Below are 72,089 nucleotides of genomic sequence, written 5' to 3' on the forward strand. Positions count from 1 at the left end.
TCTCAGTCTCAGTTCAAAAGGATTTTTTTTTTTTCAAAAGAAAAAAAAGTTGATAGAAAGGGAAAGAGAGAGACTCACATCACAGCAACGGCTCCAAAAAGAGGACAGGTGAGTGTGTGGCAGTGTGGCAGTGTGGGTGTGTGTGTTTTTGTCGTTTTCCCACTTATTTTCTTGCACTTTCTTTGTAATTGCATGCATGTTTTGCATATTGAGTTGCAATTGTGCATGGTATAAATTTTAGATAAGTGATTCAACCATTAGAAGTAAAAACTGTTACATTGTGATTCTATTTTGTAGTACCTTAAAAAAAAGGAAAAAACTTGTATGTTATCAGTTGTCACATGTTTGGCATTTTCGGGCTAGTTGATTCAATGTTTGATGTTTGTGATTTAGTATTATCGATGTCTAGATGCTACTTGGAGGTATGATTGTGAAAATTGATTCACAATTTTAATTGAAATCGTATATACGGTGTGTAATAACCATTACTTATCAATAATACTATTATAAGTTAAGTTGCTTTAGATTCTTAAAAGTTGCTAGGTTTTGATTTTATTTTATCTTATCAGTAAGTTAATGCACACCCATTGTGTTTTGAACTTGCCACATCACCCTCCATTCCATTGTTTTGGGAGGAGAAGCTAAAAGTGCAATTTTGGAGTGGCTCTCAAGTTGGTAGTCAAATGTGTTTAGGTTTTACTGTTTTAGTGTTGAATCAGATTTATCACTTGGAATTAAGTAGTGGATACCTTTGTTTAGGAAGATTCCTTTTCTGCTAGTGTTTGTGAACACTGAACAGTGTAGATTTCAGTTGGTCATCTGAATACGTCGAAATATTTAGATGACTGTCCTAATTCAATGTGATAGCCTTTGAGAATTCTCTCTTGTTTTACTTCCTTTCATTTCTATGTTTATTTCATGTTGGTAGGTAAATAGCAAGTGATAAATCCACAGATTAAGGTTGAACTCTTAAAATTTGAATATTTGATCAACTTGTCATGCAGCCACATTTTCATGAAATCCATAGTTTTACTAGCTAAACTAACATGTTATTTTCTTTCTTTTGCAGAGGCGTGGTACTAGAATGGACGCAGCCATAGAATCAATGCGTCCTATGGGATTTGCAGATAAATTGGTTCGAGGCACAGTTAGAGATCTTCTAAAGGTGGGTATTTTTTTTTTTTGTTTTAAATGCTTCTTGTTTCTTGAATGCAAAAATATTAATTATATGACTTGGGCTTTTTGTTCAGGTATATGGTGGGAATGATGGGTGGCAATTTATCGAAGAAAATTCATACTTACTTCTTATTGAAACAATCCTTGAAAAAACAAATTCTCCACAAGAGGAGGTAAATTTTTTTTCTTTATATGCTTGATTTCTTTTATTGTTAGTTTGTTGCCAAGAAAATGAAATTTTGAATCTTGGGGTTTTTTTTTTTTAATCGTTTAGTGTCTGGGAAATCAGTGTCTTTCATTGAACCTATAGATATATGGATAAATTGAGTAAAGTAGTTTTTGTTTTATTTTCCTTTTGCCTGTTTTTCTTGGTAATTAAACAGGGGATATATGCCTGATTTGAATGGAGGAAAACAAAATAAATTTTCTTTCAACTTAGGTATTATACCAATTAGCTTTAGCCTTAGTGGCTATGAATGTATCCATTTCAGTTTATATTGCATCTGTATGTTTGCATCTTGTGATTTACACCAAAAGATGTTTAGCAGTTGCATTTTAAGAATCCTGAAATTAATTACATACCATGATCTCACTTGTAAATAAACAATTCTATCATGATTTTTTTGTTGTTTTCTTTTATTCTACTGGCTGTTGCAATCCCATTAGATGTACCTAGCCCTTTGAGAAATTTAATGAAGCATTAAATGTGATTTTTTTTTTGAACAATATCTGGAAAAGGATAGTAGCAGAAACTGGTCAATTAGGACTATATCACCATGCCTTTGGCAATTTGTTTTTTAGTTATTGGTAAATTCATGCACCTAGTGGGTCTTGAACTCAGTGTTGTTAAAAGCGCTGAGCGCACTAAAGCGTAAAGGCCTCCTAGAGCCTAGGTGCAAAGCGAGCGCGCGCCTGATCGATACGAAGCGCACATTTTAAAATTTTTTTTAATTTATAAAAAAATTATTAATGATCAATACAACAATCAAGTGATCAATTAATCATATAAATTACAATAAAATATTTTATATAATTTATATAACATTTATATAATTCTTTTGTGCTTTACAAAATATATGACAATGATATTTGATCGCTATGATTACAAAGCATGGTTGAATCAAAATAGAAGTATAGAACCAAGAAGGCAAAGGCTAAAAAGTACTGGAATGTTATGTAATGTTATCTTTGTGAGTGTCTAATTTAGTGTTTGTTTGTGTGGTTGTGGTTAAAAGTTCAAAAAAATCTAAAGAGATAGGCTTTGGTGTATGTAGCACACCACACTATTAGTTTTTATGTATTAAATCAATGGCTTATATCAAACATATTTAGATCTAATGGCTAGAAATCAAATCAATATTTTCTTAAAAAAATTTACAAAAAGCTCAAAAAAGCGCGCTTTGCGCTTAATAAAAAAGCTCTAAAAAGCGCGCTTTTGTGAGGGCGCTTCGCTTTAGAGGGAAAAAGCCCTAAGGGCTCGGCACTTAAGCGCGCTTTTAACAACACTGCTTGAAATCATGACCTCATCCTCCACTATGTTCTTCAAGGGAAGGATATTTATTTGAGCCAAAACTAATTGGCAAACCGTGATCATTTATTCTGCAGAGAACTAGGAACTCATAACAGTTGTTTCCAAAATAATTTGTTGAGTGGTTACTGGTGAGTCTATAAATGCCTGTTATAAAAGGATGTCATAGTTTGAGATATAACTTGTTCCACCCCTCTTTAGTCCTTCCTTAAAAGAAATCCATGGTCATAGTCATATATTGTTCGTAATGACACTGAAGTTCATTTTCTTTTTCTCTTAATGCTTACCAATGTATTGTCTAATTGAATGACATTCTTCATACTTCATTCCCTATGGTATGGCTCATTGTGATTTGCTAATATCTAGTTAAAATTAGCACTTCACATTGCTGTTATAGTAGTGTCAAACTGCTCTGATTTGTAAGTTATGGTGCTCTCCTTAGTGGAGTATTATCCTATTTGTGGTAGTTCTGTATATTGTGCAGCTTTGTGGTTCATTGGTTGTACTTGAACGATAGAAGTTTTTTGATTATTGGTAAGGTGCTAGATATACAATATGCATGGACTCATTAGTCTTAAACCAAGATCCCATCATTTTTCTAATTATTTAAGCTAAAGCTCATTAGTTATCTTATTATGATTAGCTGCATTTTGGTTCTTGCTGGTTTATTCCTTGTACTAGAGCAATTAATTGTACAAAATGTAGTCATGATGATGGTTTGAATCTTGACATTATTACTTATATAGATATTATTGGCATTTCCTTCTTTTATACTCATATTTTTACTATTTGAAGGAGGTTCCTCTCGAAGCGGCTGTGGGCGACGCAGATGCTCATGAGCATCCCGTTGCTGGACCTTCCTTGGCAGCTTCCATACCTGCTTTGTCTAACACACAGGCCGAGGTTTCTGAGTTACGAAATTTCCAGGCTCCTGGCTCAACTTCACTGGCTGATGAGGATTCAGATGCTGAATCAGCCATATATGGACCTTGTATTCAACTTTTACCCTTTTAATGGTTCTCTTTGATTTGTCTGTATATATAGTGCTACAAATGTATTTTCAAATGAAAGATTGCATGACAACATCTCTTGGACTTAAATCATGTGATGTATGCCATTGTTTTGCAGATAATGAGAGTAATCTCCCAGAGCCATCACCAGAAAATGCTGTTGGTGCTGAAACAATTACCTGGAAACGCCGGCCTTATCATGGATGGATAAGCAATGATGAAAACATTGATCTGGTGCAGCTAACTCCAGCTCCTTTGCCAGATAACATAGCCAGGTTGCTTGAGAAGTTTGATCAAAAGAGTGACAGTGATAGTGACTTGAGTGATTAGCAGAGGTGGGATGTACCTCAGGCCTCTAATGATGAGATTTATCTCTGTTTTTTAACCATTTGAATGTTGTTTTCTTGTTCATAGAAGTTAATACATGGACAAGGATCAAGTTTTTATGTAATTGCAGTAGATTAGGATGACTTTCATTATTAATTCCATCTCTCTCTTGTAAAGTTAAACATTTATATGGTTGAAAAGTGGAAAGTCATCTTTCTTTGTTGCTTTGATTACCTCCATTTGTGAAGGCCAAATACCCCCTTATCTCATGCTTACATAGAATCTTCCATGGACTGTTTTATTTTTTGTTTTCTGCTGCTGCTGCTTTTGTTTTAGTCTTTAATAAATCTCTTCTTATTGGATTCCCTTTCACTTTTGCTAATAAGAAATTTTTTGCCCCCTATAGATGACCACCACGTGTGCAGTCAAACTTGTTTTCTTATAATGAGTATACTTTTTATTTAATATACTATGGAAAAGCCTGTTTTCTTATAATAGCTTTAACATTTTTATTAATATATTGTCGCACCAGAGACTATTCTTTTATGCAAAATTTTTAATTGCCACCAGATTTTGTAAAATTTGCAAAAAAAAAATTAATTCTATACCAGGATGTTAATGCTGAGATTGGTGGGGACACCGAATTTGACCTATGAATGCTGAGACTTTTTATGATTTAATCCTCGTTTTTTTTCTCCTTAATATAATCAATTACAAGTGCATACTTCCCGTCAATGATGTAATTTGGAAGTCCTACTTATAGGCCATGGTGGAATTGTAAAATTTGGGTTCCTATCATACTTTGTGCTCATTTCAAACAATCCTCTTAAATTATATGTTTATAGTTTATTGCATGATACTATTTCGAAGAAAACGTTGGCTAAATATTTGAACTTGAAACTTTAGATATCTCTGTTGAAAACATTAGAATGTAACAGTTGAATTACAAAACTCTTGGCGTGTGTTGCTATTACTATTTCCCACACATTTAATAGTGAGACAGTGAATTGTGGAATTAGAGATATTTTAAAGAAAAATATTGCATGAATATATTTATTTAAAAATAAATAAATTCATAACAAAATAAAATAAAACAAAATAAAGAGATAGTCCACCGAAATGCGGAAACACTGACTCGTTCTGACAATGGAGGTCTGAATTCTTTGTTCAAATCAACTTCAAACCTCATAAGTACCAAATTCATGTAAAATAGTGAATGAGCATTTTGGTGGGACAATACCACCTACTACTTCCTCAAAGAAAAAACCATAATATAAATCCATAAAACACTTATGCACATCTATAATGACATAGCAACCTGCCAAAGCTTCTACATTTCTAAAATAAATTTATCGTACATACATGGCGTTACAGACAAAAGTCATATAAGGTATAACTATAAACTAATATATGACTATAAGGCTTCAGCAGCCTATCAAAATATCATTAATGACTACTAATTATACAAGTTAGAAATGCCAATCCTATTATTTGGTCTCTCTCTTTTGTTAAGCACCAAGCTTAATTCTGTATACGTTTGGACATCATCTGAAATTGTCCTGCCATCATGTTAAATACTGGTTAAATAAAAGGAGCAATGGATAGTTGCTCTATCTGGCTTGTGAATTGAAAATAAGGTCCAATAGATCCGTGTCTGTCAAAAATTGCAGCAAACTTCAGCCTGTTTTGATAGAGTACCAATCTCAACAAGAATGGAAAGTATCCAATCAATCTCTGCTAAATCTTAAGCTCCACATGTAAATAACTCCACCATCTGTGTGTTCTACTTCTACCAAATTAAGGATATTCTTGAATAAATTATTGCTGCAACACTAACATAAATCAAGGCTAGAGGGCACTTCTGCAAGGAAAACTTATGACCTGTCATGCAATCTAGCTTAAGCCTCCACCGAAGAAGACATTCACAGATATCATCACAGACACTGCATTGGGAAGGTGATGCCATACGAACCTCAGCTATCTCCAACCCAAAGTCAATATATCAAAATGCAAAATGCAATCAATCACTCCACTATCTTGCCGCAAATTCCTTTTCAATTACAGAGAACATCCCTTTCAGGCGATCTTGCAGGTTTTTCTGGATGTTCTTTGTAATCCTTTTCTGATGCTTAGTGCTTTTCAGCCATGCAATTCCAAAGAACACCTGTACATTACATTCCTTTGATTTTGAGGGTAATTCCTCCAATTGGTATCTAAGGTGAAGCTACAAAAGAAGAAATATGAAGGTCAATATTGCCTACCCAGGAAAGAGGGAGAAATAAGGCAAAAACAGAAAAAACAAAAGAACAGGATACATCAAGCAGTCTACATCATACATTGAAATTGTCGCCTAGTGGAATTCCATGGAGTGTCATGACCTCCTCAACAAGCCATCCATTTTTATCAGGTAGGGGGAACTTTTGCTGAGTACTTGTCACCTCTCCTCTATAACGGGAAATACATTTATCAAATCTGAAATGTATTTGTCTCTCGTAGACATCACCCTTTTCCGATTCCCATGGGGTGTTAGAATAGTCAAGACAACCAGATTTCTCCATAACTCTAGTCTCCAATTCACCCCCACTGAATGCCTCCATGAAGAAACTTGTCTAAAGTAGCCAACAAGACAAACTTGACGGTTAGAGATATAGGAAGACACTTATAATATATAAGACTAAAATAAAAAGGAAAGGAAAAGAAAAATGTAAATTTCTAGTTGCAAATTTAAGGATTCTGATTTCCTGGGATTAGAGCAAAAGCAAAATAAATAAGAACGGATCTGTTCCTATGGAGCCACGCATCTTAGTGCATCTCCGTAAAAAGTTCACATGGATATATAAGTACACAAACACACACACAGAGAGAGGTAGCTTACAGGAACAGGAGGAGTACATGAATAAACCTCAGACATGCTGACATCATCAAGGCCCAAGAAGGACCCACTCTCTTCAGCTTGGAGGATTTTGGCTTCAGATTCTTCTTCAACTATTTGCACCTTCTGCTCAGGACTCAAGGATCTAGCCTTCCATAGAGCCATAATTGTCCTATTGAGCACCATTAATTATTCAAGTCAAAATAGGATATCAAAACCTCTACTATTATTTTTGTTTTTTTCACTTTTAGACACTATTCTGTTAATATTACATAATTCTTACTTATCAAACATTCATCAATTAGTATTTAAGTGTTCTCTATTTCAAGACAATTAAGGATATCAATCAATGGATTCAATACATTAAAGCATGACTTCAGCAGTGAGAGATAGGATTGCTTTAAACACGTATCTCCTATATCTAATTGCTCTGCAGATGTTCAACATGATAAAGAAACATGAACAAAGTGGGTTGCTAATGAGGCCTGTGATGATCAACAGTATGCCTATGAGTGTAAAGGAAATGTTTTCTTGGGTGGCAATAAGATCAACCAGGCTCTAGTACAAAATTTTGTAGTCAAGAAATAACATGCCCATTGAATGAATCTGGTGTGAGGGTATTAAACAAACGTGGAAAGCAATAAGTGTTTTGACTAAGCATCAAAGCATTTAATTTTGTTCCCTGGCAATTATAACATTTGAAAACCAAATTTTTTTTGTATAAATGGACCATCATGGCCTGACAAAAAATATTATATGTATATATAATCATGGAATTATACAACGAAAGCAATTATAGGTTTTCTTTTTTTGTTTCCTTTCCTCACATTAAAATGACAGTATTTAGACATACTCTTAAGTAGAGCAGCTAACACAACCCCCCACACCCCCCCCCCCCCAAAGCAAAAAAAAAAAAACACAATGCACAAATAAACCAATAATTAAATATAAGTACTAGGAAGTTGCTTGGTCTAACATAAGTCTAGTTTAAGTTGCTAGACAGGCAACAGAGAATAACAAAACATATATTATGGCACAAATAGATGATATAGCTCCAAAGAAAATAGTAGAAACTCCATTTTTACTTAAAGAAGTGAATGTGTGACACTAAAATATCCCCATTAGTTACCTATGTGCTACATTAAAGGACACAAAGGACTGGAAATGGAACTTCAGCCTGCCTTCTGCATCTTGTGTCTTTGCACCATGCCTGGCATCCATACCTCGGCCAGGCCGAAGAGTCATTACAACAATTGGACTGCCCATTGATGACAGAGTAGGTGGAACAACCTGGATATCTTCTATATCCTCCCAAAGGAAAAAGAATTTTGTCTTATGCCCAAATAGATTTGTATGAAACCCAATTATTCTTGCTGAAAGGAACAGGCGACCCTGCACAGATATAACTGCAAGTTGATCAGATATAATTTGGAAGAATGCATCAGTTATGAGAGTCAAGAATGTTGATATTTAAGTTCTCTAACTACCGCTTAAAGATCGACATAATTAAAAGGATGTGTACAATCATTATTAAACTTTTCAGCATGATTGACCCACAGCAACAGCACCTGCAGGGGCATTTTTCGTTTCAGGTGGCAGGTAAAGTCATTGATGAGAAACTCCTCTGGTGGAAGCCCAAAGAGTTTTTGGAAGGCAGAATTTGTTTGAGGAGACCGCACATTTATCTACAAATAACTAAAATTAATAACTACAAACGTAGAAAGCCAAGTGCAAGGCAAAAAAAAAAAAACAGAAGCAGCACATAGGCAATGTGGATTTTCAAAGCAGAATTAGCCATGTACCTTCTTCCCCACCTCTTTCTCCATCTTACTTAAATATTCTTTAACAACATTGCCACCTTTTGTATTGTTCAAGAAAATTCTTAAGTGAATCTTAGATTGGCAAGCCTGAGCTAACTTTCCTTGAAGAGGAACCCAAATATCAGCTAGATCTGATATATTATTTCTCAGAAAATTGACTTCAGCATGTCCCAAAGATGTAGCTTCATCAAAAGGTCCATCAAAATCATAAACTTCCATGTCCAGCACAGAAGGAGGGTCATCCATTGCATCAAATTCAAATATTTCTACAACATGATCAAAAGAAAAAATAATCAGATTCAGATTCAGATTATATTTGGATGAGGAACCAAACAGAATTTGATCCAACTATGTGAAGATCAACACAGTTACAGAAAATAACAGTTAAAGACCTAAAGAGAACACTGATGGAGAAGAAAATAACATTCACCATTCCATTGAGGATTAGACTTCTGGAATTTGATTGAGCTGGCTCTAGATTTCCCATTACAAGTAAACACCACATATGGATCAGAGGACCCACTTGGATCAACGGCTGCTAAACTACTTCCTTCAATCAAGGCAACAGTTAATAACCAGCCATCTCCTTGTGCTTTGACTCCATGATCACTGCCTATTATTGAGTACAAAAAATAAATCAAATTTCAAAACGAAAGATACAATGATATGTAGACATACAGATATAGGAGAATAAGGTGTTAGATGTTTAGGCAGTTGATACACTGCAAAGGTATGCAAATCGCACTGTCTCCATGAAGGAGAAGACAACAATTAGAAGATGAACAAATGCCAGGAGTAATTGTTAAATCAGCATTCAGCTCTCCATACAAGTTGAAATTTAATTTAAAGTATGCAAGCAACATTCATTTTTAGTAACAATGACAATATAGAAAACCTCAGGCTTTAAGCTGGGGACAGAAGATATGCTTAGGAGACGAGCTTGTGACCACGAATCAGAAAGGGAAAATCTCACAGGTTATATTACCTTTTTGCGCTCTGGCCTGCATAAAGCGCGAAATCAACCCCAGTAGCCGTTCACCTTGAAGAACCAGGACACCACAGACTATGAATTCACCAATTGAATCTGGCAAGTCAAGTCCGACAAACTCAAGCCCTTGAAGTGTGCTGGGTGTAGCCAGCCAGATGTGAACAAGCACATACAATCCCATAATAATAGTGAAAAACACATTAAAATTTAAAAAATACTGTACAGCCAGCTTCCAATCTGACTGGGGCTCCACCTGCAGTGATGCCAAGACCTGTTCCTTATTTGAACCAAGTTCCTTAGAGTCAATTAGCTTAACATTCTGAGATAATACAATTGCATACTGCTCAAAGCTTTCCTTTATACCTTGTCGAGCTCCATTTTCTATCATTCCTTTCATCATGGTGCTTTGAAGAAAATTTACTCTCCAGGATACTACCAAACGGGAGGATTGTTCTCCTGATGGTAGCTCAGGCCCAGGTGTAATGCAGTAGAGCACTTCCACCTTAAAGGTGCTCCCATACATGACATCAGGAGTGCTCACGATTGCCAAAACTGCAAAAACCTTCCCATCAGCTTTCAGATACGTTTGCTCCTCAGTGGCTTTCACAGCTTTGATTAATTTACTTGGAGCCTTAATGTACGTGACCACTCTTTTCAAATTCTCACCATTATTTTCAAATTTCCAACATCCTTGTTGCAGTTCTGTAGTTCCTTGCGCTTCTGCCACTGATTTCGGAAAACTTGAATCAAGTGAAAAGAGTAAAGAGTTCAGGTCATGTGGTGCTATCTGATACAATTGGTCTAAAACCACTCCTCCTGGTAAATTGCTTGGGGTTTCACTTCCTTGATCCCTTGTCTCCATTGTGCTCATCACTTTTTCAAAAGTATCAGATGAAGACTGATCCTCATACTTGTTCTCATAAATCTCGGGTCCAGCAGTTTCAGGTGGCTCTGACCCGTCACTGTAGGTGGATGAGGATGAAGCTGTATCTGAATGTTTATTGAAAATCAGAGCAAGTCGACCAGCTAAGGACTTCTGTACGCCAGACTTGTCTTCCTTAGAGAAAGCAATTTCTTCTAGTCTTAGTGAAGGTGAGTTTGATGAGCTATTGACTGACCTTGAAGGTGATTCACCATTACAATTCAAGTTTACAGATGAATTGTTTTGAGAAAAATATATTGTTAGAAGAATTTCACCTGCAGAAAAAAAAAAAGTAAAAATTACAATTTCATTGACTAGATTAAAGACTACAAAACCAAAACTACTTCAACCATGTTATGATTTGAATCCTTAACTTCCAACCTCAGAAGCAAATCTCTTGAAAGAAAAATCACAACTAGGCACCAAAAAATATGCAATGAATTCCAAATTCTTAACTCAAACAAAAAAGCAAATATCATCTTCAGGACACCACTTTGATTTGTGTAATGGCAATAAGTAATGAAACCAAAATATCCACAAAAAAACCAGGAAAGCAAATATCAAAAGCTCATAAAAAAAATGCTTCAAAAACTCAATAGGAAACTTGAGCCAATAAACAATAAAATATAAAATTGTCAAAAATAAACAAAGAGAAGACAAGAGAGGACAAAAAAAAGTGCATAGAGCATTAACGTGGTTCAGTTTTAGTAGCATACATCCACATGCAATGTACAAAACCCAAAACCTAAAAGGCTATTTTTTGTTGTAAAGTTCTGTGTGTCATTATAGTAATCTTCAACTAAAGCTCATAAACATACTATAATCACCCAATGCATACTTATACAATGATCATGGCAACTCACATAAAAGAAGAAAGTACAATGCTAGAGAAGCAACTATTTTCACAACCTTTTTAACAACAATAACTTTTTTCACGACTTCCTAATGCTAACACGACTTCACTATGCAACAATTACAATAGGCAATGTCAGGAGCTGTCAAAAAAAGTGCTAAAAAAATTGTGTCCTACACTTATAACTTATTGAAGAAAAAACCCAAAACTTAAGAACCCAATTAGCGCCCCCCCCCCCCCCCCCCCCCCAAAAAAAAACAAAAAAAAACAACAACAACAACAAAAAAGAACACAAACCCAGAAACAGAAGACAACATACCACAATCCTTGTTCTTGGACTTCTTGTTCTTGGGTTGCAGAGAATACCAACAGGGACCAATTGACTTGTCCTCTGAATCAAAGACCTTGGAAACAGGTACCCTGAGTTGGCCAACAAAGTCATCGTTGAAGTACTTGTCCTCATCCAAAACACAAACCACTAGCTCCTCATTCAAGTCATCAACCCGGAACCCGAATTCCTCACCCCATTGCGGATTCAAGCTCTTCTTCACCACTTTGGTCTTAAACTTCTGCCTCCCAAGTTGTATCTTCACGTACGGATCACTCAAACCGTTCAGATCCATTGCCGGTATATTCCGAGCCTCAATTACACGTACCTGTAGCCTCATTCTCAAGAAACTCCACAACTAAATTCAACAAAATTCAGTTTTTTTTTTTTCTCTTCTAATTACCCATCAAAACAAATTGGGTCAGAGAAATTTATATGGGATAATGTGGGACATGAGCTGAAAAAATTCTCTGATTTCTTCAAACCCACCAAAAAAAATTGAAATTTGAACAACTAGTCCAAAAGATTGAGCTTTTAGATGAACTGGGTATCCGAAAAAAATCATCGAAATTGGAAATTTACATGACCAAAAAATCACAAGAACCCTTAAAACAGGGTTATGGAATCATTACAGAGAATGTTTAGAGAGAGGGAGAGAGAGAAATGTCTCTTGATTTGAAAATAATAAATGAAGATTATGACAAATAGTCAAATATCCAATCCAAGAATTGAGAGCTGGAGAGAGAGAGAGAGAGAGAGAGAGAGACTCAATCCAATTTAAAGAATGAGAAAAAAAGCACAGACACTTTTTTTTCTGTCCTTTCTTTTTCTTTTCTTTTTTTGTTGCTTTGTTTTTCATAGAATTGGTTAGTGTCGCATACGACGTAGGACTTTTTTGACTTACACATATGACCGTTGGTAACTAAGTTACAAGTACAACTTACGCGTTGTTTCATTCACCTTTTGTTCCTGTTCTTGTTTTTTTTTTTTTAACTTTGGGGTTAAAAATGCTTTTTTCTTTCTAAATAAGTTCCTAGATTTGGCATGCCGCATGGATTACAAAATTGAAAGCAAGCATGTGAACGATTTGTTTATGGGTATGGAGTACACGTTTTGTCAAAGACCGTTTACTTTAGAAGCGTCTTTTTTCTTTTTTTTATTTATAGAAAAATAGAAGGATTGAGATTCTTAAATCAAAGATATATCACAAAATACTCTTTTTTGGTAACGAATGAACTATATTATTTTCTAGGCAAATAATTCAAAGGACACAAACAATTGAGAAAAACATATATATGTATATAAATAGACAAACAAGTGTGATTTTCTTTTTTTAAGCAAAAGTTTATCAAATAGAAACTTTGCAATAAAAGTAATACAATTGATTGATAAATTAGATCTTGAGTTCTAGAAATGTAACAAATTAAACCTACAACATATATTAAACTAACACAACATCATTCCACTTTAATGGTCAAAAAATTGATTTGTTATTTTCTGAAACTTGAGAATTTAATTTGTTACCTTTAAAATTATAAGGTTTAATTTGTTACGCCATTAAACTTAAAACTTTTCAAGTCTATAGTGGGGGTGTGCATCCAAACAAAATCGACATGCCCCCACTTGATACATTGGATTGGTCTTTTGTTAGAAGGTGGATTGGATTAGATTGGAGTTTTTGGGCCTTGAGTTGATAATTTTTTCAACTCATATAATCCCTACCCAACCCAACATATATAAGGGTTTTTTAATCACCCATATATTCATTTTTTTTTGTTTGATTTATTTTGGTAGTTTGAGAATTAGTTTTAATAAATTTGGAATAAAATTTAGGTATGTCATGTAAATTATAAGAATTTATTGAAAAGTTTTTATTAAATAGTTAATGGAAGCTCAATTTTTTATAAAATCATGAAATATGCTGGCATAACCCATCAACCCAATCCAACTCATGTGTGTTGGTTTGGTTTTTAGTTTACACATGTGATGAGTTAGATTGAATTGAGAATTGCTCAACTAATTGGGTTGGATTGAAAAAATCCTCATTCCAACCAACTCAACCCTTAACACTCCCTTGATCTCTTGTACTACTCTATTTATAATTCATGACATGTTCTTTGCGCTAGGAGCCTAGGATCATCCTGGATTTTGTGAAGCAATTGATATTCAAAGCAAAGGCAGGCAAGAATCATACATATGTTCCTATTTTGTCCTTTGATGCTAGGAGCCTAGGATCATTCTTGACATATTTTTTTTTATAAGTGACTTGATATTCTAAAGCAAAGGGAGGGAATAATTATATATATGTTCCTAATTTATTTTGTCCTTTAATGTGAGGTTTGTATCATATGTACTAAGAAGTTTGTCTGTTTCATATGGTAAAATTTCAATTGATGACACCTACTTCATGATAATTACTTTTTATCATTAAATCAAAAATACCAATTGATTTTTGGTGTAGGTGGAATTTTAACATCAAATTTCTTGCTTAATAACAAAAGATTTTACTAATTAAACTAATTGAAACTCACACATGTGCCAAGAAATTATAATCCTTGACTTAACTATTCGAAGTAATGCAATTGGACTTTTATTTTTGTAAAAATATTATAATTTAATTTTAGATGTTGGGGAAATAAAAAGAAAAATCAAGTACAATTTAGCGGTATGGTTAATGTTGGCACATAACACAACTTTGATTCATTATGAAACCTTCTTCTATATTCATGTGAACTCATTTAAGAATCATGATTTTAAATAAATTGAGAAATCAGTTCATGTCCATTAATGGAAGGGCAAATGAATTTGGGTCTTCTTCTTTTTTCCCACCCAAGCAAATGACTTCTGTGTCTATCAACAATTCAGGAAGCTAATTGACCTCAAAGTGTGAATGGCTGGTAGTCTAATATTCTAAGTAATCACTAACTTTCTAAGGTCAAAATTATAGTTGTAAAGCTTCATAGTGGTGGAGGAGGTACGGACACTCCGAGCCTAGTCTCGTACGTTGGGCACCTATAAAACTCTCACAAATATAAACTGCTAAACTCTATTCAGTAGGGCCATAATTGTAAAGCTCTTTACAAAAAATAAAAATAAAAATCATAGTTGTAAAGCATTAGTGGCAAATACAAAATATAAAATTTAATTACAATTGTTTGTATGTTGTACACAAGAATTTTCAATAAATCATATGGTTGAATTTAATTGTTTTTTAAAATATTTTAGTTTTTGTGTTTCATAGATCAATGCAACTATATGTTTAAAATTAGTTGAAAAACCTGATTAATTGTATCTAAGGTATTGTATCTTTAAAAAAAAATAATAATAATTATATCTAATTTTATCCATTACCTTATGTAGTGCATGATTGAATTTAATTAAAAAAAATTTGAGAAGAAATTAAGAATATATATATATATATATATATAAATATAAAATAAGCGTTGAGCAGTTTGTACTTCCACCGTTCAATGAGAGAGGAAGAGAGAGTTGACTATTAACAGTTATATATTTATTATTTGTGGCCCATTTTTGACCAACTTTACGTGTCATATGAAAATTTGTCTCCCGGAGCAATCCAAGAACTTTCCTGTAGAAAACTATAAAATTGGTAGCTGACTTATACACACATTGTATTCATATCATTTTCACATGTTTATCAAATTAAAAAAAAAAAATCACTTTCACATTATCTATCAACTATCATACAAAATTTATATGTTTATATTTCGCTTTCAATTAGTAATAAACTAATGGCAATATTATATTTGTAATTGTAAAAATAACATAAATAAAATAAATAGTTGAACGAATTCAGTGGGAAAATAATAACAATGGCACAATATGCTAATCATGCCAATGGGTCATGACTCTTTTGTTTTCTTCCTTTTTTACATTTTCTTATTTTGGGCAAGAATGAATGGTGCTTAGTAATAATTATAATATATAGTGGTTGGTGGACTAGAACTTTGAAAGTTGAAACGCGCCGTTAGGCTCTTTTTTTTTTATTTTTGATAGGAAACATTTAACTAGATTTCATTGATAAGGACCGAAGTCCATTGCAATTACATCATTTAAAATTTGGAGTTCAATAACAGGGGGAGTATCCTCCACTCATATTACACAATCATCAACATTCAAGGCATTCCTAGCGAGTAAATGAGCAGCAACGTTGCTATTCCTTCTGACATGCGCAATCCTCCACAATTTGAAGTGTCCTAAGCACCACTGTGAGCCTTCCACTATCTTTTGGATGGTCAAGGCTGGGATTGCAGACCCCTTTAGCGCATTCATCTCTAACTAAGAGCCTCCTTCCACCACAATATCCTTCAGTCCCAGGTCCCAAGCCAGCATTATACCTGTTTCAGCAGCTTTTGCTTCGGTTTCTAGAGCTCCCCAAGGAAAAACTATCTTCTTGCATAGTGCCCCCATCATCTGCCCTTTGTCATTTCTTATAACCACCCCAATTCCACAACACCTTTGCTCCCTAAACACAGCAGCATTAACGTTTACTTTGTACATACCTTGAGGAGGAGGAGTCCAATGTTTGATCCGAGGGGCTGGTTGGGCTTCTTGGCGCATAGTTAGGCAAGCTTCGCGAAATTCTGCCACATATCTCCTTGCTTCCCCTACAATAGTCTTCCCATTCTTGCACTTACCCCCAAACCTAACAAAATTTCTGTTGTTCCACAGTAGCCAAGCCGTGACAGCACTCCACCCAATCCTTCTCACTTGGAGATGCCATTAGCAACCACACTACATCAAGAAAATCCATTGGGGGGCAGCCTAGTCTGACAAGCTTGAACTTTGTCTCCTTCCAAGCTTCCTCCGCTACTTTACACCCCCATAATATATGACCCGATGATTCACCCTCTCCACACAGGTCACACTTATCCTCCTTAACTATCTTTCGGTGCATAAGGCATTGTTTCGTGGGCAGGACATTCTTGCACGCGCGCCAAAGGAAATGCTTAACTTTGTTTGAGCACCTCAAGCTCCATATAAGCTTCCATATAGCCTCCATTCTTGATGTATCAGAGCATCTAGGTCTACCTACACTTCCTTTTGAGCCCTCAAGGTACCTAACTGCAACTGTATAAGCACTCTTGATAGATAGGATACCATTGGGGGTTTTAGCCCACATTTGGGTGTCCGTCGGGTTCATGGGGCTAATAGGGATGCTTAGTATGGTCTCTGCTTCGAGGGGGAGGAAAATGCTTCTTACCAAGCCAACATTCCACTCAGCTTTGTCATGTGCTATTAGGTTGGCCACCTTCTCCCCAATATCCATTGCAAGCCTTGGAGAAATAATTTTGCCTGACTTTGTGGAAGGAATCCATGCATCCCCCCAAATCTTAATGCTCTTTCCATCACCCACACACCATCTAACCCCTTCCATTAACACTGGTTTGGTTGCCATTAAACTCCTCCAAATATAGAAGGGATTTTTCCCCACTTGGGCATCCAAAAAGGAGGAGTTTGCAAAATACTTTGCTCTAAGCACTCTATAGATAAGGGAGTTTGGTCTTTGCTATATTCTCCATCCTTGTTTGGCAAGGAGCGCAAGGTTAAACGCTTTTAAGTCCCGTAAACCCAGGCCACCCTCCTTCTTTGGTTTGCATAAATTTTCCCACGAAACCCAAGCGATCTTCCAAGCATTTTCTTTCCTTCCCCACTAGAAACCTCCAACCAATGAATTTAGTTCCAAGCACAGCGAATCAAGAAGTTTGAAGCAATTCATGGTGTAAGTTCGTGTGGCTTGTGCTACTGCCTTGATTAGGATTTCCCTTCCAGCATTGGACAACAACTTCCCCTTCTATCCTGCTATTTTCCTACTTACTTGGTCTTTGATGGGATTAAAAGCCTTTTTTCTTTCCCCTTCCCACCATCGGGGGTAAACCCAAGTATTTCTCGTCTTGTTGTACAATCTATGCACCGAAAGTGTCCTTCACCCCATTTTGGATATCAACCATTGTATTCTTGCTAAAGAACAAGAAAGTGTTGTCCCTGTTAATCTTTTGCCCCGACTCCTTCTCATAGGTATCTAAGACCTCAGCCACTTGCTTACATTCCCCCATTGTAGCTCTACAAAATATTATGCTATCATCCGCAAAGAAAAGGTGTGAAACCAGCGGAGCATGTATACTCACTCCCACACCCCTTAGTAGCCCCATTGCTTCCTTCATTCTGATCAACGCAAACGGCCCCTTCACACACAAAAGGAACAAATAAGGGGAAATAGGATCGCATTGGCGAAGGCCCCTTGATGGTGTAATTTTCCCTCTTGGTTCCCCATTAATAAGCACCTTATAAGATGCCGTTGTCACACACATCATAACTAGGGAGATCCACCTCTTGCTAAACCCCATCTTCCTTATAATGACCTTAAGGTAATCCCATTCAACCCAGTCATAGGCTTTGCTCATATCCAATTTAATGGGCATTAACCTTTCCTTCCCTTTTTTTCTTTTAGCTATTGTGTGCATGGTTTCAAAAGCCACCACCTCATTATCTGTTATGAGACACCCTGGAACAAAGGCACTTTGTGCTTCAATGATCACCTCATGCAGAATTTTCTTCAGCCTATTCGCCAAGACTTTCGATATTAGCTTATAAATTACATTACAAAGGCTGATTGGACGATAATTCGTAACCTTTTGGGGGTTTTTTTTTATCTTAAGGATTAAACAAATATATGTGTTATTAATGTCCCTTGGCATCACCCCTGTATTAAGTGCTTGCAGTACATAATTTGATACACTAACACCAACAATATCCTAGTATTTTTGATAAAAGATGGGAGACATACCATCATGCCCTAGTGATTTTGTGGGGTGCATTTGTTAGAGCGTTGGCCACACTTCTTCTGCCTTAAAGCTATCCAGCAGCACATTATTCATCTCAGGAGTCACCCTCTCACTCACTGCCTCCATGCTTGCTCCAAAGTTTGAAGGATGGCCTGAGTTGAATATTGACGAGAAATATTCCAAGATGATCTTCTCTGTTGCCCCTTGCTCCTCCTACCATATTCCTCCTTCATCCATCAGACCCCTAACCTTGCTCTTTCGTTGTCTTTGGCTGGCTGACGCATGGAAGAATTTCGTGTTCCTGTCTCCATTTTGCAGCCAAAGCACTCTAGACTGCTGGTTCCACATGATTTCTTCCTTGATGTGTAGCTCATTTATCTCCTTACGGACTGCATTTATCTCCTAAGCTGTTTCGCGGAGCATATTACAAGACTCAAGTTGTTAGAGGCGATCTTGTTTTTGTTTTAAGCTCTTATACACATTCTCAAATTTATTCTGATTCCACCCTTTCAGCTGGCTTTGACACCTTTCAATCCTTTCCTGGATAGACATAGCAAAGTCCTCCATATACGGGTTCCAGGCCATGTCGACAATTTCTTTACATTCTACCTCCCTCACCTACATTGCTTCAAACACGAACCTTTTTTTTTTCGCTTTTGCTGATGATTCTTATTCAGGGACAAAGCCAACAGAAAATGATCCGATGCCAACATCGAAATGTGGAAGACCTTTGCCTTGGGAAGAGCTGAAGCCATGCTTCGTTGGCCACCATTCTGTCAAGGCGGAGTAGTGTACGACGCTCCCCATACCGTCCATTGCACCATGTGAACTTTTTCCCCACAAAACCTAAGTCAACCAATCCACACATGCTAAGAGATTCTCGAAACTCCCTGATCTGGTTTGCATCTCTCTCCTTCCAGCCCAATTTCTCATTCGGATGCAAAATCTCGTTGAAATCCCCACATACCACCCACAGCATTACACATTAGGCATGGAGGGCTTCGATCAGTTGCCATGAGCTCTGCCTTTTGCTTGTATCCGGATGCCCATAAAACCTTGAAATCCTCCACAGACTCTCCCTTCCTTCACTGTGAACCACAACGTCAATGTGCGAGTGCAAACAACTCTTAAACCGAATGTTCGTGCCCTCCCTCCACAGCATAGCTAACCCGTCACTCTTACCATCACTCGGTACAATAATCTCTTAAGTAAATCCTAATTTCTGTTGAAAACCCTTCATCCTATCGGTATTTGCTTTCGTCTCTGCCAAGAACACCACCACGGGGTTTTGTTTCTTCGCCTCCTCTGTGATTGTACGAATTGCCGGAGGAGTCCCCAACCCCCAACAATTCCAAGCTAACACACTCATGTGGCTTGGCGGTGCTGTGCCGCAGCCACCGCCTCACCGCTAACCATATTCTCCTTCTCATTTGTGACCTCACTTGCCTGTATTTTTGCCTTCTTACGTTTAAAGCTTAGAGTATTCAGGTCTAGTTCTTGTAAGGGAACCACGCCCTTGCGTTCTGTTTTACCTGGGCAATCCTTCTGAGGTGGGCTTGGAGTGTTAACATTCCTAGCCAAACGCTTCCAGTGGCCATTCTTAGAGCCTAAAGGCTTTGTGACCCAGCCCTTTTCTTGGTTAAAGAACATGGCTAGTGGGCTTGAATCATCATCGGCCCAAGACCCAATTGCACCTGGCTTTAAGCCCAAGCCCTTACACCCAATCTTTTTGCCCTTTTCTTCTTTAGTCACATTCTCACTTTCCTTGCGCTTCGAAGTTTCCCAGGGCATCTCTCCCTCTAGGTCTGCTATGGGCAGTAAAGGAGGCACGCCTTCCTTTCCTTTTGGAGTAAGGTTCCCATTCTCTTTTTCCCTTGTCATGTTGACCTTACCCTCCCCATGAAAAGTCTCCTTTCTCTGGTTCATCATTTGTAGCTCCTCTGGACTCCCCCTAGGAGCAACCCCCTGACAGTGGGTCAGCCCAATCACGTGGGCTTCGTCGTTTTCCTCTCTTCCCTATCGTCGGAGTGTGTCCTCTACATGCTTCCTCCCTATCATCGCCCCCTTATTCATCCTGCCTTCCCTGTCGTTCTCTTCACCCATTCTTCCTTGATCCCAACCTCCCCATCTCCCTGGTTCACCTCAAAGCCAAGCTCCGTATTGCAATCCCTCGTCAATGGCTCTATTTTCCATGCTTATTTTTTCCGCACATTCCTTCACTCCATGATCCAATCTCCCACATTGGTAGCAAAAGTTAGGCAATCGTTCATATTTAAAGAACACCCATCTGGTCTCCCCTTTCTCAATTGTTACCTTCTTTCCCCTAACCAGCTTTTTCATGGCATCAACACGGACCCTCACATGCAGATATTTGCCCCATTGAACTCCTTTTTCAGGCACATCTACGTCAAGCACCATTATGATTTTTTCACCTATCTCCTTGCCAGTTTCTCGCGTCATACTCATCAGAGAGAGATTATATATTTGTACCCAAAATGGAGTCCACTTTAAAGTAATTTCTTTTGGAACTCTTTCACCCTCAAACTCTTGTAGAAGAATGAGCTGTTTTTCATAGATCCATGGACACGTCTCCATGATTCGTTTTTTATCCCTGCCATCACCAAACTCCACCAGGAACAACTCCTCTTCTATTTCAGAAACCAATAATCCCCTACTCGGTCTCCACAGCATCTTCAGATGTTTTCGAAGTGCATCCAAAACTATGGTACGCTGTGTGAGTATCTTCATCACTAAACAATTTTTCCCAATCTCCCTCGCCGCCCTTGTGCTATCACTCCCTAGGTCTATCCCTTCTCCCTCTTCTTCAGTAAACAATAACTTGCTCCACAGTGCTTCCAACTTGTCTGCCATCCTACTAAAAACACCCACTCTCTTCTCCGATGAAAGGGGTTACCTATACTGGTCTCACCGTACCACGGGAGATCACTTGAACTCTTGCAAAGGAAACGCAAGACTAAACACTGCTTCTACGTGCACAGAGCATGAGAGCACGATGTTGGTCAAGTCCAAACTGACCCATTAGGCTCATTTTAGTATTGGAGCATGAGTATGAATCATTTCCTACTTAACTTTTTTCCATTTTTGGAGAAGATTGATGAGTTGTTTAAACGATATGGGTAGGCCATTCACATTTGGTGATACCCAGTTTGAGCCACCATATATTAAAAAACAGTCCACATCTGACATTATCCAAATTTCTGGCGTCTTTGCTTAAAAAAATTGTGTTCTTTTCTTTGACATCCACAATTGGAAATTATTGGCCTTTCCTTTCCTCTGACATTTCCTTCTTTCACAATAATAATTTAATGGAGTCCAAATCTTCTGTCCCACTTTTTCTGCTCCACTCTATATTCCACCAATAAAAATTTGTCACGTGTTCACCTAATTAATTAAATATTATCATTATTGACTTATTAAATGCTACCGTTATTAATTAATAGCAGTATTTAATTAATTAAGTGAACACGTAACAAGTTTTTATTGGTGGAGTATAGAGTGGAGCAGAAAAAGTGAGACTCAATTTAATGAGTTCTAAATTCTAATTCAAATGAAATTTCCTCAATTCATACTAACAGAATAATTGGGAGGTATCCCTATTAAAAAAAAAAAAAAATGAAGGGTAGAAGTAGATACAGCATACTTATAAAATAGCATTTCAAGCTCAAATATGTCTAAATAACACCCCCAAAAAAATTTATTACTTATTTTTATCAAAAGGGGGTGGCAGTTTGTGATTGGTTTATAATAAAATGATATTAATAGGAAATTTATGTGAAAAGTGATATATTGCTGCAATAACAACTTATTGCCTTAACAAAATGTAAAGAGTATTGTGAGAAACATTGTATTCCTAACAATGCTTGGCAAACTCAGAGAGTATGCTTTAAAGGGAACTGTGAGTCTCTGACTAATTTTTATTTTCATTCTCTCAGGTTGAGCATTGAACAGGTTATTTTGTTAACAATAAAGAGGCTATAGATTGAACTGCTAAATTCTCTTTGCATGCATTCAAAAGGAATTCTTGGGTAATGTAGGTAGAAGCCCGTGAACAGTTTTTAATCAGATTGAAGGATATTATATAATCTGATTATGTAATAAATTTACTGGTCATTCACAAATCAACGTTACAAATCGAAAGTTAGGAACTACCAAGATTTATTTGATAGTAGAAACAAAACCAAGCAAAACCAGCAGCACTAAGATGTTTTTAAGAATAGGATACAACAACATTATTCTTCCTTGATTGGAAATACAAATCAGGATAAAAAGACTGGGAATATTCTGTATATTCCACCCTTTTGTCTCTGTCCTGGTTCTTCACTGATCCTCTATTTTTGCCTCTTGTAGATTTTACCCAAGAATGATTTCAACACTGCCTGCACTGCTTTGCTTGGATGAGCTTCAATAGAGGTAACCAGCTTCTCATAGCTCTTGCTCTCATATTCCGCAAATACACCCTATGAATTGGAAATAGGGACATATATATGATGATAATCCAATGGCCAAACAACATAAATCCACTGAGAATAAGCCAACATATTATTTCAACTTCTTGATGTGAAAAAATCAAGAAATGTTTTAATTTTTTTCCTTTCAAGCTGATGTTAGAGGAAATTATAAAATTTCATATCCCAAAAGCATATCTTAATTGAAATACTCTTTTAAGTTAATGTACAAACCTGAAGATCAAGCTCCTTATAGAGGGCCTTTACTTTTGCAACATTTGCCGGGTCTGGTTTGCCATAATTCTCCTGAAAACATAGTAAATGAGCAATTCCAATTTTGATGCGGGAAACAAGATAACATACAAAGGAAGATCCACTCTTACATGTAACGCTTTCTTTTGTTCCTCATTGCAAAGTTCCAGTGCTTTTACCACCAACCAAGAGCACTTAAAATCTTCAATGTCTGTTCCTATCTGATAGTACAAAGGACTCAAGTAAAAACCCAGAGTTCATCTGTTTATAAATAAATCCTTCAAGACGAATCTCACCTTGCCAATTGTTTCAGGATTACCAAAGCAATCCAAATAATCATCCTACAAAAGAAAAGAAAATGCAGACTATTGAAGTTGACAAAAATAAAGGTCCATCTGAGCAAATAAAGCATTGCTACACACAAACACACACACTCTTTGGTCTTCACAGGTAAACACTGTTGTAAATCTAGATAAAAATAAAAATAAAGTTATAACTCAAATTTCCTTTCATCAGACAAGTATAAGATAATAAGAATGACATTATATCTTTAAGCCAATATGGCTTTGGTTATGCGTACTAACCCAATTTAGAAGATATATATAACACTCCAAATGAAAAAATTATCATCGTTGAAAATCTATCAAATCATTTACACCTGTGCCTCTCCAAACTTGAAAGCTAAATCCAACAATTTATGTCTCAGACTCCCATACATATATGTGAAAACCAAATTAGAATTTCTTTCTGCTTTATAAAAATTACCTGTACTTGAAAGTAAATCCCCATGTCCACAAGAATGTTCTTCACATCAATATGGTTGTCCAGTTGCTCACCCGACATAAGCAATGCACAAGCAACCTGAGTGGATTGGCAGAGTTTTGGTCAATTAAAATGACAATGTCTCAATGACAAAGTTCAAATGAAGTCATCAAGATTAGATGTCATTGTAAGGGGTTTGGAGGGGGGGAGATATGGATACACTTCAACAACAAAAAAATTGGTCAACATTGTCTTGCCGACTTCCCAAATAATAAGTCTATATTGCATTTAAGTGAAGATCAAAGAAGTCTATACGTGCAGGAACAAGTAGCTAATGTGTTACTTCAAACTTCAGAGACCAGTTTTTTAGGGCTAGCAGAGGGCAATCTCAAACCAGACAGAAGAAAAAAAAAACACACAGATTCAAATTGATGTAATTCTCTCAAGAATACAGTACACTACAACAAAGAGGAGCACTAATTATCCAGGCAATGCATACTTTAATTGTGATGAGGATTTAAACTCACCGAAAGGTAAAATGAGTAATAGGCAGTTTTGTATTGAACAATGCGGCGGTGACTGCATAAAATTTCAACCAGTTTGCAAAAACATTAGATATAGAAAAGAAATCACAATTGTCATGAAAAATAAGTATATAAATTTTACAGCTTAAATAATACTACAAGAGAATTTGGATTTAGAAAGAGACCCATAGAGTCACATTGCAGAATGCATAAGCATCCAGAGTTGAAGCTACACACTAGTTTTTCCAAAGACAAGGAAATGCAATTATGTATAAGTTGTCTAAAGCAAGAAAGATGGATCAGTCTCAGTGCTGACTAGAATCAATTCTTAAAGTGAATATGTTATTGTCATGCTAAATATGACAACTTTTCCCTGCCATTAGTGTATTATTTTCTTGTTCAAATATAAACTAGTTTCTTGTCAAAATCTAAGCCAGGGTTCATAACTTATTCTCTTGCTGATGCAGAAATTTGCCTGCATTGTCTGGGTAGTCTAGAACTTGCATATGGGTTGGCTATTTATCTTATGCACAAAGGACTAAATACAGTATTTCCTTAAAAAAGATCTGTCATAATCTTTTACTCACAGTGACAACGTGTATTTGGATAGATCTTTCTCTCCCTCAATTGTAGTAATCAAATCTATCATTTGTCCAGAAGCAGTCTGAAACTCCACCTATGTAAAGCACAAGATAAGGAAACTTTAGCGTATAACCAAAATGAGAACTAATTAAGCAAAAGCTATGCAAATCAACTACCTCATTGAACAGATCAAGCAGATCTACATAGTATGGCTTATTCCTGAAGTGTTTCCTCAGGATCCTCGGGATATGATTTCGAAGTATAACCCCATCATTTGCTGCAATCAAACCAACCTAAAACATACATATTATCCCAGTTAAGTGACTTGCCAGCAATGTCCACCTCAAAAAACAATTGAAATTAATAGAACAAATTAATTATAGGCACAAACCTTAGGCACTCTGAACCAGCAAGGTTGACCGCGCCGTGTGTGAGAGTTATCCATGATGTCATCAAGAACAAGAAAATAGGCCTGAAGCTGCAATATTTTTATCACAAAACAGTATGTAATGTACCTGCAAAACAAATTTTAACTATGGAAAAAAAAATCTTTAAATAGGGGAGGCCTTCTATTGTTGTACCCATTCAATACACCAACCAAGAGAGCTAGCAAGAAAAATTTCCTCTTCAGTTAGTTCCTTTCCTTCTTTCAACAATTTGTAGCTGTCAATAACGGACAACCCCCGGTTCAACTTTCCTGCAAAATAAAGTATAACCAAAAGCTATTTCAGCAAGGTATTTTTCTTTTAAAAGTTCTTCCTTATTTCACCCAATTTCATTTTCCTTGATGGCTTTAAATTCAAAGCAGAAGCGCTGTTCAACATCTTTACAAAAATGCTTAATTCCTACCTCCAGGCACATTGTAGTCCAGCATCTGGAATAGAGAGAATAAACAAGACAGTGAGGAAACCAAATATAAGGTGCATAAATTTATGAATGACAATCACATGCACCCACATACACACACTTCAAGAGAAAGAGAAAGGGAGGGAGATTTTTACTATTAAGAGTATGAAGTATGAACTTAGTTTGAATTATAAACTAGAGGCACAAAAGGGAACTTTATGTTTAGGAACTAACGGAAAGTAATTAAAAACAGAAAATTGCAATGGCTACTGAACCTGCAGAAGTTTTTAGGAGAGGATATTAGGATTTAGAAGCGATAAAGACAAAGGGGTAAGTCTTTCAAGTGCTAGTAACAAATCAAAAGGCATTTGCTAGAATACCATACTTCTAATTTTTCAGCCTCCCTAGGAACATTTTGGTCTATGATCTACAATCACTACCTTCCCAACATATTGTGTATGGATTTAATAAATAACAGTATGAGAAAAACCTTCCCTATCAATCAATGTTGGGAAACAAAACAAAACCCAGAATTTACCATTCCATTCAAGGGCCAATCAGAATTAAACTAGCTCTTCCCTATAACCAAACCCATTTTGCAGTTTCAAGTGTAATTATGTTGGGTCAAATCTACAATTCTTAACTCTTAGTACATGAATATTACCATTTACCATCTCAATGTTTTCCAAGACTCTTTTAACAATATCAGTTAAACCGAATCTCTAGTACTAGTCATTCAAAACACAGTCATTTGCATTGATTGATTTGTTGAGGTTTCCTATAAAGTAATCAAATTATTCAAAAAATAAATCAACCCCATGACAAAAATAGAAACTTTATCCAATATGAAAGAGCAAAAAGAAGAGCTTGAATGATGAGAAAGCAAATGAGAAGCAATATAGGAATATGAGATGGAAAGGAAACGAACCCGCTCGACCCATTGACGAGAATCATCTGACCACTCAAAAGCAGGGTCTTCAAGGAGCTCTGATTTCAGAACGGAGTATACCTTCAGAAATGTTGACTTCAAATCCGCCATTGACACCCCCACGAAGAGCTTTCACAGAGAGAGAGAGAGAGAGAGAGAGAGAGAGTCAAAGAAATAGAAAGACAGAGAAAGACAGGTATTATGGCGCACTTCTTGTTTCGGAGTGAGCTATGTGACTTATAGATCGAACTCAGCTTATTATTTATAAAATGGACTGCATTTTCTATGAATTGCACAAGTTTGCCATTACTTATTACTCCTATTTGGGAATATCCATATTCTATAGGGACCCATATTCTAACTTTTGAGTTTATACTTTATAGTAAAGTATATATTTCATATGTTTACGACATTTTCACAACAAATAAGTTATTGCTGATTGTTATTATAGAGGCAAAAAAATAATCTTAGTGTTAGGTTCAAATTTGAACCAATAACAATTGACCGTTTATGATTTATTGTGAAAATGATGTAAAAATGTTGTAAATGTAGTATTTCTCAACAAAAGATAAGGGAATGTGTTGAATTGGCTCCACTTTTATATGTGTCACCTTTTTATTGATTTATAATTTATTTACCAACCCAAAGATTCAACACTTTTTTGTGATAGCGGGATAAGAATGTGTTGAGTGGATGCCCATTTAGTGAGCTTGTGTCTTTTAAGCAACAAGTAGAAAAGTTGATAAAGTGAGTAGATTCCTTGTGAGCTGTATTTGTGATTTTGTTCCTTATAAACTTATGATGTAGCATGTGTATCAGTGTATATGTGATTTAATATATAGTTTAAATAAATCTTCCTCACGTGAATTATCAAAAATATAAATAAAAAAAGACTTCCCTATGTTGAGAGATGCTTTATATGGTGGATATAGTTATAAATTCTTTTATTTATTCTTTTCTTATAGGCAAAGGAATTTGAGCTCGTAATGTTCACTTTATACACTTCCGAACAATTATACGTACGTTACTACAAAACATAGATACATATGATAGGTTAGTTAATTTTTTTAATAGAGGATTAGATTTTCAAAGCATAGTATAGTAATTTGAAAATTTTGAGAATTTGAAATTTTATAACTTTGAAAAATAACGTATTTATATTTTTTAAATTTATAAAAATCATAAACTCACTAAAGTCATCACATTTCCATCTACTAGATCAATCCCCCCACGTTAATTAGATCAATTGGTCATGTCTATTCACCTTAATCTCTATGTTAAGATTACAGAATGTGTTTTGCCTTAACTTCTATATGGTTGTATATGCTTGGATCAATTGGTCATGTCTACTTGAATTTGTTACTCTCTTCTTCTTTTTTCTTTTTTGACAAGGTTCAATATGTATATTGTTATAGATGAACTAAACATTGAAAAATGTGGACACATTTCTTAAATCAAGATACAATAGAACATTCCTATCCAAAAATGAAAAGATACAATAGAACACGTCTATATTTGATCATGTCTTTGTATGAGAACTCGACACAAGCAAGATCCTTTTTAATATGTATACTCCATTCTAGGATTCATTAAATGGCTAAAGAAGCAACAACGTTAGAATTAGCATTAATACAGATTGCAATTGCATAATCAAGTTTTATTTTTATTTTGTTATCTTGCATATTTCACATGTTTGTCTTTTATTCTTGCAACCCTACAATTACCAAGTATTTTTTTAAGTTTTTACCAAAAGAATAGTGCCCTGTTAAAGGGTGATGGATCATTTTAATAAAGTTTTTATACCACTTTTATAATAAAAAATATAAAAAACTGTTAAAAAATTAGTTACTTTTTATTTTTCCATAAAAAAGTTTCTAAAAATATTTCATAAACCAATAAACTTAGGAAATTTGTTAATGGGATATTTTAGAAGTTTGATACCACGCTTTATGAAAAATATAAAAAAAATTTTAAAAAAATTAGTAACCTTTTTTTTCCTATAAAAAGTTTCTAAAAATATTTTTTAAACCAAAACCCTTAAGACATTGGTTAACTTCTCCCAAAAATAAAATTTGTATTATTCTTGATGGAAGAAAAGTAGTTCTTTATTAGTGAGCTTAAGCACCATCATTAGCAAATAATAGGATTTTTTAAATGGGTGTTTCTTTTTTTTGGGGAGATATTTTATTAGTGGTTTGTAGGTTTAAGAAAGAAAGAAACAAAAACAAAAACAAAAACAAAAGGAAGCAAGACGAGGGAAAGCATATTGCCTTTCAAAAAAATGCATATATAAAAGTAGTTTACACATAAGGGCCATATCGTAGTTTACCAATAAATGGAGGTCATAAAAGTTATAAATCCAAAGGATATCTCCGAAGTTGTTGCAATTGTAGCTGAGGTTGTACAGTACTTTAGAGAAACTGACTGTCAACACGTGACTGGTGTGACACGTGGTTTTAATTAATTGCATATTGTTGGAGTATAGAGATTCTCGCATTTGATTGGTCCTTTGTTTTTTGTCTTCTTGGTACAAGTCTTCTTGATACAAAGATCCACCAAACTAGACTGTTTCACACAGAGCCCACGTTGTTTTAATGCATAGAATATAAACCCAAGTTGTTGAACTCGTGTGGAACAAAAAATCAGGTGCAATCACAATTTCACACCAACTAAAAGTCCAATTTTAACTCCTCTGTTTTTTAGTTCATCACAAGAAATGTCAAAACAGTTTTTTGATCAAGTACGAGTTAAAGCATCCTATGGTTGAGATTGGTCTAATGCTCTGATGGATCTCTGCAATAGTATAGGACTATAGAGTAGCAAACAAAATATAATTATCTATTAATGCAGCCATCAATCTTGAACTGGACCCATTATTAAAAAACTGCATGAGCTACAAGCCAGTCTATTTTCAAAGCTCAATTTTGCGGACTTTCATAATGGTGTCATTTTTCTTTGTTTTTCACTTTGGTCAATCAAATTCCCTGGTCATACAAAATATAAAAAATGGGTGGTTGGTAAGGATTTTTTTTCTTTCTTTTTTTCAACTTTGGGCTGAGGGATAGTGAGGTTAGGGGGGTTGACACTTTGAGATTGTATTTTGCTGCTGAACTGAAGAATGTAAAGGTCAATTTGATCATTCTAAGGGAAAATGTGGGAGTTTTGAATGCTGCACTTTGAAGAGAGTTTCACATACATATACATAGATTAGGTTAAAGTAGAAATTCTATTTTGTAAAAAAAAAAAAAAAGGTGGGGAGGCTTTAATGAGAATTTATTGGATCTTACACCATCACTGATTATGTATTCATAGTTGACATTAACAAGGTCCTTTTATAGTAGGAGCAAAGGATTGAAGGAGTCCGTTTTACATTAAGTGAATGAGTTTGGTCCAAATATGTTTATTAACCATCATTGTTGACATTATTATTTAATGTGAGATTTATTGAACATGTGTATACACAACAATACAACAATAATGTGTCGTAGTTAATAAAAGAGAGGTGCTACGTCCACAACATTTTTACAACAAATCATAGGTGGTTAGTTGTTATTGGTTCAAATTTGAACCTAACACTAAGATTACTTTTTTGCCCCAACAATAACAACCAGTAACATCCTGCCACTTAGGATTTGTTGTAAAAATGTTGTAAAAATGTTGTGGACATATCATTTCTCTTAATAAAATATATAAGATCACCGCTCATTCTTTCTTTTAGAGAGTTTTTCAATCAATGGTATCCGCTTCTGATGATATTTTTTTATCGTTAGACTAAGACACCAATCAGTTTTTTGTGTAAGTAGGGATTGAACCCCAAATCTCTTATCCAACCATTAGAGACTTTACCAGTTGAGTTAATTGGAACCCACAAATCACCACTCAACTTGAAAGATTAAGTTTGGTCCAAATATGTTATATTAACCATCACTATTGACATTATTATTTAATGTAAGACTTCTTGAACATGAGTATATACAACAATTAATGTGTCGTAGTCTATATATATATATAGACAAAACTTAGAGAAAGTTCAATTAGAATTCGAAATTAGAATCTAATTTTGCACTATGTGTCTAAATTTATGTAGGAACCACACCATAATTATCTACTTAAGGGTATGTTTGGTTGGGGTGAAAATAGAGATGATGGAAAATGGAGAGAGGAAAATAGGATGGCAAATAGGATTTTTGATTGTTTGGTTTAGGAGAGAAAACAAGAGAGATAGAAAATAGGGAGAGAATTTTTCCCTCCAGGCCTACCTTTTTTTATCCTCCCAATTTGGGAGGAAAATGGGAAGGAAAATGTGTTGAATGATGTACTTTACACAAATACTCTCACTTTATTCATCTCATCTACCCCTCACTTTATTCATCTCACCTACACAAAGTTTTTTTTTTTAGACCATGCTTTTGCTGCCCATGTTTTTGTTGCCCAGTTGCCCAGTTAAATTATTAGTGCAAGATTTGATTTATACAAGTTTTAGTGTAAGTTGATTTGCCCAGTTAAATTATTAGTGCAAGTTTTGATTTATATAAATCAGTGCAAGTTTTAGTGCAAGTTGATTTGCCCAGTTGCCCAATTAAATTATTAGTGCAAGTTTTGATTTATAAGTTTTGCCCAGTTGAATTGCTTAGCTTATTTGTTGCCCACGTTATATGAATACCCTGTTTACAAAATCTTTTGCCTAGTTAAATTTATATGTACACTATTGTAATTTATACATAATAATAATATAAATTTATATGTATAATGTGGTAAATTTTATATTATTTAATGAATATAAATAAATCTATTTCTTATATATATTATGTAACAAGGGTATAATAGTCAATTTATATAAACTATATTTTCTATCTTCCTACTTTTCTTTTCAACCAAACTAAAGAATTTTCCCCTATATATATGTAAGGACCAAAAATCACGCACAGCACTAAAAGCCCAAGACTGAGTCCAATAATTCAAGGCTCAAACCAATGAATTTATAGAGAAGGAACAAACAACAAAGGGTGGCTATATCCTGAGGATTTCACTGTAGATATAAGAAATGTACAACACTTGTCCCTCTATTTTTCCCGATGAAAAACTTAATACATTCAGCTACCAATATTCTCTCTCTCTCTCTCTCTCTCTCTTTTTCCGCCCCTTATTCCTAGCCACCTTCCTCCCTATTTATACTCCTTGCCTTTGTTATCTCAACCCTTCATCTCTCACTTAACTTTATTCTTTTGTTGACACTTGTACATTTGCTTGTAGAAGGTAGTGGAAACAAGCTCCTTAGCTGTGACTTGCACTATTTATGTCACATTCACATCAATGCAACTGATAAAGCTAATGTTCTCTATTTAATGCGGTCATTCAATGCGGCGTTCACGGCTATCTACCCTCAAACTCGATATTTTCACTTCCTCTACCAGGTATTACCAATTTACCCCTTGTACTTTTCCAGACAACTACACCTCTACATCCTCGGGTCCTCGGGTCCTTGACTTTCATCCTAATTACCATCTTCTTTGTCCTCGGGTCCTTGTACATTTGCTTGTAGAAGGTAGTGGAAACAAGCTCCTTAGCTGTGACTTGCACTATTTATGTCACCTTCACATCAATGCAACTGATAAAGCTAATGTTCTCTATTATAGCGGTCATTCAATGCGGCGTTCACAGCTATCTACCCTCAAACTCGATATTTTCACATCCTCTACCAGGTATCGCCAATTTACCCCTTGTACTTTTCCAGACAACTACACCTCTACATCCTCGGGTCCTCGGGTCCTTGACTTTCATCCTAATTACCATCTTCTTTGTTCTTTAAGCTTCATCTTTGGTCCTCGGGTCTTCATCCTTGGTATCCAGGTCTTCATCCTTAGTCCTCGGCTCCTCACAATATATGTGTGTTTGTTTCTCAAAAAAAAAAAAAAAGAGTTTTCCAACCTCGCACTTTTCCACCCCTCCAACCAAACACACAGGAGGGAAAACTAAATCTTTTCTATCCTCCCACTTTTCCATCCTCTCACTAATTTTCTATCCTTCCACTTTTCCACTCCTCTAACCAAACGGACCCTAAGTTTGTGCCATGTGTCCACTTTAGTTTTTTAATCTTTGTGTCAGGTGTGCAAATGAATGCAAAATACTAAGAATCTTACCATCATGATTCATGGATATGCAAATTTTCATATAAGTCATCAAACTGGTACAATTAATTCCCCTATAACACGTTACATAAAATTCAAGCCATTCAACTAATTCTGCCAATCACTTCCGCGTGTTTGGAGTAGTAGGACAAATATGAAGGCGGTGTTTAGGAGAGTAGTTTGAGTTATATTGTTTGAGTATTTTTTATATACGTGTGAGTGAAAAAGTGTATGAAAATGTGTGTAATGTTGTTTAAAATATAAAAAAAGTTGCTATAACTAATCTACCAAATAGGCTACAAGTCTTCTAATTATGTTCTTTTCCTCTTTTACTTTTTCTTCTTTGTCCCACTGTCCACGCACGTGATCTTATTTTTTCTCCTTTGTGTTCTATCATCTATGTCAAATGGTTAGCTGGTATGTAAGTGTTTCATTTTACAATCTTTCAATTTCCTTCTCTACCTTCGCGTCCACGTGAATTTTCTTTTTTAAATGTTAGATACGTTATTTGATTATGGCCACATTAGTTGGCCAATATTTTATTGGCCAAGATTATCAATATATATATTATTGGTCAACATATTTAGTTGTGATTAGCTTGTAACTCTATGCATATGCATTGATACACTTAAAAATATACAATAAGATACATAATATAATTCACACACACACACACATATATATATAATACTATTTATGGTCACACACACGATGGTACACCTTTACTTAGGCCCAGTGCTTATAAGTTGAAGGTGGGAGGCGTCTCTCCCCGATGTGGGATTGAGCAAATCCGTGAGGGTCTTCACCTAAAACGGATAATACCTTCTAAGGGAGAGGTTCGTCCCTCCACACTATTGATAGTCATTTTTATATTTGATTAATTCTTAAAAAAAATTTGTAAGGATATTATTAGGTATAAGTTGTAAATTGTCCATTTTTTTTAAATTACTGTGAGGCACTTTATATATATATATATATATATATATATATTTTATATAATTCATTTATTCTAGATTCTTTGGTTTTTGTACTTAATAACTCATTTGGATGAATATTTATGATGTGGTTCCATATTTGATTTTAAAATTAAGAAATAAAACTCTTTAAGAATAAATAATTGAAGACACATGACGCAAAATTTGAACTCTAATTTAGAATTATAATTTGAGTTTCTCTCAACTTTACCTATTATTATATATATAGATTGTTAATTTCTTACCATCATGATTCATGGATATACAAATTTTCATATAAGTCATCAGATTGGTACAATTAATTCCCCTACAACACGTCAGATAAAATTCGAGCCATTCAGCTAATTCTGCCAGTCATTTCCGCGTGTTTGGAGTAGCAGAACAAATATCAAGTCATCTAATTTTGTTCTTTTCCTCTTTTACTTTTTCTTCTTCGTCCCACTGTCCACGTACGTGATCTATCATCTATGTGTTCTTTTTTCTCCTCTGTGTTCTATCATCTATGTCAAATGGTTAGTTGGTATGTAAGTGTATCATTGTACGATTTTTCAATTTCCTTCTCTCCCTTCACGTCCACGTGAATTTTCTTTTTTAAGTGTTAGATACGTTGATTGATTAGGGCCACATTAGTTGGCCAATATTTTATTGGCCAAGATTCTCCATATATATATATATATATATATATATATATATATATATATATATATATATTATTTGGTCAACATATTTGAGTATGACTAGCTTGTAACTCCATGCATATGCATGGATATATTTAAAAATATATAATAAGATACATAATATAATTTATATATATATATAATTTAAATACTATTGATAGTCATTTTTATATTTGATTAACTCTTAAAAAAATTGTTAGGATATTATTAGGTATAAAACGTAGACTGTCCATATATATATATATTTTATTGTGAGGCACTTTTTTATTTATAAAATTCATTTATTCTAGACTCTTTGATTTTTGTACTTAATAATTCACTTGAATGAATATTTATGATGTGGTCCTACATTTGATTCTAAACTTAAAAAATAAAACTCTTTAAGAATAAATAATTTAAGACACATGACGCAAAATTGAAACTCTAATTTGAAATTCTAATTTGAGTTTCTCTTAATTTCACCTATTATTATATATATAGATTTGACTAATTATTTATATTTTTATAATAAAAATTATGTTTAATTTTAAATACATTCATGCGTTTGCATGGGTTACATGCTAGTTGATATAATACATAAGATCACCACTCAAATTGAAAGATTAAGTTTGGTTCAAATATGTTATATTAACCATTACTATTAACATAATGGCGGCTTTAGAAATTTTGTTTAGGAGGTTCATTAAAAATTTTTAATAAAAAGAGAACTTGAATATATCGAGTTATCGACAAAAAAAAAATAATAATAATAAGTGAAGTTTTACAATTTTATTCTACAAGTGTTCTAATTTTGAATGTTACATGATAGTTCATTATGAGTATCTATTACCAATGTGGCTAGCTATGAGCTTATGACCATTTTATTTTGTTAAGTTTGTCTAACAATTTTTTCTTTATAAAGTTGTTATTATCTATTTGACTTTGTTTTTATTAAAAGATTTTAGACTAAATGACTAATATCAACTCATTAACTCCATATTAATTATTGACGCACACAATCACACTCATTTATACATAAAATTATACACTATCTGTTTACTTAACTAATCAAATACTTGAACAATCACTAAGGGTACGTTTGATAGACTGTAATAGGCACTGTAATGTGATAGTTATTTCTATAGTTTTACTATTCAATAGTTTGGTTATATTTATATTATAGGGAATAGTTATTCCTTATGAATAACCATTCTTTAAAATGAAAAATAACTATTAATCTCTAAATGTATGGTAATAGCTATTCCTTAATAGGCGTATTAATTTCTTAAATTAATATATTTCCAAATAAACAAACTTTCCATATGTACATAACAATTATGAAAATAAAAAATCATAAAAAATAACTAATCTCTCTTTTAAATTTAAAAAAAATTATTTTTTAGGAAAAATAATTATGAGTTAGATATTTCCTAAAATATATCTTAAGTTTGATTTTTTTTTTTTTTTTTTTTTTTTTTTTACAAGATAGAATTGTACTCTAGCCTAATTTAAGTGTATATGTGTGTGAAACTCCCTCCTAGAGGCTTGAACTTCGACCCTTGCCCCCCACACCTAACAAGCACTTATACTTGTGGAGTGACCATCGCACCAAGGGTGTGCGGTGGTAAGTTTGATTTAAAATGCTTTTATTCCATTATCTTCAGGGTTCTATTATTGTGTTGTCACCTAGGGGTGTCAATTCGGGTTAGCGTGTCGGGTTCATGTCGTGTTGGGTTCATGTCGTGTTGAGGTAGGGGTATTCGACTAAATGGCTTAACCTTAACCCGACCCATTTAATAATTGTGTCATGATCCTTCAACTCTAACCCGACCTGTTAACAAGGCAGGTTGACCTGACCTAACCCATTTGACACGCTTAATAAATGAGTCGTGTTGGGTTGACACGAATATAATACAACCCATTTTAACCTGCATAATATTTAGTGTAACATCCATTGAGAAATAATTTTTTTTTTACATCCCAAAAGTAGTGCATACAATTTAAGTCTTCAACCTACATTCAAAATAATATAGTTCAACAAAAATATAACATATATCTAGAAATAAGTTCTTTACACTCTAAAAGAAGTGCATACACTTCAACCCAAATTCAAAATAACAAAGTTTAACAAAAATAACATAGTTCAACAAAAAAACAAAATCCTTGGAACTCGCCTAATGTTAAGTATCAATATTGAAATAATCGGAGCAAATAATAGACTAATCCTGACTATGACTACGATTATCATCCATAGAGAGAGAGAGAGAGAGAGAGAGAGAGAGAGAGAGAGAGAGCAATAACCGGTTTGAGGCTTTGAGTTTGAGAATTGGGCATGAGACTATAAGATAGTAGAGTGAGTAGTACGGCTGAAATTAAAAAAATAAAATAAAATAAGATATTTATAAGAAGGTTTAGAGATTTAGGGTTTGTAGGGTTTAGAGATCTAGGGCTTGTAAAGTTTCAATTTTCAATTATATCCTTGTAAGTTTTTGTAATTACTCACTTTTCTTTTTAAATTTAAAATATATGTTGGATATAAAAGGTATTTGACAAATCTAAAATAAAATGAATATTATTTGTTATACGAGTTAAACAGGTAGTGTTAAGTGGGTCATTTTGGGTTAATATAAATAAATTGGCGTGTCAAACGTGTTTATGACGAGTTATGCGGGTTGACCCACTTATGACACGTTTCTTATCGTGTTGCTTTCAAGTTGACCCGTTTATGACCCAAACCCATCAAGGCACAACCCTAACCTACAAAAATCCGTGTTGGGTTTGTGTTGTGTTCGCTAGGTCGAACATTGACACCCCTATTGTCATCAAACAAATGAATATTAATAAGTATTACATTATATAATCTTTTATTACTTGTAATACCTATTTCTATTCCTATGTAATTACCGTTACCGTCTACCAAACGTGCCCTAACTTTACAATTTTTTTCTTGAATTTTACTAACTTTATAACAAAAAATTATTATAATATGATAACAATATACACACATGTCAAAAAACCCTCTTTATTTCCTAATTATTAAATTATATAAAGTTATATTATATTTATATTGTACACACAATCATCCACACACATAATAATTTATACAAATAACAATATAACAAAATGTAATATACACAATCAATATTAGACATAATCACACAAATATGATATAAACTTATAAAAAAAAATTACGCTTCTAATTCACAAATACTCACTCTTTAATTTTAGAGTCGAAAATACTTGTAATAAGGGTGTGCAAAATTTAAGTCAGGGTGTGCAAAAATATATTTTTAAGAATAAATTAAAATATTAACCTAACAAAAAATATATTATATATATTGGTTTTTTTTTTTTTTGAAGTCGTGGGGTTCATTTGAACCCCCTGAATAGGCTATAGAGCCGCCCTTGTATTGACATTATTATTTAAGATGAGATTTCTTAAACACGTGTATACACAACAGTTAATGTGTCGTTCTTGTACAAGGTACTACATCATGGCAATGGTATGTGTTATAAAACAATAGAGTTATAATAAATAATCTTCTTGTATTATTGTTTGATTGTTGTAGGCTTATAGCTCAATTGACATATTTTAGTATTATTATTGCTTTTTCCAATGGAGAAGTTCAACTAAGATTTTTTTTTTAATCTCTAATTAAAAGGCTTGGATTTGAATTCCACCCTAAAAAAAAAAAAACAATTAGTATGATGGTTTGAAAGTAAAAGGCAATAATAATGGCACCTCATGATAATTGTCAAGTGACTTGTAACTCAATTGGTACCTCATAGAATTTTTAAATAAGAAATTTAGGGTTCTACTAATGTATATAAAAAATGACAAAATTTGGCTACAAACTTGGTTCCCACTAAAAAAATTAGCATTATTATATATTTTGAAAATTTAACTATTGGATTGCATATTTTTTATATTAAGAATATATGATGAAAATTCAATCTAATGGTGAATTTGTCAAAATTCATATTTAATAAAAAAAATAATGAGTAGAGTTGTAGCCATTAAATATAACAAAGTTTGTTGTAAAAAAAAATCGAAAAAAACCTAAATTCTGAAATTTTTTTTGGTTTTTTGGGAGGGGGTAAACATTTAAAGTTTCATTCGTTTTAATACAGATAAAATATTTGGGCCTAAATAGTTTATGGTGTTCAAAATAGCCCATAGTATCTACTGTTATTCTAACGTTTCTGTTATATTTATGGTCTGGACCGAGTGAACGCTTTGGGCTATTGAAAGGTAGTAGATCGTTCTAAGCTTTTGCAGAGCATTCATTTAAACCTCAACTAAGCACATAACAAAAAGAGATAAAAACATAGTCAAAAAAAAAAAGGGATAAAAACATTTACCGAAATCTCGGAATCACTAGCAAATATTCAAAGAGAAAAACACAAAGAATTTTGCCTTGTCCCCGCCCATCACCTATTTGGGGTGGGGAGGATAGATCGATGTGAAATTGCCATTCCTAGATTGACACATTATCTCTAAGGACCTTTAACCCCTCCTGCTATAGTCGATCCTCTTAACTTCACCCTTGTTGGCATTTCTCTTCACTAGTCGCTAGCCTCTTTTATTGACCTCTTACCATATTTGGTGGAGATTGGCTAATCACCCAAATTGGCATATATGGTTTTGAGTAAAAAATCACACAATTCCAGTAAACCCAACCAAACTAATTCAACTTAAAAGATGGTTGTTGATTTTGACCACTCTCAGGTTAAATGTGGGTTTAATGGGTTTAGAATGTTCAAATTTCAATCAAATTATGAGTTTTTTTTTTTTTGAGAAAGATCAAATTATGAGTTTAAGTATGGAACACTTGATGAACTCAAATCGATTGGATATATATTAATTTATATGGTTGTTTTCCACACCATAATTCATTTCATGGATTACATTATTTGCCACATGGAAACCTTGTCATCAAATATTCTTTTTCCTTTTTCAGTTTCTCTCTCTCTCTCTCTCTCTCTCTCTCTCTCACACACACACACACACACACACACACACACACACACACACATTTCACTATCTTTATTCTCAATCTTAGCCTTTGCCTTAGTCCCTCCCAGCTTCACTCAATTTCCATGTGTCCTTGACATCAATGCCATAAGTTCTTTTTTAGTATTAATTTAAATTGGACTATTTCTATTTTGAACAGTTTTACCAGTGTGTTTTTTTGTTGTTGATAATTTGAGGATTTCTTTCTCGTTGTATAATTTCTTTCTCTGTGATTAAAGTTTCACAATAATTTGGTCATATTTTTATCTCTTTATCTAATTTAAGGACTTTTAATCTCTAAAATATTGAATTATCAAATTTGTTTTTTGATTTTTTTCTTCATCTTTTTCATTTGAGGAAGAGTTGGGCATTTTCCCTCATTGTTAGATAATGACAGTGAGTAACTCTCTTTTTATGTACGCCCTTCAATTATTATTATTGTTAAGTTTGCATTTGTACAAATGATCACAAACTATGTTTTCAATTTTGGGCTATTTATGACCCTTTTTTTTGGGGGGGGGGGTTCTTTTCTCACAGTTACCTAAAATAGACTGTTTAAATGAACTTTTATTTTTCATTAAAGGCCCAATTTGTCCACCTAAAAGTGGTTTTTTAGTTGTCACACCCGACTTTATTATTACTAGTAGATGACATTTTCAACTACCTAGTTTAGATCGAGTGCTAGTTTTTATGAAACTCAACCTAACCCGACCTAATTTAACTTGTGATTAGTCATATCAATAGAATTGTAGGAGTTTTGAATGGCAAGAAAGTCGTTTTACATTTGATAGAGTCAATCCTTCCTTTTCCACCTAACATGATTAGATCGAATGGCGGGTTGACCCTTGAGAGGTCATGTTATAGTGTTGGCTTAATTCAGTGACAAAAGATTGTTTGTAATGCATTTAATGTTGATGTATAGTTTCCTAGGTTTTCATGTATTTTGGGGTAGAGTACTTGAGCCTTTTCTTGAAGATTTGAAGCAGCATCAACTAATGATCTCGCAACTTGCTCACGACCTAGTTTGCTTGCAAGATCCACATGGCAAGTATTTTGGATGAGAGTGCAGACATGCACCTCGTGACCAACTCACAATCCTAGGGGGTAACCAAGTCACGAGCTACGCCATCTCTGTAGTCTGCTATGTACTTATCCGTTGCAGATCTGCCAGCACACACACGCAGAGTTGTGAGGCATGGCAAGGGGCTTTGAATAAAGTTTGAACAAACTCTACAAATACAAGAAATGTGAAGATTATTGAAGCCAAACCTTTGTATGAAAAGCGAGAGCTTTCACTTGAGAAAAACCAAGTTCCCATCTTTCTTTTCCATCTCTTTTAATGTATTGGTAGAGATTCTGTAAACACCTTCCTCATCCACAAACACAGAAATTGTGAGTGATAGAATGACATTGGAAACATGAGAAGCCATATCCAAATCGAAATCCTTTGGTGGCTTAATAGTGGTGACTTCAGGAAGTTAGGTGAAGAAAAGACTTGTGGAGTTGGTTGCTAGTTGGAGCTTGGAGGGCTGGAGTACACAGAGAGATATAAGCTTGGAATGTACTACAACTATTCATTTTAGTGGAGTTTTTCGATGGGTGGTTGGGGAAGAGGTTTTTACGTCTGGGACTTGCTCATGACCTAGCTTGCCTGCGAAATCCACATGGCAGGTATTTTGGATGATAGTGCAAATGTGCACCTCACGACTAACTTGCGACCTTAGGGGGCGACCAGGTCATGAGCTGCACGATCTTTGTATTATGCTATGTATCTGTCCACTGCACATCTGCCAGCACACACACACACACACACACACACACACACACACACACACATACACACACACACAGAGCTATGAGGCGTGGCAATGGGCTTTAAATAAAGGTTGAACAAACCCTACAAATGCAAAAAGTGTGAAGATTATTGAAGCCAAACCTTTTTATGAAAAGAGAGAGCTTTTCCTTGAGAAATACCAAGTTCTCATTTTTCTTTTCCATCTCTTTCAATGTATTGATAGAGATTCTATAAACATCTTCCTCATCCACAAACACAGACCTTGTGAGTGAGAGAATGACATTGGAAACGTGAGAAGCAATATTCAAATCCAAATCCTTTGGTGGCTTTTCGTTGGTGGTTTAATGGTGGTGACTTAGGGAGTTATGTGAAGAAAAGACTTATGAAATTGGTTGCTAGCTGGAACTTGGAGGACTCAAGTACACAAGGAGATATGGACTTGGGTTTGTAGTCATTTATGTGATACAATTATTCATTCTAGTGGAGTTTTTCTAATGGGTGGTTGAGGGAGGGCTTCTTAAGCCTCAGACTCAAGTTTTCTTCTTCCGTAACACTTTGTGATGTTATGTGTGGTTTGCCTTCTTGTTCTTTATTTTCTTTATCTTTCTATATTGCCATATTTGTGTAGCGTAGTTAGTGGCTTGGAAATTTGCTAAATAACTTACACTTGGACTATATTGTTTTATTTAGAAGTAAAATCAACTTAGCGGTAAAAGTTTGTGTTAAGGGTTCTAAATATTGTGGTAGAGAGTATTTAGCGTATTTCAACCTTGTTAAGACATGGATCATAATTACCCATAAAATAGTAATGAATAAACATTTATAAGCTCACATGACACATGACTCATGACACATGTGAAATGACTAAAAGTTGTAATCCTCTACGGCTTAACAAAATGACTAATCGACAAATGTGTGGGGATGCATACTCGGAGAATAGTGAAGTGTTGGAAAAACATTGGATTAATCCCAAAAAAGAAAAGAAGAAAAAAGAAGAAAAAAAAGAAACAAGAAAAAAAGAAAAAAAAAGAAAAGAAAAGAAGAAAAGGACCTAACGGGTAGTCTCATCCAACAAACATTTTGGGTTTGTTTCAAAGTGCTGCTGGCATATTCTTTTTCCGAAGTACCTAACTCCAAGCGTGAAGCTTTGTCTTTCGGTTCCAACTCTTCTCTATATATATTTTTTCCATTGCTGTGCAGTGCTTACATTTCACGCTCCCTCAACCAATGAACATGAACGCAGAAAGACAAAGAGACAGTCAATCTCAGCTTCTCTCCTCTCACAACGCCCGAGATCTTCTCAACACTGTCGATGCTTTTCTCTTCGACTGTGACGGTCTCATTTCTCTCACTTTTAACTTTAACTTCCATTCTTCCTCTTTACACACACACACACACACACACACACACACACACATTTCTCGATTTCGATCTCAATCTTTGTTATATGTATTAAATTTACAAAAAATACAACTGGGTTTTGCTTTTATAGGTGTGATATGGAAGGGTGATACACTCATCGATGGAGTCTCACAGACATTAGATATGCTTCGCTCCAAGGCACACACACTCACTCCTTCTCTTTCTCCATTTTTTTAATCCCAAAATTTTGAATTTCTTATTAGTGTTTTTTTTTTTTCAGGGCAAGAAGTTAGTGTTTGTCACCAATAACTCCACAAAATCAAGGAGACAGTATGCTAAAAAATTCCAATCTTTGGGAATTTCTGTCTCTGAGGTTTGTTTCATTTCAAATACATTTTTCCCCAAAATGTACTGATTTTGTTATAGATTTGAAATTGTTTTTTTTTCTTATTAAAATATTTGTAATCTATAGGCTAATGCTTTTGAATGCTGATTACAACCATTTATTTTTTTTGTTCTTGTGGGTTTTTGTAGGATGAGATATTTTGCTCATCTTTTGCAGCTGCTATGTTCTTGAAGGTCAATAATTTTCCTAGAGAAAAAAAGGTTCAAGCTTTTTCTATTTACATTGTTTTAATTTACCTATCCACTCAAAATGAAAATAGTAATTGCTTTTAGAAAGCACTACATGATTTGTTTCATTGCCCGTAGAATTAGAGGCTGCTAATGCTAATTAATTAGTTGGGATGAAATACTTGATACCCAATGAGAGTATTCTATTATCAATATCCTGTTGTTGGATGGTTTGTCTATGAATTGCAATCTGGGTTATTGTTTAAAGATGCATTTGGTGGTCTGAAAACTAATTTTTGTCTAGTGTATAGCTAGTAAATTTCACTTGTTCTTCTCAATGTTAGTTCGTAATTGTTGCAACAATTTTTTTCCTTTTGCAGGTTTATGTGATTGGTGAGGAAGGTATATTAGAAGAGTTGCAGCTTGCTGGATTTACAGGTCTTGGTGGCCCGGTAATTTATTTATTTATTGATTTTTTTTTCAAAATAAAGTGCAAGGACTTAAAGTGATTTGGATTAGGGATTAGCTGAATTAGAGAACAGCTAGGTCTCCAGAATAAGGAAGAAGTTACCAAAAGTAGGTAGGAGAGAGAGAGAGAGTGTAGAAGATACAAAAGAATGAGAGATTTATTAACCAATTGCTTGAATGACCCTTATGTCTGACCCGTACTCTTATATCTAATCTGTTGCCTTTAACAAACTAACTACCACTTAACTCCCTCTAACTACCAATTAACTCCCTTTGACCTCCCTTGACTAAACCATGGTTCTAACTAACCCTCCCTTACTAACTATACTCAGTTACAATTGAATTACAATGAATTACAACAATTACACAATGATCCTAACAATTGTTCCCCCCTTAAATCACCTTGCCCACAAGGTGAGGGAACCTCGCTTGCAAGTCATAGAGCACTTCCCATGTAGCTTCTTCCTTGCTCTCCCCTTGCCACTGCACCAATACTTCAGTCATAGTTCTACTTCTCAGCTGAATTGATTTCCTATCCAAAATCATCACAGGTTCAGGAGTGATTATCAAATCAGCATTCACAGCTGGTAGAGTAGGTCTAGGCACCACCTGGCTGCCCAACTTAACTTTGAGATTGGACACATGAAACACAGGGTGAATCAAGGAACCAGGAGGTAGGTCCAACTTGTATGCCACAGCCCCAACCCTCTGAATGACCTTAAAAGGTCCATAGTACCTAGGAGCAAGCTTACCCAACTTCTTATTGTGCATTGCAGTCACTGAAGTCTGTCTATAAGGCTGCAACTATAAATAGACCCAATCCCTTACTGCAAAGGATCTCTCCACCCTCTTTTGATTAGCAAACCACCTCATACGCTCTTGAGCAGCATACAAGTTCTGCTTAAGCAAGGACAGAAGCTGCTGCCTATCCCTTAACATCACATCCACTGCATCCACCCTTGTAGTACCAGCCATATAGTCCAAGATCCTTGGAGGAGGGTATCCATACAAAGCTTCAAAAGGTGTCATCTTAATGGAAGTGTGGAAGTTGGTATTGAACCAAAACTCTGCCAAGGGCAGCCACTCCACCCAAGTGCTAGGCCTATCAGCTGCAAAAGCCCTAAGGTAATGTTCCAAGCTCTTATTCACAACCTCGGTTTGGCCATCTGACTGAGGGTGATAAGCAGAAGACATGGCCAAAGAAACACCTTGTAACTTCAGCAATTCCTTCCAAAACAAAGAAGTGAACACTGGATCTTGGTCACTAACAATAGTGGCTGGCATACCATGCAACTTAAACACAAATTGCAAATAGAGATTGGTTACCTTGGCAGCAGTGTAAGGGTGGGACAAAGCCATAAAATGAGTGTATTTGGTAAGTCTATCCACTACCACAAATACCACAGACTTCAAATGAGATTTAGGCAATCCCTCAACAAAATCCACACTCACATCCAACCAAGGCTTCTCGGGAATGGGCAAGGGTTGTAACAGCCCAACAGGGAAACAAGTCTCATGCTTGAGTTTCTGATAAGTGTCACATTCTTTCACATACTGCTTCAAGTCTTGTCTCAACCCAGACCAATAAAAATCCTTCTGGAGCCTATGCAAAGTCTTGAGATAACCAGAATGACCTCCCAGGGGGCTGTCATGGACATGCTGCAATACCACAACCTTCAACTCTTGACTAGAGTCTCCCAAATACAATCTACCCTTGGAAAATAACAGCCCATTACAAAAAGTGAACCCTGGGGGACAAGGACCTGACTGAACCTTCTGCAAGAGTGCCTTAATCTTGGGATCAGAATCATAGCTATTCTTAAGAGCAGACAGCCAAGAAGGAGTGGGAAAGGAAATAACACATAAAGTACCTTCAGCATACACCTCATGAACACCTGACCCACTTGCAGCAAGGGCCAAGGCAGAAGAAGAATCATCACAGGAAACAGCTGTATCATCACCTTGTCTCCTGGAAAGAGCATCAGCCACCACATTCTCCCTACCTTGCTTGTACTCCACTATGAAAGCATACCCCAAGAGCTTAGAAATCCATTTTTGCTGAGCTGGGGTACCCACCCTTTGTTCCAGCAGGTACTTCAGACTATGGTGATCTGTTTTAATAATAAAAGGACCTCCCAACAAGTAAGGTCTCCATTTCTTGACTGCCACCACCAAACCAAGGAACTCCTTTTCATAAGTGGAAAGAGAAAGCTTACTACCTTTCAAAGCCTGATTGTGATAAGCAATAGGCCGGTGATCTTGCATCAAAACAGCTCCAAGGCCTAAACCAGAAGCATCACACTCCACAATGAAGGGTTTGGTAAAATCAGGTAAAGCCAGAACTGGAGGACATGAAACAGCTTCCTTGAGTCTTTGAAAAGCAGTGGCAGCTTCTGAAGTCCAAACAAATGAATGCTTCTTCAAAAGGGCAGTCAAAGGGGCAGCAATTTGGCCATACCCTCTCACAAATTTCCTATAGTATCCAGTTAAACCAAGGAATCCTCTCAAGGCTTTGACATCTTTAGGGGTAGGCCACTGCTGCATAGCAGTAGTCTTCTTAGGGTCAGTTTTGACTCCCTCTCCAGGAATAAGGTGGCCAAGATACTCTACTTCAGCACAAGCAAAGGTGCACTTAGATTGTTTAGCAAAGAGCTGGTGTTTGGTTAGTGTTTCCAAAACCAACCTGAGGTGACCAAGGTGATCAGATAGAGTCTTGCTGTAAACCAGAATATCATCAAAGAAGACAAGGACAAACTTCCTCAAAAAAGGCCTAAAGATAGCATTCATCAAGGATTGAAAGGTGGAAGGAGCATTGGTTAAGCCAAAAGGCATAACCAAAAATTCATAATGCCCTTCATGTGTCCTAAAAGCAGTCTTGGGTATATCCTCCTCTTTCATTCTAATTTGATGGTACCCTGACCTCAAATCCAACTTTAAAAACACACAAGCCCCACCCAACTCATCCAGCAACTCATCAATGACAGGAATAGAGTACTTGTCCTTAATGGTCTCTTGATTCAAAGCCCTATAGTCAATGCACATCCTCCAAGACCCATCAGCCTTCCTCACAAGCAAAACAGGGGAAGCAAATGGACTGCAACTATGTCTAATTGATCCCATAGATAGTAAATCCTTAACTATCTTCTTAATCTCATTTTTTTGATAAAATGGATATTTGTATGGTCTTTGGCAGACAGCTTGGGCACCTTCCTTGAGCTGAATTTTATGTTCATGCCCTCTAATAGGAGGTAAGCCATCAGGAGTAGCAAAGACTGCCTCAAACTCCTTAAGCAAGGCAGCAACCTGGGCAGGAACTGAAGCAACCTTTTCTGCAGATACGTGAACAACCTCCTCAACAGAAGTAAGGACTCAGAAATCTGCAATACCAAGCCTCTTTTAATAGGTTCTTTCAAGAAATGAAGGCCATCTTGAATAGAATCACCACCTGCCCCTTTTAAACCATGCAGTAGCACATTTTTATGACAAAAAAAAAAAACACATGGTGAGCAACTTGAAATCCCATTGAATTACTCCAAGAGTACTCAACCACTGAGTGCCTAAGATCAAGTCACACCCTCCCATGGGTAATACATGCAACTGAACTAAAAATTGATGACCTTGTAAGTCAATAGGCACATCTTTACACAACCCATGAGTTCTAACTACCTCACCATTAGCAACCTTAACTTCCAAGATTTGGGAGCCATCCACAGAATATGTAATTGGGAAAACAATGAAGGATCAACAAAGTTATGAGTGCTACCTGAATCCATCAAAATTACCACAGATTTACCCCTAACCTTACCCTTCACCCTCATAGTCCCAGATGTAGGAGTACCACTTAGAGCATATAGTGTGATTTCAGCCTCCTCAACCATATCATTTTGACACTTCAAGGCATCCTCAGAAACACAACTACCACTACTACTATCTATTTCAGTAATGTGCACACCTGAATTTGCATTAGGCATAAACTCTACACAATCAAGAAGGAAAAGAATAGCATTTTTACACTTATGACCCGGACCCCATTTCTCATCACAGTTGTAGCATAAACCTTTTTTCTTTCTTTCTTCCATTTGGGCAGGAGTAATTCTTTTAAGTGGCAGCCTATTATTCTTGTTCTGGTGTAACCTCTTTTACTGCTGCTATGCGGGAGTTTTCCAATTTTATTTTTGAGCAAGGCCTCATGGATATTCCGCTTCAAGGGGGATCTTTCACTTGGTCTAATACTCGTGAAGTTGCTTCGAAGGCTAGGCTGGACAGGTTTTTGTTTTCTGCAGATTGGGATGATAAGTTTCCATCTGTCTCTCAACAACGCTTGCCTAGGCTGTTATTTGATCACTTCCCGATTCTTCTTGAGGGTGGTTCTTTTCAGAGAGGTAGCAGGCCGTTTAGATTTGAGAATATGTGGCTTAAAGAGGAGGGTTTCGTGGAGAGGGTGCGAGCTTGGTGGGAATCTTATAATGTCCGAGGAGCTCCGAGTTTGTGTTGGCCAATAAATTGAAGCTCTTGAAAAATGATTTGAAAAAATGGAATGTGGAGGTTTTTGGAAATGTTGAGGATCGGGTGAGAAAATTGTGGCAAGAGCTTAGTGATTTAGAGATGATTGAGGATAGTCGATCTTTAGTTGTGGAGGAAAGGCTGGAGTTGGAGAGAGTTCGAGGTGAATTAGAAAAAGTTACTTTGATGGAGGAAATCTGTTGGAGGCAGAAGTCTAGAGTCCTTTGTATTAGAGAAGGAGACAGGAATACCAGATTCTTTCATCGTATAGCTAACTCTCACAGAAGAGTTAATTCCATTGATAGGCTTATGGTGGATGGAGAATTGTCTTCAGATCAGGAGGCTATAGCAGGTTGTATTTCTCATTTTTATAGGCAGCTATATGCTGAAACTGTGGCTCATAGACCTTTATTAGATGATGTGGAGTTCTCTTGTATCTCGGAGGATGATGCACTTTGGCTAGATAGGCCATTTGATGAGGAAGAGGTGTTTGGGGTGATTAGTGATTTTAAGGGTGATAAGGCTCCTGGCCCGGATGGTTTTTCTATGGCGTTCTTTCAGTCTTGTTGGTGTATTTTGAAAGCTGAAATTATGGCAGTGTTCCAAAATTTTCATACTCAGGCTGTGTTTGAGAAGAGCCTTAATGCTTCTTTCCTTGTTCTTATTCCCAAAAAGGTGGATGCTGTGGAGATCAAGGATTTTCGGCCTATTAGCTTAGTTGGTGGGATTTACAAGATTATTTTTAAAGTGTTGGCCAATCGGCTCAGAAGGGTGGCACATGGGCTTATTTCAAATTCTCAGAATGTATTTGTGAAAGGTAGACAGATATTGGACTCTTTTTTGATTGCTTCAGAATGTATTGATAGTAGATTGAAGTCAGGTGTTCCAGGAGTGTTGTGTAAGTTGGATGTGGAGAAGGCAGATGACCATGTGAGTTGGGGTTTCTTAATGTATCTGCTTCAGCGTTGTGGGTTCTCAGAGAAATGGAGAAAATGGATAATGTGTTGCATTTCTACTGTTAAATTCTCCATTCTGATCAATGGTAGTCATTCTGATCAATGGTAGTCCTTCTGATTTTTTTGGTAGTTCTAGGGGGATTCGGCAAGGGGACCCCTTGTCTCCGTTGTTATTTGATATTGTTATGGAGGGTTTGAGTCGTATGTTGGAAGTGGCAGCTACGACTGGTTAGTTCTCAGGCTTCTCTGTAGGTAATACGGCTGGTAACTCGGTGATGGTGTCTCATCTTTTGTTTGTTGATGACACTCTTATTTTTTGTGATGTTGATCCTACGCATATAGCGAGTTTGAGAGCTATCCTGGCTAGATTTGAGGAGGTCTCAAGTTTAAGGATTAATTTGGGGAAATCTGAGTTGGTCCCTATAGGGGTAGTCTACAATATGGATGTTTTGGTGGGGATGTTGGGGTGTAGGCAATCCTCGCTTCCATTGAGATATTTGGGGTTACCGTTAGGAGCTAAATTTAAGGAGTTGTCAATTTGGAATCCTATTTTGGAGAAGATGGAAAGGAGATTAGTACGGTGGAAGAGGTTGTATCTATCTAAGGGGGGTAAGGTAACTCTTATTAAAAGTACTCTCTCCTCCTTACCTACATACTTCCTTTCCCTTCTGCCTTTACCTGGGAAGGTGGCAAATCGTATGGAGAAGTTACAACGAGATTTTTTGTGGAGTGGTATTAATGTTGACTCTAAATTACACTTGGTCAGTTGGGCTCAGGTTTGTAAGCCGCTGCAGGTTGGAGGGTTGGGTATTAGAAGATTGAGGAGTTTTAATGCTGCCTTGTTAGGGAAATGGTTATGGAGGTATGGCTTGGAGACCGATGCTCTTTGGAGGAGGGTTATAGAAGTGAAATATGGGAATGATTGGGGTGGTTGGTGCACAAAAAAGGTGACCAGTGCTTATGGCGTTAGTTTGTGGAGACATATTAGGAGTGGTTGGATGAGTTTTTCTAAACTAATTCTGTATGATGTGGGGGATGGTACTCGAGTGAAGTTTTGGAAGCATGTATGGTGCGGAGATCGTACTCTCCAAGAGGCTTTTCTAGAGCTCTATTGTATTTGTAGAACAAAGGACTCTTCAGTAGCGGAGGTTATGTGTTGGTCTGATGGGAGGATTCATTGGGATGCTAAATTTCGTCGTCCTCCACAAGATTGGGAACAAGAATCCTTTGATCGGTTTATGGATATGGTCTACTCTTCGACAGTAAGGGGATTGGGTCCGGATCGGTTGTGTTGGAAGCCGGCAAGGAGTAAAGGTTTTGAGGTTAGAGGTTTCTGTCTTTCTTTCTACCCTCATAGCATCTTATCCTTCCCTTGGAAGTTGATTTGGAAATCGAAGGTTCCTCTAAGGGTAGCTTTCTTTTCGTGGTCTGCTGCTTTAGGTAAGATTTTAACAACAGATAATCTTCGTAAACGACGCGTGATTGTTCTTAATTGGTGCTATATGTATAAGAATTGTGGGGAGTCGGTGGATCATCTTCTTCTTCATTGCCCCATTGCTTGTGAGTTGTGGTCGGTGTTTTGCTTGTTTGGAATTCATTGGGTTATGCCTCAGAAGGTTATTGAGTTGTTTGAGTCTTGGCAAGGTAAGTTTGGAAGACATAGAAATATAGAGTTGTGGAGAATTGTGCCTCATTGCGTGTTATGGTGTATTTGGCGTGAAAGGAATGCGAGATGCTTTGAGGGCTGTGAACGCTCTATTTTAGAGATTAAGTCTTCTTTCTTACACACTCTCCTAGATTGGAGTGTGGTTTTTTGTCATTTTTCTTGTTCTTCCATTCCTGTTTTACTTGATCGTTGTAATCTTGGTTTTTGATTTATGCCCCCATAGTACATTCCCAATGTACTCGGGTTGGCTATTCTTCATTTTTTAATAAAAATTTGTCGTTACTTATCAAAAAAAAAAAAAAAATTATTCTTGTTATTAGTCAAAGTTGGGATTTTAGGAGGTGGACCAAGAATTGAGGTCTTACTTGGTTCCAATTGATTCTTGGAACTCCTTTTACAGCTCCAGTTGTACTCTTCTTGAATTTTAGACAACCCAAAAGCTTCATTCAGTGACTGTGGGTTAAGCATACGAACAGGAAGTCTGATTTCATCCCTCAACCCACTGAGGAAGCAACTCAGCTTATGTGAAGATGAGAGACCCTTGATCTTGTTTGAGAAAACTTCGAATTGGGCCTTATACACTGCCACAGTAGAGGTCTGTCTTAGCCTTGTTAGTGTCTCCATAGGGTCATCGTATGCAGTAGTACCAAACCTCACATGCAAGGCTTGAATCAAAGAATTCCAATCATGAAACACCCCTGTTTCCTCCCCTTCTTGGAACCAGATTAGGGCCTCACCTTCCATGTGAAACGAAGCTAACATCAGCTTTTCTCCAATGGGGGTGTTGTAGTATCTAAAATACTGATTGGCTTTGTAGACCCAACTCGCAGGATCTTCCCCAAAGAATCTTGGAAACTCCAATTTCATGGTGCGAGATACAGGTAGTAACACAGAAGCAGAATTAGGATTTATATTCTCACCATTTCTTTGAGATTGGAATCCTTGTGACCCTGGATTTTCAAAGGAATTCGATTTCTGTAATACCACATTCAACTGTTGACTCATCTCATTCATAGTTCTCGTGTGAATTTCTTGCACAGTTCGCATCTCCTGTTGCACTGTTCGCATCTCCTGAAATTCCTTCGTATGATGATCAGTGGTGGTTCTCAGAGATGCAATAGCTTCATTGGTGGCTGCTGTAGCACGCGTTTCTGTCATGGTTGATCAGGAAAGCCTGCTCTGATACCAAATTGCAAGGACTTAAAGTGATTTGGATTAGGGATTAGCTGAATTAGAGAACAACTAGGTCTCCAGAATAAGGAAGAAGTTACCAAGAGTAGGTAGGAGAGAGAGAGAGAGTGTTGAGAGATTTATTAACCAATTGCTTGAATGACCCTTATGTCTGACCCGTACTCTTATATCTGATCTGTTGCCTTTAACGAACTAACTACCACTTAACTCCCTCTAACTACCAATTAACTCCCTTTGACCTCCCTTGACTAAACCATGGTTCTAACTAACCCTTCCTTACTAACTATACTGAGTTACAATTGAATTACAATGAATTACAACAATTACACAATGATCCTAACATAAAGTTTATGAGCTTATGTATTATGCTTCATAAATGATTGCCCAATAGTTCTGATTTTGAGGTCAATTAAGGCTGGTCAATAGCTTTGGCACGCCATCTGGCCGGTCCATTTTAGTTTTTATAACATTGGGTTTTAACTATTGCCACTAAGAGTGGAAAACCTTGCCTTAAGCTTTTGCCATTGGTATGCTGATGAGAGAAAGTTATTGCAGGAAGATGGCAAAAAGACAGTACAGCTGAAACCAAATTGCCTCTTTGAACACGATAAGACTGTAATGTGACACATGGCCCATAAGTTCTACTAGAATTTTACTTGTGCTGTTTGCCTGCTATTAAAATGATGCAAAACTCGTAATCCCAGGTTGGAGCTGTTGTAGTTGGACTAGACCAGTACATTAACTATTACAAGCTTCAGTAAGAATGTCTAAATTCCTTGTTCCTTTCTCCTCAATGTTATGTCTGCTTTCTGTTGACTTTTTCAGTATCGATCATGTGTCTTAGGAAACCCTTGAATACAAACCGCTTAAACATGTGATGGGCTGCGAATGTACTAGACCTCTATAAAACTGTGTTGATTCCTTGAAAGAAGTTATGGATACATTCTAAAGAAAATGTAACATGTTTCAGAAAAAGATTTACACTTTTTTATTCCTTTACTTTGGCTTCTTTTCATTTGTCGTTGATATCATATGCCCATGCAAGTCATCCTTTCACAGCCAGAGAACCAGGGCTTTTCAATTGTTGGATTAACTCAAAACCAAAGGTTTTTTTGTTTTTTGTTTTGTTTTTGACCTTTGCAAAGGTCACAACAACACTACATTCAAAATCTCTGATGTTCAATGGAATTTAGGAAGGCACTTCTTTCTAAATGCATAGTTGAATGAAATAAGGTTCTTTATTTCTGCAACAAATGTTTTAAAATCTTGACTTTTGAAATGCTTTTGCTAATTGCTGTGTATATATTTAAGATATCATATTAATAGTTATTTGATTTGTTTAAGACATTTAAGCTCTCAACTGACAGATATGGAACCCTTTGCATTCGTGAGAATCCGGGATGCCTATTCATTGCTACTAACCAGGATGCAGTTGGACACATGACTGATTTGCAAGAGTGGCCAGGTTTCTTTCACTTTCAACCTTATAGAAACTTGGTTTAGTATAAGACTTGACAGTTATTTTCATAATATTTCAATTTTGGATTTCAGGTGCCGGGTGTATGGTGGCTGCCATATGTGGATCAACCCAGAAGGAGCCTATTGTAGTAGGGAAACCATCAACCTTTTTAATGGACTTCTTACTACAAAAGTAGGCAATTTAATTGGAACCATTTTATATAATTTCATTCATGTGAATTCCGGCATGTAATCTAACTTTAAATCTTACCTTTTTACCGAATTCTGATGCTTTAATCTGAAATGTATAAATATGATACAAAAATAAATAAGATTTGACATGTCTTTTTAATTGGGCACCATGTAGTTTGAGAACCAATATGAAATTGAAGCAGATAAACTGACAAAGTGACAGCATACATGTGGAGGAGTGATCATGCTTCTGTTGTTGGAGTTTGTATGAAATGTAATTAGGGAAATTTAACTTGTATTTTGTTTTGTAGATTTCAAATCAGTTGCTCCAAAATGTGTATGGTGGGTGATAGATTAGACACTGATATCTTATTTGGAAAGAATGCTGGTTGCAAAACTCTTCTTGTATTTTCAGGTAAATGGTTCTCTTCTTATTAGTATGATGAGTAGTTGTAACAATGAGGGTTTATAAATCATCTGTGATTTTGCTGATGCTCATGAAACTGCTGTGATTTGCAGGCGTAACTAGTCAATCTACTCTTCATGACCCTTCAAATAGTATTGAACCAGATTACTATACAAACAAACTTTCGGACATATTGGAACTGCTGGGACTGTGAACCAACCATTGCGCACACCAACATTCTCTCGGCCCATTTATATATGCTGGTCGCATATCTTGTGGCAATTATTGTCATGATGCTTAGTACCATTTTCTTGTACTAGGTGGGTACTCTATTGGTAAAATGGTTCTCAATCCACACTACATTTATTTATGTGATGTTTTTCAGTGGAATGGAGTGCTGAAATGGTTGGAGACCACAATGATAGCTATGAACTCTTCATTCATTATACCAATAAATTTTCATTTTTAGTTAGATTTGCTCTCAAAAAAGAAGAAGGTTTTTTTTTTTTTTTTTGGGTGGTAAAAAGGGATAACAAGAAGAAGCTAAAGAACAGGAACAAGGCAGGAACATGTCACCGCCTAAAGCCTCGGCTAGGGGAGAAGGAAAGACCACAAAATCTGATGACAGAGCACGTCTAAGTTTAGCAGGAGCATCAACACTCTTATTAGCTTCTCTATATGCATGCTGGATAAGGGAATTAGGGACCCTCTGCCCCCAGTAACTTGCAATCATCCACCAAAGGCAACAAAACAAGGTGAACATCAACAAAGGTTATCTAGAAAGGAGACCACTACCAGCACATCTAATTCAACAATAAGATGGGTTAGGCCAAGAGATAGAGCCGAAGCAAAACCATCCCTAAGAGCCCAAAGCTCATCCAGACGCTAGAAGCACTCCCGATATTACGAGCATAACCACGTATCCAGATCCCATACCATCTGAATTCCTAATTAGACCACCGCCCCGGCCTTCCCTGTGTTCCCCTTAGAAGAGCCATCAGAATTTAGCTTAAACCATCCCAGTGGCAAGGGACTCCACTTGATTTGGATATTCACGAGATTTCTGTCAGGTTCAAGGCAAGTTAAAGCATGAAATTCAATCGCTTTACTAGTGCAGGACCTGATCTTAATATATAAAAGAATTGGGGGGAAGGAGTCTAGGGAGTTGAAAACAATCTTGTTCCTAAAGAGCCAAATCGATCAAATGGCAAAAGGAAATAAAAACTTAAACCATTCTTCTAAGGGAAGCCCAAAGGATGACATGGATGCATCAGGAATGCCAAAAAAGAAGAAAGAAGAAAGTTGTTAGATCCCTTTTGCTTGCCAAAAAACATATCTCTTTAACAAAAGTGGTAGCACAAGAGTTAATGCGACGTTATCAAGTTTATGTAATGTATGTCTATGCGACGTTATCAAGTTTATGTAATGTATGTCTATAAGCATTGCATGTAGGGGCGTAGCCAGAATTTTTCACTTGGGGAGACCGAATCATGTATTTATAGGTTATTCGTAACTCATTACTAATCGCTAATAACTATATTTTATTATTGGAATAAACTATCTGTAATGATAATGAGAGAAAAAAAAAAATTACTATGTGTACGTTACACCACTAAGGCATGGGAGAATGCATTTGTGGTTGGATCTGGACCCTACACGTGGAGTGGCTATGAGCAAAGGAAGAGGATACGTTGGTTAAATGATTCTATTCTTGGTTCGTGCCAAAGGAGTGATTGCCTTGAGAAGGAAGTAAGATATGCATTTGACATGGTACTCAAACACTCACAAAAGGGAGAAAGTGACCTTCCAAGGTCAGCAACTATGAGAACACCTTTATTGGTTGAATGCATGTTGGACCACCTCAGAGACACGTGTATCATTCACAGAAGAGTGCCATGTTGGCGCATTCTCTCTCCTCCAGTCATCAGATAATATCACAGCTGTGAAAAGGTCCAAAATAAGGAAATGATGACTTGACACTTGTCTTTGTACTCAACCATTTTCCTCAAATTATAAGAGGAATATGCAACAGTATTTTGAGAGTAAGAACCCAAGTAGATCTTTTGAGAAGAGAGTAGAAAGTTGATAAGATAGGAAGGTAGAAAACAAAGTCTCTCTTTAAGGAAGAACACCCTTTTTGTACAAGATATATCTCTTTTCCTCATATAATACAAGGCTGAGCAGAGCAAGAACATTCCATTCTTGCTCAAACTATGGTTTTTCATCCTTTTCCTAGGGTTTTCATGTAGATGTACTATTAGATAACTTATTTTATTCCTCTATATAAGCTTAAATCTACCTTGCACGTACATTTTTGGCGACTTCATTGGAGAATCTCTGGTTATTTCCTTTTTTAAGTGGGTTTTTGTTGGTTTTTCTCTGTTGGCTGTTACTTTCTCCATGCCTCCAAGAAAGGAAGTTATGGGGATACTAACTGGTTTGGGTGAAAACCACCAGTCAGAACCAAGTGCAGATCACATATCCATGCACTCTAAAGACATAAAGTCTTTTGGTAAGGCTCGTCAGCCCGAGAATAGGAATATCATGACTGCTATTGAAGACCTTCAATGTTCTCAGGTTGCTATGTGGGCAAAGTTCTAGTCTCTACGTCAGGAGACATCCATAGCTCAACCTCCTGAGGGTGGTTAGGGTCCTCAGGGATCTCCTTACCTGACCAAGGAGGAGATTTCTGCTATCTTGTTTGAAGCCAAGAAAGTGGAGAGTACTGTTTATGTTAATATCAGACCTCCTTATTCTGAAGAGGTAGCTAGAAAGCCTTATCTTGTTAATTACACTCCTCCCATCTTTCTTAAGTATGACGGCATGACAGGAAATGTTAGAGAGCACATCAAGCGGTATGTAGATGCACTATGGCTTACTCCCATGACCATGAGTTGAGGCTCAGGGAGTTCTCTAAATCGTTAGAAGGTCCTGCCTTTACTTGGTACACTAGTCTTGCACTAGAGTTAGTCCAGAGTTGGAACGACTTGGCGACACAGTTCATGAAAAAGGTCTTTGCTTTGGAGGAAAAGCTCACATTGTCAAATCTGCAACATGAAAAGCAAAGGGTGTCTGAAGGATTACTTGAGTACATTCATAGGTTTAGAGACCTTTCTTTGTTGTGCTATGACCCTGTGGAGGAGGAAAAGTTGGTGGATGTTTGTATTGTTGGTATACTGTATGAATATTAGCCTTATCTTGATAATCTGCAGATTTCCAGCTTTACAAGTCTTGTAGAAGCCTCAAGAAGAATAAGTATGTCTGTAAGAAAACCTTCAAAGGGCTCGACTTCACAGGATGTGAGTATACCCAGACAATCTTGGAGGAGAGAAGGCAAAAAGGTAGAAGTTGCTGTGGTAAATGAGCCTAAGAAGGTAGTCAATAATAAGAAGAGGGAGAGAGGCGGTATTCCCCCTCCTCTTATTGTTTCTACTGAGGAATTGTATAGCAACCTAGAAGCTTGGCTGAAAGATGGTTTGGTGGTGATGCTTGAATGCAAACGTAAACCTATGTAGGAAGAAAAGTGAGGTCCACTTTACTTTAGGTATCATAGGAGATGTGACCACCATATCATGGATTTTTATGCTTCGGGGAATATCTTCCATGATAGGGTAGTCAAGGGAGATTTGGTTATCAAAGCTGGGAAGAGGGCTGACCTAAGGATGCGCAGACCAGAGGTGGCAATGACTTTCATCATGGGTCGTGAGGATCCCATGGAAAAAGAAGTTGAGAATATGGCTAGTAGTAGCTTAGCACCTGCACCCTTGCTAGATGAAGAAATGGTCACAAGAATTCAGTAAGAAGATAAGATACATTTCTTCCTTGAAGGAATAGGTCTTAGGCCATTGGCTAGGGGAGAGGCAGCCCAAGCCTTGACTGGGTGATGGAAATGAATCAAGAAGTGGCAGCTGTTGAAGGAAGTTTGATGCAGGTGTTGTATTAAGAAGCAAAGGATTTAATTACCTTTTCTAATAAAGACATAGCCAATCAAGTTTTTGATGGAGATAGCCTTTATATCTTGGTGCTTTTTTAGGAGCATCTGGAATCAAAAGGGCCTTGGTAAACATGGGTGCATCCACCAACATCCTGCCACTCTCAACATTTGATGCCTTGGGCATCTCGAGAGAAAGAATCATCCCAAAGCCACTTTAAGTAGCAGAGATAGGATCCTTACAATAGTGTACCCTAAGGCATGTGTCTCTGGATTTTAGGGTTGGGCTAATTTGAGCACCTACTTTCATGCATGTAATGGAAGGGAATACATCTTATCATATCATTCTAGGTCGTCCATGGCTAAAGGCATATAAGGCCGTGGCTTCCACATATCATCAATGTGTGAAGGCCGTTTGGAGAAATTAGCAAGTAGTTATTGAGGCCACTTGGATGCCTTTCGATAGAGCAGAGCTCCATTTTACTGAAGCAGCTTTATATCAAGAATATGAACCCGAGGGTGAAAATGGAATTCTTCCTTTTAACCCCCATTGCCTTGCGCCTTGCAAAGAGAGGAAGAAGATGATGGAAAAATTGTGGAGCCAGAAAGGCCCTCAAAGATAAGGAGAACCACTAGGCCTGATGGCAAGGTGGTATATGAGTTTTGACGGCCAAGGGAAGGGGATGAGGAGGATGGCGAGCCTGATCCCCCCAATTTGATGCAATAACCAAAGGAAGTTCATGTAGTTAAGGAACTTGTGAAAGAAGCTCCTGAGTGCATGAATGATGTTGTTAAGAATGTGTAGGAAGAACTTGTTGAGATTGACCTAAATGATGGGAAGGAATGTGAAAGGCTAGTGAAAATCAGCAAGGGTTTTTTTGAAGAGGAAAGAAGGAAGCTGATAGCCTTGTTGATGGAATACAAGGATGTTTTTTCTTGGAGTTACCAAGAAATGCCAGGTTTGAGTCCGAGCTTGGTAACACGTAAGTTAAAGGTGGATCCCAATGCTAAGCCTGTGAAGCAACCACCAAGGAAATATCGTTTGGATGTAGAGGAAAAGATAAAAGCTGAAGTGAATAAGCTTTTGAAGGCAGGTTTTATTGAAGAGATTGAATGTCCAAGCTGGTTGGCTAACATAGTTCCTGTAAAGAAGAAAGGTGGCCAGATAAGAATCTGCGTGGATTTTCAGGATCTCAATAAGGCTTGTCTTAAAGATGAATTCCCACTCCCCAATGTTGATATTTTGATAGATGCAGCAGCTGGTCATGAATGTTTTTCTTTTATGGATGGCTACAGTGGGTATAATCAGATCTTTATGGAGCCACCAAATGCCCTAGAAACTGCTTTCAGAACACCTTTTGGGAACTATTTCTATAAGGTTATGCATTTTGGGTTAAAAAATGCAGGTGTTACTTACTTAAGGATTATGACTTTGATCTTTGCCGATATGCTCCATAAGCTGGTAGAAGATTACGTTGATGATCTTGTGGTGAAGGCAAAGAATCCCTTTGAGCACTTATTGCATTTGAGGCAAGTCTTTGAAAGATGCATGGAGCATAACTAGAGGATGAACCCTTCTAAATGTGCCTTCGAGGTATCTTCAAGGAAGTTCTTAGGGTTTCTTGTTCATCATAGAGGGATAGATTTGGACCCTACAAAGGCCAAAGTAATAGTTGCCCTTAGTCCCCCTACAACTTTGAAGGAGTTGAGAGGCTTTGTGGGAAAACATTCTTATCTAAGAAGATTTATTCCAGGTCTAGCAGAGATTCTGAAGCCTCTTGTAGAGCAGACTAAGAAGGGAGTGACTTTTATATGGTGTGACCAATGCCAAAAGGCATTCAAGAAAATTCCAATGATATTGGGAACCCTCACACAATGGTGGCCCCTTTACCTGGCAAACCTCTTTTATTGTACATAGCCAACATAAAACAGTCCTTAGGAGTGTTGTTAGCTTAGGATCAAGAAGGAGTAGAAAAGCCGATGTATTATATCAGTAAGCTTATGAGGGGATCAGAGTTATAATATTCAACTGCTGAGAATGTATGTTTGTATTTAGCCTTTGCTGTGTCAAAGTTCAATCATTACTTTTTAGGGCATCATGTACATTTGGTGACTAAGAGTAATCTTGTGAAGTATCTCCTAACTCACCCTCAATTTTCGGGGAGAATGGCGTAATGTGCCATCTTGACGTCATGCCTTGATATCGAATGCGTAAGACCAACTGCCATCAAAGGCCAGACAGTAGCTGATCTGCTAGCCAACTTTCCTGAGACAAGTGATTTTTCACCACCCTAAAAAGAGGTTTTGGTGACAGAGGAGCAAGAATGATCAATGTATTTTGATGGCTCATCTCCATTTTAGGGAGGAAGGATAGGAGTGGTATTGAAGTCACCAGAGGAGGAACACACGTTTGCTTACAAGCTATGTTTCCCCTGCTCTTATAATGAAGCAGCATATGAAGCCTTGTTAGTAGGGCTGAAGGCTACCAAAAGGTTAGGCATAAAAAGGCTGAAGGTTTTTGGTGATTCTGAGTTGGTGATAAAGTAAGTTGTAGAAACTTATGGAGTAAAGAATCCTAGCCTAGCTGCTTATAGAGCTGCAGTTCAGAGCATTATGAAACACTTTGTTTCCATAGAATACGAAGTGATTAGCAGGAATGTGAATAAGCTTGCTAATTCACTAGCTACCCTAGTCACCAAGTTTGTATTGAAGAAAGAGAAAATGACACTTCGCGTGGAGAAACAACCTGGTTTGGTCTAGGATGAACTGTGTTTCCCTTAAGATTGGTGAGAACCCTTGTTGAAAGCAATGGCTCAAGGAAAGTATGTTTGGTCAAAATTACCAGCAAACATGAAAGACTTCCTCAAGATTAATGGGGATTTATTTTTCAGAGGAGCAGAGGGTTTGCTGATGAAGTGTGTCTTGAGATAGGAACGGCTGACATTGTTACATAGTTTGCACTATGATATTTGTGGTGTAGACCTTGATGTCAGCATGTATAGAAGATTAAAAGGCTAGGGATCTTGTGGCTAGAAATGACCAATGATGCTAAGGAAGAGCAAAGAAGTTGTAATACTTGTTCCATCATTCCTCTAGACTAGGCAGAAGTGCTTAATGGCGAAGTGCTGGAAGAAGATTGGCAAAATATGTACTTGAGATACCTTTTACAAAGTGTACTACTTGCTGATCGGAAAGAGAAAATTTGAAGAAATGTGTGATAAGGTTCAAAGTAGTGGAGGGGAAGTTTTTCAAGAGAAGCTTTCAGGGAAGGTGGATGGTATGTATGTATTCCCACTAAAGAAGTTAATGGCGTTCTCTTAGATCTGTATGAAGGAGAGCTAGCAGGACACCCGGGTGGGAGAAAGCTATGGCAAATGGCTTTACACAAGGGATGCTACTGGCCTACAATGCAAAGGGATGCTTAATACTTTGTCAAGAAGTGTCAAGAATGGCAAAGACGAGGGGATGAAATACACACTAGTCATCAAAGTCTCCATCCAACTATGGCTCCATATCCTTTCCATAGCTAGGGGCTGGATTTTATAAGACCTATAAATCCCCCTTCTGAAAGATGTACATAGATATTGGTCGCCATTGAGCTATTTACCAAGTGGGTAGAGGCTGTGGCCATAAAGTAGGCAACAAGTAGCTCAGTGGCTAATTTCTTAAGGGAGAATATAATATGTCATTTTAGGGCACCCAGTAAAATTGTTTCTAACAATGGCACACCATTCCTGAACATGGGTGTGCACTGTTTATCAGAATGGCACTCCATTTCTCACATGACATCGACACCTTATTATCCCAAAAGAAATGGTCAAGTTGAGGCCTCTAACAAAAGATTATTGAAAATATTGGGAAAAATGACTAAGGAGAATAAAAAGTGAAGGAGAGCAAAGCTTCCTATAGCTATGTGAGCTCATAAAACAACTAAATCACAAGTCACAGGAGCTTTACCCTTTTATCTAGTCTATGGCATGGAGGCTATCATCCCAATAGATTTGGTAAGGCCAGCAGTGAAGCTAGTAGAGATTTCAGGGATACCCAGAGAAGCAACTTTGAAAATTGTTAAAGAAAAATGTGACAATGTTGCATCTCATAACCGTCTTTACCAGGCTAATATGAAGGCTAGGCATGACGTCCAAGTTAAAGAAAGAAAGTTTCAAGTGGGGGAACTTGTTTGGAAAACTACCCCTTACGTATAAGGAGTGGCTGGAGCTCTCAAGCCGAAGTTTTCTCCAAAGTGGGAAGGACCCTATATTGTGGAAGAAGCACATCCAATTGGACACTAGTGGTTAAAAGATCAGGCAAGTATAAAGGCATATAGTACCATTAGCGGAGTTCACCTTAAGAAATACCATGCTTAATCTTGTAAAAATATTTTGTTGCCATGATGTCAAACTAGTGTTATGTTCCACAGTACTTATACCATTATAAACAAAGTCTTCTATTCAGCTATCTCATATTCTACTATTCATGATATGTATGCAAAGTTTAAATAGCCTAGCTGAATAAAGCTCAGTGAAGTTTATAATACAATCACATGGCCTTTCAAGACCATAAAATATTACAACTTAAAAATTAGATAATGTTTGTGAGAGAGTTAATGTTTTCAAGAGAGAAGTCTAGATCACTCAGAGCTCCTAGTTTGCCTTTCAGCTTTTCAATTTCTTTCTTCAAAGAATTATGTTCTACTGTGACACCTTCAAATTGAGTATGAAGGGCCGAACTCTCTTCTTGCTGGGATGTTAATTCCACTTAAAGTTTGTTGATAGATTCTTGGAGCTAAGTGATTGAAGTGTTACGTACCTCTAAAGTTGACTTTATCTCCTTTGCTTTGTTGATACAAGAGATATCTTTAACTCTCAACTCGCGAAATGAGGACAAGGAAGCATGAACAGAGGGTCCCGCCGTTTTTAAGTCTCTTAATGCAATAGCACGGCTCTTTAACCAGCTGACATTGACACTTAGGCCCTCGGCCTCACTTAATGAAAGGAAGTCATCAAGGGGAATAGCTAGACAATCCTCTTTGCCTTTTGACTGCAATTGGGATATTATAGACCTAATTTGCTTTAAGAGAAAGCCCCAAAGTGACAAGGTCCATTTGCTGGTATCCTTCATTGTTTCGGGATATTTGGAGAGCAGTTGAGAACAAGTTGCTTTCAAATCAGGAGAAATCAATGAGAGAAATGGTTCAAATTCTGTTTGGGTGCTTTCACCCTTTTGGTCTTTGGAAGTAACTTCTACTAAATCTTCTTTTTCCTAAGGATTTTTGGCGTACACCCGATTTGAATCCTCCCTTTCAGCATTGGATTATGTTTCCTCATCAGAAGTCATTTCTTGCATAGAAACTTCTCAGGTTGGATAAGTGAATTTTGTTTTGGGTTGAGCCTGAGGAACAGATAGTGTAACTTGTCAAAGGTCAAAAAGGGAGAAAGGATGAAAAGTTACTTGCGCCATTGATTAAGAGAAGACATTACAAGAGTTCAGTCACTACAGAAAAGAAAGTGTACCATGAGCTTCTTGATAGAAGGGCTTTTTGCATTCTTCTTTCTCTTAGTGCCCGAAGATTTGGCTTTGGAAGGGAGCTTCAAAGTCAAATCACCTTGGAAAATAGGTGGGACATCCACTTGTTGGGCGCCATTTTCTCCAAAATTCTTAACACATTCCCTAATGTCGAACCACCATGATTTGAACCTGGGTGAAGGCAGTCCAGTTTTAGTAGGGGAAGTAAAGGGGATTTTGGGGCTTGTTACCAATATCTTAATGATATTCTCTTTCTTAAAGGCTAAGGAGGCCACTACGGTAGATAGAGCTAAAGTAGAGAAATGCCCTATTATGCCTTGGTCAAAACCAAATTGGCGGGCAAACTTATGAGGATTATAAGCTTGAGTCTCATATTCCTCCTGAAAAGCATGCCTGGAGATGAGAAGGAAAAAAAGCACTGGCAATAAAGGAAAGTTCTTCCTCAAATTAGGGGGTATCTCTGTAGCGAGAAACATGAGTACTTTCTAAGGAAGTAAACAGTGGGGGAAGTCCACCCTCTAAGGCAGAGTAAGGTCTGGCTGTCCAGTCAGTGGGGTCATCTATTACTTTGTTAAGAAAACTGTTTGAAGACACTACCATCTGATTCCAACGCCAAGCGCATGGCAGTCCTTGGGGAGATGGTAGATTGGTTTTACAAGAGCTTAATGCCTTAGGAATAGCGGTATAATTCCTAAAGTGTTCCCACAACCATATTTGCAAAAAGGCAACGAGTATAGAGATTTCTACTTGAAATCTACCCCACGATCGTTGCAAGTCAAGAGTGAAATGATCTAGGTGAGAATACAAAGTTCCCAGAAAATAAGGAGCAAAAGGAAAGCAATGTCCTTTGGCTAGTTTAACAGTTAGAGGGAATTTTCTACTTAAGATCTTCTCATGAGGATATCTCTCAAATAGATGGCGAGATAGTAAGAAGAAAATAAATGTTTCAAGTTCATAAGAGCTAGAGTTACCTTCTCCTACAACAAAGTTGGTGCCTTCCTTTAGGGAATCTCCATTAGCTTCCTCATCTATGCCATTAGCATATTCTCTCTAGAAGTACCTTATCCATCGCCAAAAGTTGGCCCTGGAGCCTTTGTCTCCGCCAACATTAGTGTCTTCTGGTACTTCCTCACTGGGGGCTTTCCCTTTTCTTGCTGCTTTCAGAACTGGTTTCTTTAAGGTTTTCTTCACTTCATCTTCAATGAATTTCACGGCTTTAGACTCATCAGGAGACAAAGTGATGTTGACTACTTCACCATTTCCAAATAGGGGAAGTCTCAATATTTCATAGACATCTTCTAGAGATGGAGAGATTTCTTAATACCCTATGAAGAAGGTATGAGTAGTGGGATTCCATTGGTACATCAGGAAGAGAAGACTTTCACTATCCTTGGTGATCTCTAGACTAGAGAACATAAGAATGGTGTGTACAAGTTTCATTCTTTGTAAAATGTCCATGAAGGGAGGATGAGCCAACACCCTTCGATACTAACTTCTCCAACCTCTGGAAACAGAAGTGTGGGATTTGAAAGACCACATTTATGGTGGGAGCAAAGTCCCCTTTGCAAGTGCCGAGCCTGGGAATGTGCTTTTAATCCAGGTCCATTGTTAGAAGATCGTCGGGTTCTTCACATGATGTGTAGGGATGGTCTTTAGAACAAGGAATTGAATCCCAATTAAGACTTTTATTAAACAAATAATCTTTAAAGGGGGAATAATCCATTGCTCCTTTGTGGAAGGATTTTCATCTCCCCCTAGAAGTGGCTTGTTGACTTTTGAAGGCGAAGGTTCTGAAAATTTTGTAGAGTTGGATCTTAGGCCAGTCCACGTTTAACACCCATGGTTTGGTCTCAGAGAAGGATTCTAGGTTTCGGTTGAAGAAGAAGAAGATAGGGAAAAAGAAGAGAAATAAGGAAAATATTTCTTTTCCTTTTATTCTTTGAGGAGTTACTCTTTTCCCTCTAAAAAGAACTTATTTCAAAAAGGAAGTGTCTTTTCGAAATTGACACGTGTTAGCAAAGGGAAAAAACTGAATCTCTGACAAGGGGGCAATTGATGATGATAAAATCAAGGAAACCATTTTCACAGACAATGGAAAGGTGTGACCCTTCACCAATTGGATCACTTTACTTTGTTTCATTTCATTTTTGTTAATTGACATATTTACATTTTATGCTTTTGTGTAGGGATTTTATATGAGGTAAAATAAACATGAGGCATAACATAAATGTAAATAAATAATAAACATATGGTGAAACGAAACCCTTTTTCTCATATATTCATTTGTATTTAAACATTTTACAAAATTAGAAAGGGGGATTTACATGATTTGGCCCTTGTGGCTTATTACCCTTTTCCTATATAAAAACATAAATAACAACAAAACAAAAGAAAACTAAAGTTTTACAACTTAAGCCAATAAATGGCCCAAAAAAAAAAAACACTAAAAAATACATAAAAAAGAAAAAAAAAACTGCAGGTTGATGGTGAGCAAATCAAGGAGACCACGGCGCATAGGCATCCGAGTCATCCCCAGAGTCCTCTTGGGGATAATCTGGAGCCAAATACTCCATGTCTTCCTCATTCTCATCATCATCTTCTTTTTCTTCCTCCTCCTTCTCCTCACCTTCATCCTCCCTTGAATCAGAGCTGTTAGAGGAGTCTACTCCCTTGAGTCAGAAGAGTCCAAAGCGCTAGACTTCGAGCCTGATTGAGAAGGCCTGCGCCTGGAAGGGACCCCTATGAAGGCAACGAGCTTTGCCTCTTCAACTTCTTCTTCAGCCTTTAGCTAAAATTCCTTCGAGTCTTCTTCTTCATCTTTGCTCCAGTTGAAAAGAGCGACCTCTTCAGGGATGAAGACTTGGGGAGGCAGAGGGAATATGGGAAAAGGGAGAGGAGTATGCATAGGGCTTGGTGGTGTTAGAACTGCGGAGGAAAGGTTTGTCGTTTTTGTGGGGGTTAAGGTTTTTTTTGTGGAGAGAATAGGAAGATACAAAAGGAATGAAGAATAAAGAAGAAACATTCCTTATTTAAATCTTCAACTATAGTTAAGTGAAGAGACAAGACATTTATGAAGAGTAATGTTTGTCTGCCAAAACGCAAGAAATGAAGAGATGCTAAAACGGCTAGAGGCACCCTTACGAGCCACTTGTTCATGTTCAAATGTCACAAGACATGATTACCAGAGTGTTAATGCTTGAACCAATGTGACTGTCAAAGGCTTTAGCCATTAAACGTCATTGACAATTAGGGGGCTAATGTACGTTACACAACTAAGGCATGGGAGAATGCATATGTGGTTGGATCTGGACCGTACAAATGGAGTGGCTGTGAGCAAAAGAAGAGGAAGCGTTGGCTAAAAGATCCTATTCTTGGTTCGTGCCAAAGGTGTGACTGCCTTGGGTTGAAGTAAGATACGCATCTGACATGGTACTCAAGCACTCACAAAATGGGGGATAGTGACCTTCCTAGGTCAGGGATTATGAGAACACTCCTTATTGGATCACCTTAGAGACATTTGTATCATTCACAGTACTCCTGATGTCCCTATCATTTTCCAGGGCTTGTTTCTCAAGTAGTGGCAAAGTCACCTTCCTACAGGCCACAGTACCACGTTGGCACGTTATCTCTCCTCCAGTCACTAGATAATATCACAGTCGTGAAAAGGTCTAAAATAAGGAAATGATGACTTGACACTTGTCTTTGTACTCAACCATATTCCTTAAATTGTAAGAGGAATATGTAGCTACATTTTAAGGGTAAGAACCCAAATAGATCTTTTGAGAAGAGAGTAGAAAGTTGATAAGATAGGAAGGTAGAAAAAAGGGTCTTTCTTTAAGGAAGAACACCCTTATTGTACAATAGATACCTCTTTCCCACATAATACAAGGCTGAGCAGAGCAAGAACATTCCATTCTTGCTCAAACCATGATTTTTCATCCATTTCCTAGGGTTTTCCACGTATATCTTACGTCCTTTTTACATTCTTGATATCACTTTCTTATTTTCTAACCTTTGTCATGTCAATGCTTGTATCTTTGTCACTTAGAAGCTTTTTCATTTAGATGTACTATTAGATAACTTATTTTATTCCTCTATGAAAGTTCACTTAGTGTGTAAAACACTAGTGAATGTTTAAACCCCCAATTTCAAATTAACCAACACAAACTTATACACAAACAATAGATGTGCGGAATGATAAGTACAAGCAATACCCAAATTAATAAAAAACTCTAAACCATAATTTATCACAACACATCAGCAATTAAAAGGCAAGAGTAATGGTTAGAGAGATGCAAACACAAAGATAACACCGGCACGTGTTATCGAAGAGGAAACCGAAGAACTTGGCAAAAAGCCTCTCCGTTGCCCTCCAAGCGGTGAAATGATCCACTAAATAATAAAGTTGGGATAAACGAATAGCAATAGACTCTCTAAGCCTAATCTACCAAATGCACCTAAGCTTTCCAAACTTCTTGTTTCAACAAGGTTAAGCCTAACTGTGTCTTCTTTAGCTTTTCAAATCCCATAATAAGCCTATTGTATCAACCAAATAAATTGGTCCTATCTGAATTTCTTCCCAAGCACCAAATAACCTCCTCATAGATATGGGTATGGTGAGATAAGGATTTGACTAATGAACCTCTCAAGGGTATGTCAATGGAGAGGGTGAGAGTAGAGAAATTTGGAGAATCAAATGTCTAAGATTGTGGATGAGTCAATCTTGTTTTTCTCTAGGGTTTCTCTGTTAAAATTCTCTCTAAAAACTCTCTACATTTTGTGAGTATAAGGGTATTTATAGTAGGGTATAAGAAGGAATGTGAAAAGTCATTTTTCTGCATAACAAGGGGTTTTGGCGACTTGACTTGCGACTGGGACTAGTCGTGAGTTTCAGTCGCGAAATAACTGACTGGCCAAACTGTACTTTTTGTCCTGTAGTGCTCCATCTGTCATGACCCTTAAGTTTCCTGCATGCTTCACATGTGTGACACTTTTGGCGAGTCACCACTCGCGAGATCCAGTTGTGAGAAACTTCTTGATTGCACATACACTTGAATTCTTCACACTCTCTTACATACAACCCTTACGCGATTCCCACCTAAATACAGGATATCTAATTGCTGAATTACAAGCAAATTTGGCACGAAATAAAGCCAACAAATGGTTATATAAATTCAACCTTACACTCTGTATAAGCTCAAATCTAACTTGCATGTACGCTATGAGGAAAACAAATTGGTGATATAAGAAAAAAAAAATCAAATTTTGTGAAAAAATGATGATGTGGTGATGATGACAAGAGAAACAAATAAATTAAATTTGAAGACTAAGAATGAAAAAGAAAAATACACCAATTCGAGCAACACATATTGCATTACACAAATGTAATCAATTTGTATTTTTAGAAAAAAAAGAAAGAAAAAAGAAAGGCATATGGAGGCTAGGGATTTATTTGGTCTTGGTAAAAGTGTGTGTTTTGTTTGGGTGTACACTTGAGAAACTAACTAAATATTGGAATTGTAAATGGATAAATATGGTCATTGCTAGATTTTAAAGGAAAAAAAACATAAAACCTAACACTGGACTGTCCTTTGTGACATTTTTTTTAAAGGAGACTCATAAGTTTTCATTATCCAAAAACAAAGTAAAACAAAAATAAAATAATGAGCATGAACTCTGAAGGTGATGAATATCCATAGCTAATTGAACTCTAAAACTAGGGACTATCTTCTATCCAATAATTTAATAAACCCCAGTTTTTGGCAATGTAATGCAAGTAGGTGGACTGCTTGGTTATCTTCACTTTTAACATGATATGATTTAAACTATGTTAATGGTAATCTTGCCTAAGTTAGGACCAATCCTCTTCCATTAATAGCATGAAGGCTCTGTAAAAATGTTTGGAGTTGCCAATCATTACATTTTAGGGGCCCAATTAATTTTTTTACAATACTATAAGAGGGTTTCAAAAGTTATAAGTGCCTCCGCCCCTGACTGCATGGTATCTGAATATTGCAACAAAGAGTGCGAGAATGGAAGAATCCCTTTGACCCAACCTTTGTTCCTTGTGGTCACGATTTTCAGATTTAGAAAAAATGAGCGGTTAAACTTAGTTTAAAATTTGGGTAAATTCTACACAGTAAACTAAAGTTGTAAATATTGAACTATCCCAACTTCTGAGCCTTGAATTTTAGAGTTCTAGATAGGTTGGACTACATTTGTACTGATAATATTCATCCCCAATCCTTGGGTGAAAAAATATGGAAGATGACACATTTGGAACAAACAACACTGATGAGAAAAATAAAATTTATTGTCTAAGAGAGAGAGAGAGAGAGAGAGAGAGAGAGAGAGAAGATTTGGTTTGTGAGAAATTGATGGCATCACTCTTTAGTGGAGACAAGACTGAAAGATTAAACCCAAGAGTGGGAAAATAAAATAAAATTATTTTATAAGAAAATATAGTATAAAATTGGTAGATTAAATAGTTTATGTGTTATTTAGAAATATTTTCTATTTTGATAAGTTTTATGTAATGAAACATATAATGCATTTTGCATTAAAAAGCAATACATAATGATATATATATATATATATATATATATATATATATATATATATATATATATATATATATATATATGAAAAAGGTAATTAAATAAAAATATTTAAATTATATAATTATAATATTGTTTTATATAAATGGAGTAGATGTTATGAAAATAAATTAAAAAAAGAAAAATCTATAACAGGTTGACTAGTTTGAATATATCTAAGAATATTAAAAAAAAAATGAACACTTTGTGGGCGCAAGCGCTCGCGACAATTCAATCATCGTTGTGGTGGGAGTATGCCTCAGCCAAGTGGACTGGGGTGGAGGGTGAAAAAACGGAGTCGCTATCTAAATTAGATCTAAGAACCATATATATAGTGCCGTTCATTGAAGGATTGATCTTACTAGAGCACATGTTTGGAGTTTAGGTTTGGTGGGGATGATAAGGTGTTAGGCACTCAACCTTCCTATGGTTTGCCCTCCACTTATTGTGTTTCATATGCTAATTCCATCAAAGAATCCTTTATAGGTTATCTATGCCTGCACACACACACCTTCTAGATCTATCCTAACATGCATCTAGCATGCAATCTAGCATTCATCTATCATGACATCATACATCCCATCAAATCTAAACAAAGCACATCATCATCTCATCATGGTATCTCATATCATATCTGCATCTCATCATATCCTAACATACATCTATACATGACTTTCACACATGTCCTAACATAAGTCTAGACATGGTACATATCCTACCATTCATCTAAGCATGGTACTCATCTCATTCATCTCACATATAGCATCACATTCCATCAAACTAGCAAGCAGATCATCACGTTGAAGTGAAGCATATCATTATCCAATGGTTGCAAGAATACATGGTATCAACCAACCATGTTCATCAAGCATTTTATCATCAAATTCAAATATGTGTTCATGTAATCATGCATGACTTACAATCACTTACCTCAATGCATGACATCACCAAAACACCTATGCATCATTTGCGTGATTACACTCAATGCATGTTCATGTTTGTTCATTAAAGCATATAAACCCTAATCATACATTAGAACTAAGAAAGTAATGAAACATGTTATATTATTGACTCCCAACCAAGAAACTTTAGTTTATGATGCTTTTTGAAGTCAAAAGCCTCTGTTGAATCAATTTTTTTTTTTTTTTTTGGAGTAGATTTGGTGGATTTTGGGAAAAGTGCCGTGGGGTATAGTGTTCAGAGAGGAGGAGCAGAGCTCTTCCCATGCGATGTGGGCTTAGATTTGTTGTATTTTCCATCAAAAACTTTCCTTACATGGCTTTTTGAAACCTTAATGTTTACGCATAACTTAAGTATGCATATGCATGCTTAAGCTTATGTACATATGCTTAGGGTTCATGCAAGATTTTTCTTTTCCAAAAACATCCTTCAACTAAAGAGTTCCTTTAGCAAGGCCCTAGATTAGACCTAGACCCTTCTACTGATATCGTCATTGGGAAGCGGAGGCTTGAGTCGCAATGGGTACAAAATGAGGTGTCTACACACCCCATTCCATGGAAGACAGGTAACATGTTACACTATAAGTTTAGAATTGTAACATTTTTTTTTTCTTTCCAAATATAAGTACAATGCTCATATTATTGAAACTTGAATTTTAAGGTAATCTTTTGAAAATTTATCATTTTTATTGTTTTTTAGGCCATTATGTTTAGATTCTAATGCCTATTTTGTTTGTATGAGTCC

At 36.4% G+C, this 72,089-nt stretch overlaps 4 protein-coding genes across 5 annotated transcripts; 1 reads left to right on the forward strand and 3 right to left on the reverse strand.

Moving 5' to 3' along the window:
* Positions 1-5,347: 5,347 nt before the first annotated feature.
* On the reverse strand, positions 5,348-12,580 carry LOC142636318 (C2 and GRAM domain-containing protein At1g03370). Of its 2 annotated transcripts, XM_075810498.1 has the most exons (9): positions 11,816-12,577; positions 9,719-10,918; positions 9,164-9,346; positions 8,716-8,999; positions 8,482-8,598; positions 8,043-8,305; positions 6,917-7,085; positions 6,378-6,650; positions 5,348-6,265 (listed from the first exon to the last, which is right to left on the reverse strand). In XM_075810498.1, exons 1-9 carry the CDS (start codon positions 12,162-12,164, stop codon positions 6,074-6,076), a joined length of 3,030 nt encoding a protein of 1,009 aa, XP_075666613.1. In that variant the 5' UTR covers positions 12,165-12,577; the 3' UTR covers positions 5,348-6,073. The 2 variants fall into 2 exon arrangements, with proteins under 2 accessions (XP_075666613.1, XP_075666614.1); XM_075810499.1 differs by lacking the exon at positions 5,348-6,265 and having other exon boundaries at positions 6,475-6,650; positions 6,934-7,085; positions 11,816-12,580.
* Positions 12,581-20,772: 8,192 nt separating this feature from the next.
* Positions 20,773-21,501, reverse strand: LOC142635589 (uncharacterized). The gene has a single exon (XM_075809730.1). The coding sequence runs from the start codon at positions 21,499-21,501 to the stop codon at positions 20,773-20,775; it is 729 nt and encodes a 242-aa protein (XP_075665845.1).
* Positions 21,502-22,703: 1,202 nt separating this feature from the next.
* On the reverse strand, positions 22,704-27,219 carry LOC142636423 (farnesyl pyrophosphate synthase 1). Its single transcript, XM_075810657.1, has 12 exons — positions 26,991-27,219; positions 26,066-26,090; positions 25,798-25,913; positions 25,608-25,694; positions 25,393-25,509; positions 25,222-25,310; positions 24,638-24,689; positions 24,114-24,209; positions 23,645-23,689; positions 23,480-23,569; positions 23,331-23,402; positions 22,704-23,108 (listed from the first exon to the last, which is right to left on the reverse strand). The coding sequence occupies exons 1-12, from the start codon at positions 27,099-27,101 to the stop codon at positions 22,980-22,982; spliced, it is 1,029 nt and encodes a 342-aa protein (XP_075666772.1). The 5' UTR covers positions 27,102-27,219; the 3' UTR covers positions 22,704-22,979.
* Positions 27,220-42,641: 15,422 nt separating this feature from the next.
* Positions 42,642-54,804, forward strand: LOC142636450 (phosphoglycolate phosphatase 2). Its single transcript, XM_075810688.1, has 11 exons — positions 42,642-42,893; positions 43,050-43,117; positions 43,200-43,292; positions 43,454-43,525; positions 43,873-43,944; positions 52,832-52,891; positions 52,981-53,033; positions 53,644-53,741; positions 53,828-53,927; positions 54,238-54,341; positions 54,446-54,804. The coding sequence occupies exons 1-11, from the start codon at positions 42,785-42,787 to the stop codon at positions 54,544-54,546; spliced, it is 930 nt and encodes a 309-aa protein (XP_075666803.1). The 5' UTR covers positions 42,642-42,784; the 3' UTR covers positions 54,547-54,804.
* The last annotated feature ends 17,285 nt before the right edge of the window (positions 54,805-72,089 follow it).

This window comes from Castanea sativa, chromosome 5 (assembly GCF_040712315.1).
Source record: "Castanea sativa cultivar Marrone di Chiusa Pesio chromosome 5, ASM4071231v1".
Lineage (NCBI taxonomy): Eukaryota > Viridiplantae > Streptophyta > Magnoliopsida > Fagales > Fagaceae > Castanea > Castanea sativa.

Excerpts from the sequence above, each read along its gene's own strand:
- LOC142636423 (XM_075810657.1), bottom strand. The coding sequence starts at position 27,101 with ATGGCGGATTTGAAGTCAACATTTCTGAAGGTATACTCCGTTCTGAAA. Across the intron at positions 24,690-25,221 it reads TCCAAATACACGTTGTCACT|TCACCGCCGCATTGTTCAAT; the intron begins GTGAGTAAAAGA and ends AATTTTATGCAG. Across the intron at positions 23,403-23,479 it reads AACAAAAGAAAGCGTTACAT|GAGAATTATGGCAAACCAGA; the intron begins GTAAGAGTGGAT and ends CTATGTTTTCAG.
- LOC142635589 (XM_075809730.1), bottom strand. The coding sequence starts at position 21,501 with ATGGCAGACAAGTTGGAAGCACTGTGGAGCAAGTTATTGTTTACTGAA.
- LOC142636450 (XM_075810688.1), top strand. The coding sequence starts at position 42,785 with ATGAACATGAACGCAGAAAGACAAAGAGACAGTCAATCTCAGCTTCTC. Across the intron at positions 52,892-52,980 it reads TCTTTGAACACGATAAGACT|GTTGGAGCTGTTGTAGTTGG; the intron begins GTAATGTGACAC and ends TCGTAATCCCAG. Across the intron at positions 54,342-54,445 it reads AACTCTTCTTGTATTTTCAG|GCGTAACTAGTCAATCTACT; the intron begins GTAAATGGTTCT and ends TGTGATTTGCAG.
- LOC142636318 (XM_075810498.1), bottom strand. The coding sequence starts at position 12,164 with ATGAGGCTACAGGTACGTGTAATTGAGGCTCGGAATATACCGGCAATG. Across the intron at positions 9,347-9,718 it reads GCAGGCCAGAGCGCAAAAAG|GCAGTGATCATGGAGTCAAA; the intron begins GTAATATAACCT and ends ACTCAATAATAG. Across the intron at positions 8,306-8,481 it reads AACGAAAAATGCCCCTGCAG|GGTCGCCTGTTCCTTTCAGC; the intron begins GTGCTGTTGCTG and ends ATATCTGTGCAG.